Source organism: Hippoglossus stenolepis, chromosome 7 (genome assembly GCF_022539355.2).
Source record: "Hippoglossus stenolepis isolate QCI-W04-F060 chromosome 7, HSTE1.2, whole genome shotgun sequence".
NCBI lineage: Eukaryota > Metazoa > Chordata > Actinopteri > Pleuronectiformes > Pleuronectidae > Hippoglossus > Hippoglossus stenolepis.
In genome coordinates, this window is record NC_061489.1 from 11,585,508 (window position 1) to 11,647,819 (window position 62,312).

At 42.0% G+C, this 62,312-nt stretch overlaps 4 protein-coding genes and 1 non-coding gene across 7 annotated transcripts; all 5 read right to left on the reverse strand.

The window, feature by feature from the left end:
- Positions 1-811: 811 nt before the first annotated feature.
- LOC118111957 (gap junction alpha-3 protein) lies at positions 812-4,562 on the reverse strand. Of its 2 annotated transcripts, none has more exons than XM_035160829.2 (2): positions 4,138-4,562; positions 812-3,346 (listed from the first exon to the last, which is right to left on the reverse strand). In XM_035160829.2, the coding sequence occupies exon 2, from the start codon at positions 3,320-3,322 to the stop codon at positions 2,231-2,233; it is 1,092 nt and encodes a 363-aa protein (XP_035016720.1). In that variant the 5' UTR covers positions 3,323-3,346; positions 4,138-4,562; the 3' UTR covers positions 812-2,230. The 2 variants fall into 2 exon arrangements, with proteins under 2 accessions (XP_035016720.1, XP_035016721.1); XM_035160830.2 differs by lacking the exon at positions 4,138-4,562 and adding an exon at positions 3,495-3,618.
- A 957-nt stretch (positions 4,563-5,519) lies between these two features.
- On the reverse strand, positions 5,520-15,059 carry LOC118112138. Its single transcript, XR_007032812.1, has 10 exons — positions 14,476-15,059; positions 13,976-14,108; positions 12,591-13,764; positions 12,248-12,381; positions 11,944-12,107; positions 11,499-11,653; positions 11,229-11,311; positions 11,027-11,098; positions 9,402-9,570; positions 5,520-8,350 (listed from the first exon to the last, which is right to left on the reverse strand). It is a non-coding gene; the product is annotated as an uncharacterized LOC118112138 (transcript).
- A 2,132-nt stretch (positions 15,060-17,191) lies between these two features.
- On the reverse strand, positions 17,192-20,230 carry LOC118112139 (transforming growth factor beta activator LRRC33). The gene is made up of 2 exons (XM_035161198.2): positions 20,041-20,230; positions 17,192-19,851 (listed from the first exon to the last, which is right to left on the reverse strand). The coding sequence occupies exons 1-2, from the start codon at positions 20,128-20,130 to the stop codon at positions 17,974-17,976; spliced, it is 1,968 nt and encodes a 655-aa protein (XP_035017089.1). The 5' UTR covers positions 20,131-20,230; the 3' UTR covers positions 17,192-17,973.
- Positions 20,231-20,525: 295 nt separating this feature from the next.
- On the reverse strand, positions 20,526-23,197 carry LOC118112143 (tumor necrosis factor ligand superfamily member 13B). Its single transcript, XM_035161203.1, has 6 exons — positions 22,958-23,197; positions 22,745-22,832; positions 22,566-22,619; positions 22,372-22,484; positions 22,147-22,282; positions 20,526-21,119 (listed from the first exon to the last, which is right to left on the reverse strand). Exons 1-6 carry the CDS (start codon positions 23,141-23,143, stop codon positions 21,004-21,006), a joined length of 693 nt encoding a protein of 230 aa, XP_035017094.1. The 5' UTR covers positions 23,144-23,197; the 3' UTR covers positions 20,526-21,003.
- A 293-nt stretch (positions 23,198-23,490) lies between these two features.
- On the reverse strand, positions 23,491-36,252 carry eda (ectodysplasin A). 2 transcript variants are annotated; one of them, XM_035161200.1, is made up of 8 exons: positions 35,642-36,252; positions 28,904-29,003; positions 26,691-26,729; positions 26,188-26,358; positions 25,800-25,834; positions 25,635-25,686; positions 24,984-25,108; positions 23,491-24,683 (listed from the first exon to the last, which is right to left on the reverse strand). In XM_035161200.1, exons 1-8 carry the CDS (start codon positions 35,996-35,998, stop codon positions 24,423-24,425), a joined length of 1,140 nt encoding a protein of 379 aa, XP_035017091.1. In that variant the 5' UTR covers positions 35,999-36,252; the 3' UTR covers positions 23,491-24,422. The 2 variants fall into 2 exon arrangements, with proteins under 2 accessions (XP_035017091.1, XP_035017090.1); XM_035161199.1 differs by having other exon boundaries at positions 24,978-25,108; positions 35,642-36,247.
- Between the last annotated feature and the right edge of the window lie 26,060 nt (positions 36,253-62,312).

Consider the following 62,312-nt stretch of genomic DNA (forward strand, 5'->3'; position numbering starts at 1 on the left):
CAATGCAGGACAGAGGTGCATGATCAGATACTTCGTCCTACTTCTAGTAGTAACCCCTTTCTCCATTATCAAAGAAAAATTGCACTGGGATTGATAAAACTACAGATTTTTGGGGTTATTTAACAAAACCGTCGGGGAGCTCGAAAATTAAGCTGTCATCCTCTCAGTGGCGGAACCGGAAGTCTCTTTACGCATTTTAAGTTTTAAATGACTCAATGAATTGTACCACATTAATAAATCAAATTCAGGGAGAGTGTTGTTGTTTTTTGATCTTAGTCGAGGATGATCAGAGAAAATTTTAATAACGCTACAGAGGGCAATATTCGGGTCCCGTCCCCCCCCATCGGTCTGTGCACAACTCATTTCATATAAAGTGCAGAAATCCCTGTGTTTGTATTGTCCAGGAGTGGCAGGTGATCATGGTGCTGACAAACTGTGTGTTTCTAACACAGTATGTGTTCTATAACGGACCGAATCCATGATGCAAGCACAGTTTGAAATCTTGGCCTTACACTAGAAGGATTTCATTTCAAAGTGCTGGAAATCAATCTATACTCATAACTCATATCTATTCATCTGTCAGCCTTTCTAAAACACATATAATCTTTGTCTCAAATAACATATACGTAATATATGTAACAAATAACAATCCTGACTGTTCTGTCTGCTTAGGCGATTATTTATTTTCTCAACTGACATGTTGGAGATTTGAAACATATTGTCTTTGGCACCACAACACACCGACATCAAGAACAGTGTGTCCCGACTGCACTCGATCCTGTCGCAACACATCAACACACTGCAGCTGAAGCAAACTGAACCCCTTTGTTTTTAATACATTAAAGTCAAATAAAAAAAAAAGAAAGAAAAATCATATTTGCTCTTCCCATACATTTACAGGAAATCAAGAACATACCGGTCCAAAGATATGAGAGAGCTCCCTCATCATTAACATGCCATGTCATTAATTTCAAGGTTTCCATAACAGTGTGCTGTGATTTCCTGGAACAGATGAGTATGAGTCGTGTGTGTGTGTGTGTGTGTGTGTGTGTGTGTGTGTGTGTGTGTGTGTGTGTGTGTGTGTGTGTGTGTGTGTGTGTGTGTGGTTGAAGTGTGCATAGAAACTAAAGACTGAACCCACACCTGACCCATGTCTGAGCGTCAGTGTTCAGTAAATTTCCATTTTCACTCTTTTAAAGCAGCTGCTGGCTGTTGAAGCTGCTTCGTGTGAATATTAAATGCAGTATTAATACCAGTATGATCATGTCTACTTCTGAGTTAACCCTGATTTATTCCTTATTCTAAGGATAATTACAGAGACACATATTCCACTGAAATAACCTTCCCCTCCTTCATTAAGACTATGACAAAAGCACTGCTAACTTTGCAAATTTAAGACAGGTTTATTTCAAACAGTTTTACAAACACGGTTGTCGCCAAGTACTTTATAGAAAACCAACGACACAAACGCAGATATAAACAAGGATAAACAAGACAATGTGCTTATAATTATGTATTTGCTGGCTGCCGCTATTAAAGGAGACAGTGCAAATGTGGGAACTCCTGAGACCAGGGCAATTTCTTCTGAGGCGCGTCCTGGAATAAGTTTACAGTGACTCCAGTGTCCAATGTGTTGTCAGGTATTGCACAACTCTTCACTTCACAAGTCGCAGCAAGTGAACAGTGCTGGATGGTGACTTCAGAAGAGTTAAAGGAAGTTATATTTAACTATTTGCCCTATCTGATTTCCTTGAAATGAGGTCAGGTCAGGGTCGAACACCTTTCTGTCCTGGATTCTGCTCTCCAGGTTCGGGCACATTCATCACACAATGAAAAATAAGATAAGCTCGACATAAAAACCTGAGCAGAAGGTATTTTTTGTTAGATTCTCAGTGAAAATAACGAAGAGTGGAAAAATGTTACACAAACCAATTGAATTAAAAAAACAGTATATTTAATGCATACCAACTGAAATTAGGGCTTTGCCAAAAAACAAGATCAAATGATTATGGGGCAGAAAAAATAGGTCTAGGTTGATAGAAATGTTTTTGTTGAGCCACATCACAGCTTCTTTGTGTGCCCAGTAAATGTCACTCCCTTCACAAAGCTGGAATGAGTCAAACCTGTGCCATCTTAAAGAGGGAAGTCAGTCCGACATGTATGAATGTGTCCAGACAACATATGATCCTCTCACAACATTTTAAGACCCCTAAGAGAAACATAAACCTCCTCATATCTTCAGATCGTCTATTCTAGTCTTGTTGTTGCTGCTGTGTTTGGCACTGCGGCCGGGCCTGGCCTGCGTAGGTGACCCAGGGGCTGATCCTGCTCCCTTCTTTCCTTTCAGGTCACATTCCTCTGGCTTGCTGCTGCTCCTCTCCACCGCTAGGTTGTCCTTATTCTGTTTGTAAGCTGCCTTGCTGTGGTAGGGGTGGAAGGACGAGTCTGTGCCCTCGGACAGGGGGGAAAGGTTGTAGCTGGGCACTGGAGGGTAGGCAGGCTGGACTTGGTGGAAGTAGTCGTCGTAACTCGGCGCAAAGGGCACAGCGGCGTCGTTGTGCTCCTTGGAGGCTCTCCCCCTCAGCTGTCTATTTCTCCTGAAGGTGATGCCCTGGCGGCACTTGGTGAAGCCCAGGTGGTACATTTCTACGAGGTTGAGGAACAGAGACAAGCTGGCCACCGCCAGCATGAAGATGATGAAGATGGTTTTCTCAGTGGGCCGGGATATATAGCAGTTTACCACATTGGGGCAGGGTGGTCTGTCACATGTGTACATGGGCTTCAGTTCAAAGCCGTACAAGAGATACTGAGCCACAATGAAGCCCACCTCAAACAGGGTTTTAAAGATCACATTAAAAACATATGTGCGCAAAAGCTCCCCCTGCAGGCGCACTCTGCCCTCCTTGTCCTTCACCAGAGCCTTTTTGTGATGAACATCCACAATGAGGGCCTGCTTGTCTGGGTGTTCAGCTTGTAACCTCTCCCTCTCTAGCTCCCTTTCTTTGTGCTTGTCCTCCATCCGCACTAGATGGAGGATGTGTCCCAGGTAGATCAGCGTAGGCGTGGACACGAAGATGATCTGCAGCACCCAAAAGCGGACGTGGGAGATGGGGAAAGTGATGTCGTAGCACACGTTCTCGCAACCGGGCTGCTTGGTGTCACAGGTGAAGCCCGACAGCTCGTCGCCCCACACTTTCTCTGTCGCGGCGCTGAGGATCAGGATGCGGAAGATGAAGAGGACGGTGAGCCACACTTTCCCCACCACGGTGGAGTGCTCCTGGGCTTTTTCCAGAAGCTTTGCCAGAAGGTTCCAGTCCCCCATGGCTGTGTGAGCTCAGACCTGCGCCTATAGAAGCATCGAAGAAGAGGTCAAACACAAAAACACTTCATTTGATTCTTGACTTGTATAAAGAGTACATCTATTCAATCACCAACATTAAACTCATCTAGAGGTAAAGGTCAGCTTCAGCCATTTCCTCCATAGAAGCTCTTACCAAGTTCAGCAGAGCTCAGGCCAAATGAGTCTCTTAGGAGCCAAGTGACTAACCGACTGCCCACCCTGGGGACCCTGCTGCCGAGCAGGTAGTGGCCTTTTCCACGTGGACTCAAAGAGGATTATATTTACTTTAGGAGGGTATATATTTGGCAAGTGCAGACAGCGGGGGTTCCAGTCACGAGTCGGCGGCTCCCGGCCTTCATGACCTGAGCCCAGGCAACATGATCCACACGAATTGTGGTGGAAGTGCCAATCAGAAACAGTTGAGTAATGCCGGTACTGTCAGCTCCTGAGACACATTGTGTTAAAAATATATTCTGAGGCTGATGGATGTACTGTACAGTGAAGGGACAGCAAATTCAGGGTATGACACTGCGTGGGAAAATAAATTCTGATAACTGCTGAAATGTGCAGGTGAACTCGTGAGCTGCTAAAGATTTAGATCCAGTCTTTTGATGACTGGGTTTTAGGTTTAACATAGGTCCTCTTTTCAATGGTAAACCTCTCTTATTAGAATAATAATTCAATGAAACAAACTACAGCCTTTGGCCACCACATGCTCCTTAAGTTTATATTTAACTTTATCTCCTGTAAACTTAAATCCCAAACATACACACAGAAAATCTACCGGTCAAACCCACCTCGTCAGCTTACACATCCCGTGTGGTGAAGCATTACATGCCTGTGAGGGTCCATGAGGCCTCTCCGCTTCACTGACAGGCCTCAGTGCAAAAAACTGGTCTTCGGGCCCCCAGCAATGCCCTTGAATGGAGAGGAAAACGTGGTCTCCTGCTGGTCACAGCCACCAGCAAACAACCCACTGACTCAAGTCTTTCCGTCTTCAGATACAGCTCAGACAGGAATCAGGATCCAGGCCCCGGGGTCTTCCACTGACCACAACACACACGTAGCCCCGCTGGATGCTCTCTCAACCATGTCTGCACCCACCCACATGCCGCACGGTTAAATTTGGCTCAGGGCAAACTCTCTAATATAAACTATTAAAGCCACTCTACTCGCTCGTAAGAGTGAGCGACAGGGCAGATGGCCAATGGCTTTGTCTGGTAAGTTTGTCTGGCCACAAGTGCTCGTGGGGCCTAAATATAGCACGAGGGTCTCTCCTATCATGGGGGTTGCACAGGGGCAGGGTATGATTTGGAGACGAGTAGCTGTTTGCATCCGCAAGTTTGAAATCACAGCGACGGGAAGGAGGGACGGCAGAGAGAAAGTTAAAGAAATGTGCGGTGACATGAGCCCCAGTTGTGGAAAACACTGCTGATATAATTATCAACGAGATTATGTTTCATTTGTTTGTTTGTCAGCAGGATTACGCTGAAACTACCGAGCACATTTCCACGAAACTTGGTGGAAGGATGTGACATGAGCCAGGAAAAGGACACATTCAATTTTGGCGCAGATCCCGATAAAGGGACAGATCCAGGATTATTTTGTATTCACTTTCTTGACCATCGTGCAATGGGGTGTTTTTTAAAATTTTTTTTTTTAAACATACTGTTTCGAGGAAATGATTCAGCTTGTTCTTCCACAATGGAGATTATAATTTCATTAACTGCATCGTCATGTTGGCTTAGCTATGAGGCCTGATTTAATTTAGAGGGATTGATTGGCCTTGGTGGAGGTTATGTTTTCTTTTGATTGTTTGTTGGTTGGCAGAATTACACAAAAACTACTCAACAGTTTACCACAAACTTTAGAAGGATGCGATATGAGTCAGGAAAGAACCCATTAAATGTTGGTGTGGATCTGGATCAGGAGGCAGATCCAGGAACTTGTTTTCATTTTAATTAATACTGCGAGACTGGCGTTTTATTGGGATGTTTTCTTTGCCATCTGAGAATAATACATGGATCTTGATGAAAAAATAAATGAGGCATGTGTAGGGGACTGATATTTATGAGTGAGGAGTACCATTCAGTGAAGAATATTGACAGACTTAATTATTTTATCAGTTCTCTACAACACATTCGTCAGAAACTGTAAAAACACGATCAGTTGTATGAAGTGCATTTGTCAAATTATCAATTTATTTCTTTATATTACATTATGTACACACAGTATATAGTTCCAACCCCTTGCATAATTTATCTGGATTGTTGACCCAGATGTAAACTGATATGTGCATTTACAAATAAACATGAAGGTTTTCTGGATGCATAACAAAGTACATAAAAACAGGTTAACATACCAGCGTATGGGATATTAAATTTTCATGACCAAAGCGATGCTGGATAATATACAATGCAGGGTAACATTAAAGAAAGCAGTTGCCAACTGTCAGAGTGATGGTCTCTGTTTTAAAAAGTAGGTCAACCTCAAACATTTATCAGAGCCAACTGGAGAAATAACTTAAAAATAGAAGCGGCGATGAAGCGAGCGGGAATGTACAACTGCATACAAAATCGGAATCTATTGTAAAGAGAAAAAAATCATGTACAGTAGTGGGATATTCCGTGTTCCTACAGCGACTCACCCAGCAGAAACGGCATAATGAATAATTATAATTTGGTCGTTTCATCAATTTAACATATTGTTAAACAGTACTTGCTTTATATATAGGATGAAGTCTTACTAACCCAAAATGAATTATGTACTCAAACCATCAGTGTTACAAAATCATGATGTAAAAATGTTTGAGGGAAATTTCTAAAATAATTTTCTCTCCTTTTACATTGACGATTTAATATCCAATGGCAGTTTTCCATGATCTGACAATATTCATATCTTTGGTTTTCTAGCACCAACTGTTATTTTTTAGTTATATTATCATTTTGCAAAGGTTAGTTTAGCACTTTAATCAAAGCATTCTACCACTGAGCTAAAGTTACGATACTGTTCAAACAAGTCATTCACATAAATACTGTTCTCTTCAATACTTTTTACACGACCTTTGACTGAAATAAATATGCGGCATAAAAGCATAATATATTTTTTTTATCTAAATGAAAAAGTTGACTTTCCTATCCAGCATTGTAATGTTAACAGACAGCCCTGCTTCTGTTTCAAGACAAAACCAATGTTTTTTTTTGCACCTTCTGTCCAAATAACTAGAAATCAGGCAAAAAAAAAATGTATGCGGAGGAAATAAAAGCAAGTTTCTATTTTGTAATCTCCAGGCAGCCACTCATTTCCTTTCAATTTACAGTATGCATTTAAACTCTATACATAACTTAAAGAAACATCCTTAAATTAGTTAATTCGTCTTTTTTCGCCGTCAAAACTTAATTGTTTCGGTCTGAGCAGCTTAATCGCATGGAAGAATTTGAAAAAATCGGTTGGATGGTGCGTCTGTGTGCTGATGAGAAACCGATATCCTAAACCGGAGTCCGTTTCCGAACAGCAACATTTCGAACGCAAAAACGTAAATATTCATGTTAAACTTCTCACATCTATTTCGTGCCCGTGGTTAGTCTTCTGGGTTTGATTTCCCCATGTCATAGCTCATAAATGCAGCTATTTTGGCAGCAACGTCTGGCGTCTAATCAGGACACAAACATGACACACCTGTGGGATTCCGTCAAATCCGCACATTAAAGTGAGCTGTCACGCAACAACAATGCAACTTTGACAAAAATAAATGGAAGCATGATCCTCGTGGTCATGGTTTGTTTAGCTCAAGCAATCACTCCACCTTTGCAACTTGGCAGCTTTTCTTAATGAGATGAATTTAAGCTGCTGCGAAGGCCGGACAAAAACCTAACAAATCAAGGTAAGCTTCGGTAAAAGGTCGACTATGACGTCAATATGTTTGATGTGTAGAAAATCAGCTAGAACATGCAAAAACATTGGTGTTGTCCTTTAACCTCCACTACTGGCTTCAAGTATTTTAGACAAGTTCTAACAGCAACTAACGCGGAATGATACAATACATAAATAAATGTGAATGCAGATGATCAAATATACAGTGTGTGTGACATTACTGCAGAGCACCATGCTCCATTGGACATGTGTGATTACTGTTGGTTAGTTTAAAGGGAGACGGAAAGGCAGAGTCTCAGAAGGCAGAGCACCTCTCACCCTTGTCACTTGGGCTCTTTTTGGTCACAGTGAACTTAGACTTGAGAGAGTGGTCTGCAATCAGCTGATTGATTTCATTTTGCCTGTAAGACGACAACCTTGGACTGATCCAAGCTGTTTTGGACTCATCCTCAGAGCTGCCAAAGCACCGTTTGCAGGCCTTGCCTACGAGGTACAACACCTCGGCCAAATTAAGCAGCACGCACACCCCAGACACTGCCAGCATGAACACGGTGAATATCGTCTTTTCTGTCGGCCTGGAGACAAAACAGTCCACCGTGTTGGGGCAAGGGTACGAGTCACACTTCACTAAACGCACCATCTTAAAGCCAGGGTAGATCAGGTAGAAGATGTAGAGAAAAGTCCCCTCGAAGATGATCCTGAAGATAATACTGATCATGTACGTCCACCACAGAGCTCCGGTGATTTCAAACTTCTGGTTTTTGACATGCTCCAGCTCCTTGGGGCTGCAGCGGCCCGCCTTCTTCAGTATCTTCTTGTTGATGTGGCGTATGTGGGCCACATGCATGGCCACTAGCAGCGCAGGGGTGGAAACCAGGATGAGCTGGAGAGCCCACAGGCGAATGTGCGAGATGGGGAAGAACTGGTCGTAACACACGCTGTTGCAGCCGGGCTGCTGGGTGTTGCAAGTGAAGCCCGACTTCTCATCTCCCCAAACACTCTCCGCAGCGACAACCAGGACCAGGATACGGAAGATGAAGATTACCGACAGCCAGATGCGTCCGATGCCGGTAGAGTGCCTGTTTACGCCGCTGATCACGGCATAAAAGGTTCCCCAGTTCATTTTCGACTCCAGGTCTGCAGAAGATAAATATTCAGTTTAGATTACATAGAAATAAGCAAAGCAACTAACAAATCTCAGAAGAATCTTAAATTAGTTAAAAAAAATAATTTTATCGATTGATATTTGCATAAAGTCACATTGATAGGAATGGCTACTTATCATAAATTACTTGAATATGAACATCCACAAACAATTAGATCATTTAGCAAACATTTAAATGTTGTAACATTAATGGTTCCAGGTTTACCAGTCTCAGCCTGCAGTGCAAGCGGCGTAAGCAGCGCCGGGTCCGAAGATAACCATCTTGATGTGCGGCCTGAGCATCAAGCTGGATTTCGCAGAATAAGGAACAACTGACAAGAATTGCCAAGTAGGTACAGTTGGCTGTATAAAAGCAGGGGCGACGGCCTACCGCCGTGCCCCGTCACAGGACGCAGCAGGTCAAAGCCAATTGCGAAACATTTGCCGAGCCACGTGATCGACTCATACCATATTAATACTGTTCTCCCAAACTGACCTACAGCCCAGTTGCAGACAGACTGACAGAGTGCCAGCAAATTTCTCCAGGGAACCAGCAAGACATCCAGCTCATTATGTGAGAGATCTCATTGTTTACAAGAACAGCTACAGAGATCCTGATAAAAACAGAGCAATCACACTCTAAAGGGTCATTATTATTATTATAATAACATCATGCCAAGTTATTTCTCAGGGTAAGGGGCATGTCAGCATTAACTTTCATGACAAACTGAGCTCACTGCACTGAATGTTAGTAGAACACAGTAGAATGAGAACATTCATGTTACCTTCAGCTGTGGTGGTACACAAAGATGTGTACAAATCAGGTGGAAATCAATGAAAATATTGTGTTTTTTAGAAGCCAAAAGGCTGGACCGAGAACAGCATGCGTTTGGAAAATGCTAATCATTCCTCCGCCACTAGCCACTGCCCTGCACCGTAGCAGTCATATGCTCTTATATAAACTATTTACATACAATGGCGGCCTTTATTGGGCTGCAACAAGACTCTTTAGAATTCAGATCAAACGCCTCGATTTCCGCCCACCCCGGGCAAAAGGAGGAATCTGTGTGGACACAAAAGGCCTCAGCCTGCCACATTTTTTATTGTGCTTGGCAGAGCAGGGGAGTGAACGGAGCTTTTGACCTGAGCCACTGTCACAGAGCAGAGTCATTCACAGGTTTGCAGATTCATCCAGAAAATACATGAGCTGCTGCTGCAAACACTAATGGAGCTGAAAAAGAAGACTTAATGACAGGAAGAGTTAAATAAAACAAGATTATATTCAAAACCTTTTAACTCTTGTTTTCAGATGTCTAAGGTTTTTTGTACTGGGCATGCAAAAGTATTTTGTCAAACAATATCCTATTAAACTCTAAATACAGTTTACTATCAATATGAATATTGATTTAAATTTGCCTTGTCTTTTGATAATATCCTTTTGTGAGCATTTGACATATTTAGTGATGCAAAGTGGGACAAAGTACAACAAATATCCATTTGAGTTAGAGATCACTTGCAGTTGTCTCTGCTGTGAAATACAAGTATGCCCATGAATGAGCCAAAACAATATATCGTAACAAATCAGCGAATGGATGTCAAATCATTACTCTTTTTAGTCGAGATTTCACTGTTTGCTCTGGTCAAACTCCTCCCTGCAGCAGTAGAAACAATTCTTTACAGTGACAACAATCTGAATGCAAGTGAAAACACAATGTGGTCGTTTGTCATGTACTATCAGATGAACTATAGCGGCTCACTGTGCCATGAGCATTTCTGCGTCACTTCTGACGGATCTAGTGGGAGGGTTTGCGTGGCCTGGTAATTCTTTGAATGAACTAACCCTCATTTATATTCTCTCCGTGATACACTTCTCTACATAGAATATAGAGAGACATGGGGCGATGCAAATGGATATAACACTTTATTACAGCCGCAGAAATACATATATTTATGTATACATATACAAATATTATATTTGCCAAGAACTCAATATCAATAATAACCAAAGATAGGATGGCTATAATAATGATCATCAAAAGAAAAGGAAATAAGAAGGGCAGGGTAATCTGAGTTAACAGAATGAACTGGCATTGTCAGTGGAATAAATCCAGATCTGAGACACATTTCCCTGATTTAAGGACAAAACTACGTCTAAAAAGGGGAAGATATTTTCAAACTACAACATTATGCACCACTTTTTGTCCCATGTCCCCATACATATAAGAAAATATGTATTAATTCCCATTTTATGAGTTGTCGTCTTTTAAATAATTGATAGGAAAGTAAAGAAGATACCAAAACACAGATATAAGTTCAAATAATATAACAGAGCTTTACACTCGCATAGTCTTGTAACTTATACGGGATGGATTGCTTTATAAGACATAATACACAAGAAAGCTGATACATGCTACTAAATGTGTACTGATCTACTCAATAAATTTTTTTTACTGTTTAATTAAATATCCTCAAATTACCTTTTTACTGCAAAGTGCGGATAACTTGTCAAATTTTTCCTAAAAGTCATTTACGCACATGGTCAATAGAAGTTCGATGATACATTTAAATCTCTCGTTTAAGAAGGATTATATGTCTCAAGTGATTTTGTCTGCAGCAAAAACACAGGCTGGTTGTGAGACAGATGACCAGTGCTCACAGTAACTTCTTACTTTGAGTATAGCAGGAGATGAGGTATTTCTCCCAGTCAGAATCCTGTTTTCTAATTTTTTCTTTAACAGTGCCTAAAAGTGTAAAAAAGAAAAAAATTGAATGAAAATGGGATGTGCTGCTATGGTCACACACAAGTTATACTGTCACCTACCATTAGATGCATCATTTAAGGTATACAGTATCCACACTAACTCCACTTACTTTTCAGGAGACCCACGTTCTTCAGCTTGCTGTGTTTTGCATGTCCATTTTGGGCCAGTCTCAGGGACAATGATGCACTTCTCCTAAAACCAACAAATCACAGTTAATGTCACACACACACACACAATACCCAGTAAAATAATCTTGTTTGTTGCAGGAAACAAGATTTGATCCATTAATAAATCTTGGTGATTATTTTACTTTTTTTGCCATTTCCAATTCTGTAACTCTACATTTACAATAAACTGACTGTGTTTCATTGTGAAGTACCTCATTGCTCCGAGCTTGCCCTTTTCCAGAAACAGCTCGACTGTAACTTTGGGCCCCTGCGGGTAGAGTCGGGCATAAAGTGTCCTGTTGTGCACCATCACTTTGAACCAGCCCACTGCCTCTTCAGACCAGTCCCTCCCATTCACAGGCATCACCTGGGGGGGTGGCAGGAAACAAGACACAAAATACCGTGAACTGAGATAATTCATTTCCTTTATCGCTGAGCAATAGATAAGGCTGTGACTAATCATGTGGACAAACGCCAATGATTGAGTCTACACTCTCAGAGCGCTGTATATTAACCATTTCCATCTATGCAAATCCTGAGAGGGATAATCTACACGCCTGTCGCTGAAAATCTTATCATGTTCATAAATGAGAGATTTGGGCTAGTTTACATACATGCAGAAGCTTACGCAGCCAACATGGGCAGGGAACAGCTTACATTTGCAAGTGAGACGTGTAAAGCCTGAAATGGAAGGACGGACATTTCTGGGGTCAGATCCTTTATGTTCCACATTGACAGGCAGGCAGTGTCACCGTGGTCCAGCCTCTTCACCTCCACGTTGATGGAGGTCTCACACCCAGCACCGTCAGTGGAGTTATTATCTTACATCCACAAGATAGAGAGAAAGGCAGGTTCAAAACACAGTAGGACATTTCCAAGTGGCTACATGCAGGCAAAGTGACACTGCTACCATCTAGAGGTATGCATTTGCAAAACCATTCCAAAAACAAACTGAACCCACCTCCACTTACTCCACATATCTTTGTCACCTGAGCCCTGCACCATTGTTCTCGCTTAGGGAACCAACCCATTACTTGGGTTCCAATGTCTGGAATGCAGTTCTGCTCGGCATATGAACTACTGGCTTTCCAGCTGCTGCAAATGAGAGAAAAATAATGACAACCAGAAACATGTGGATTATTAAAATGGGGGAGAAAAAAAAAAAATCTACAAAGAAAACTGTAATGAAAAAAAGGAACAAGTGGCCCTGTAGGTCCTGTAAATGTGATCAGGGAACCAGTGAGGGTTGCGAAAAAGCTGAGAAAAAGCAGTCAAGAGATTAGAATCCATGCTGAACGACTTACTCTGTAACAAGGGCCTGCAGCTTCGAGAGGGAGTCTGCGTGCTGGATGTAGAAGTTGCCTGGGCTGATAATATGAGACACCACAACTTCAGTCTCTTCAAACTTCCTGATCTGGAACTCGGGAATGGTAACACTGTTGATCGCTGGTGTTTCTGCGCCAGCGGAATTGTTCTCTCTTTCAGGTTCTGTGCACTGGAGAGTTTGGGTTTTCCACTGGATGTTTACACTAGAGTTCTCCACTTGAGCAGTTATATTTTGGCAGCCTTCTTTTTTCTCTGGGCTGCCATCAGAATGGGCTTGTTGCACCTCTGTGAAGATGTCTCCAATATCCCACAATTCCGTCCTTGTTGCAATCACACAAGTGTAGGTCAGAGAGCCGCTCGATTCCATTCGTTTTACTCTGAAGACAGGGGCTTGATTTTCAATGTCTGCACGCAATGTTTTCGGGGCTAGAGCTCTGACAAGATCGTCTGTCACAACATTTCTGAATTGGTAACTTTGTGTTTTGATGGTAGGCGACGTTGACTGTGGCGAACCTGAGGCGTACATACTTTTATTCCACTTCATGACTGTGACCTCCAGTGCACCAGAGTTTTTAGCTTTGGCCCTGAGGAAGTGCTGCAGCTGAGAGGATGTTTGTTTTTGGTGTTGCACCTGGACATCGTCCTCCCGTCCCCACTTAATTAGCGGTGTCATTTTCATGGGCGTTGGCTTGCTGATTTCTGGAAGTACAGCTTGTATTGGATGTAGGAGCGGTGGTGATGGTCTCTCTGCATGAATCTCTGGGCTCTGAATAATGGCAGGTGGCAGAATCACATCATCTGGTTGGCTTTTCTCCTCATAAGTAACAGCTTGTTCTTTTTCTTCACCCTTTAAATTACAGGACGAGCGCGTGGTCTGACCGGCGCTGTTGTAGCCACTAGAGATGCTGTAAATCATGTCATCCTCCCGGGCCGCTGCAGGCTGGGAGATGAGGAAATGTTTCAGCTGCTGAAGGGACCGTGTGCCTCCAACCACCTGGACAGCTTTCGCTATGGAGCTCGCCAGGAGCACGTTCTGTAACATGGGCCCAAACTTGAGAACATCTGTCATCAGGACCCTCTTGTCTCCGAGTGGCTGCAGCCGGTTTGTTCTCACTCCAAACCCGACAGCCGGCTGAACACAACCACTTGGCTCTGTAACGTTGACAGAAGCAGCAAGGCACGTTACAGAGCTTGTTAAGGAAATATACACTAAAATCTTAAAAATCATGATTGTGATCCTAAATCACAATCATGCATACTTGTGTTACACAATGCATTTGTTAATGTGTTAAATGTATCTTGAACATGAAAATCTACAATGACAGACTGGGAGCTGAGATTATATAACTAATTCTGGACTTACCAACTATGAGATCCTTTAATAAAGCTGAGAGCTTGTCAATAGCTCGACATTTTGAATCCAAAGCGTTAGCGAGATCCCTGAACACACTGGTGGGAGAAGATGGATTCAAGAAACCTTGAACGTCATCATAGGCCTGAAGGAAAGTGAAACAAGCACAAGTCAAAATATAAAAAATACGTATAATAAAATATTTAAATACTATAAAATTTAAGTTTAAAAAAGAGCCCATTTTTTTGATATACAGAAAACAAATCACTTGACAATTTACCAGAAAATGTCCTTAACCTTTACTACAATGCATCCGCTTAAGCTCACAGGAATAAAATAGGAAAATAAACATTTATCAATTCATTTGAAATATTGCTAGTCGGTAATTATATATTATGAGTAACATATCTATGCGGAGCTGCAGGTTTGACCCTGTGAGCCTGTTAGCTAGCTGAGCTAATCCACAGGTAATGCTAACCCAAAGTCTAAAGTCAAACTTGTGAGAACTGTACCTTGTTGGTGAAGCTGCTCAGCTCTTCTTCCAGCGTCCTCCTGGCGTGTTCCAGCAGAAACAGTTTGTACATCAACTGCACTTTCTGAGTGATGATGGAGGCGTGAGGCTGACGGTGCTCGAGCTGCAGCTGCTGAGGAGGAGTCATGGTCTCTGCGCGCGGTCCGCCGGCTAACGTGAGCTAGCTAACCCGCTATCAAACTAATATGCTACTTCAAAGCCACAGTTCGATGTTTCTGCGTGTGAAGAGTTACCGCAGCGCAGGAACAAGTTCTCCTCGTCGTCTTGACCTCTGGTTTCTTCCTCTGTCGTCAGTGAGCGGCTTCCTGCTCCTTCTTCAGCCGCCGGTGGAGGACGAGGAGCCACTGGACGCCATGTTGAAACCACCTGCCCGTGTTCAGCTTCTAATGAGAAGTAAGTTGTGGCGTCATGTTAATTATAATGTCTGTCTCTTTCCCTCCATGACAGAATATCAGGACAACAATAGATTTCAACACTAGTGTTCTTATATTTCCAGATATAAAGTCGTACTATTACGAGAATAATGCTGAACTGCTACAAGCATAAAGTCGTGCTATAACAAGAATAACGCTGAACTGCTACAAGAATAAAGTCGTGCTATAACGAGAATAACGCTGAACTGCTACAAGAATAAAGTTGTACTATTACGAGAATAAAGTCATACTATTATGAGAATAAAGTCGAAATTTAACAAGAAAAAAGCCATAATATTTTAAGATTTACATCGTTATTTAACTGAAAGAATAATATTACGAGAATAAATGTAATTTAATGTTTAAAAAGTCTTAATATGACTTGTAATAAATATTACAGCTTTATCTTCGGGAAAATTACGATTATTTTCTCGTAACATTACAACTTTATTGTCAAAAACATTATAACTTTTTTCTAGCAGTATTGAGACTTTATTCTCAAAAACATAACTTTTTTCTGGTAACATTAAGACTTAATTCTCCTAATAGTGCAACTTTTTTCTCTAAATCTTTTTTCCCTTTAGTGGACCTAATATTCTGTCATATTATTCACCTTATAATAGATCATAGATTGCTTTTTAAAAGAGCCTTGCTGGATGTCTTTCACCTGATGGGCCTTAATGGGCCTTTTACAGTGTGACCTCTCCCTGATGCAGTGTCCTGCTGCTGGACTGTCAGGAGAATAATTTAGACACAAATCTGAGTGAAGGTTATGAGCTGGAGAGAAAATATGAGACCATCATGTCTTAATTATCCGAGAATACACACAGCAAATTAGGTCTGATTCCTACAATAATGCAGCCAGGGACCTCTGTGGTCATGGATGGATTACTACAGGACACAGGCCTCAGGGACCTGACAGGGATAGGGGGCCCCAAAACACTGTGTGAACATTTCATGTTATAAAGCACATTTCCCCCCAATAAATACAGCTTCACAGCAAAAATAGGCTTCAATAATCCTAAATTGAAATGAGGAAATCCATTTGAATGTGTGTGGCAGCTCAGTAGCTCTCCTGTGGTATTTTGTACAGAGTCTTACAGTAAAGTCAGACCCTGTTTTATTGCAAGAGTATGTTGGGAGAAGACACACAGTGCATTTGTAAATAAAACTACACATCCAGCTCAGCATATTTCTAAACAACTGAACAACTGAAAACTGGTGCAGAAAAACGTCCTTTTATTAAGAAAAGAGTTTAGAGCAAACACAAAGGATTTTATTCTGGATCAAACATTATGTACAGTATGTGCTGAACAAGATATCACAGATGCAAGATAACATTATCTTTCTAAAGAGATATTTTTATAGCATCAGGTTTAAATGGGCACGGATAACTTGTTTACTGGAAATACAGTTGCCCTGGAGGGGGAGACTGACAGTGATACACGCTTTCGATGTGCTAACAAACAAGCTGCTGCTGATATCTAAATACCAGCTACCATTAACCGCCAAGGAGAAGAATGAATACAATTTGCTACCTGCATTCCGATGGTTTTACACCTAATACTATACACACAGTGTTCTTTTCTCCGAGTGCTCTTTGTTTGAACTTGTCAAGCTGCTACTTGATCTGGTACCTAAATCTTGTGGGTGGGGCGACAGAGACATTTCCTTCAGTTACATTGCTCAACAGCAAGATTGATAGGCGTCCTGGCTGTTGTGATACTCATGCTGGGATCACATGCCTGGCTCGAGCCACTGGACACAGTGGTGCTGGGCATTATAGTTGCAAAAAACGGCACTTTTCATCAGTGTAAAGCAGAAGGATGAGTCAGAAGGTAGACAGAGAGAATTGCTCAACAGGATATCCTGCAGCAGTCTTTTCTCCCTGTGGCACCCAAAGCTATACTTACTCAGACTGTAATAAAATCTCTCTCTGATATCTTTTCATTTCACATTTAAACAGCAACATGTCATGAGGCTTTTACTCATTTTGTTTCACCAGACAGTCACCTCTCCCCATTGTCTGTGCATCAGCCGTGTGGGATCAAATTAAGTGTATTCATGTGTTCTTGGTTTAACCTCATGTTAACTATTATGTGTGACATAGAGGGGACTTATTTTCTTAAAGTAGTGGAGATTACAGATTGTGTCACATTTATTGAATAAGAACTAAAAGCAGAAATCCACAGACAGTGAAGTTTTTCATCGTTGAATCTCAGTGATTTGTTCTGCAGGTGAAGAAAAGGGTGGATTCATCTTTTAAAATGAAGATTGGCAACATTTTCTGGTTATTACGTACAGCATGTTTATTATGTACAGCATAACTGTTGCCACATTTACCACTGCATTGATAACAGTCTCCAAGGATCAAAGCCACATAAGCTACAGATTAGAAAACACATTGCGTTGCAGATAGAGGTATATATTAAAAATGGATCTTGTATATACACTCACTGTCAAATAAACTACATTTATTTAAGAATATATACATATGTTTACACAGAACCTCTTACAAGGTTTCTTATTGATGTGGTTAGTTTTTGAGGTGGTCAGTCTTGATTCTGGGAATGTTGTGCAAGACTTCACCGACGTCATAGAAATTTGAGCCAAGGTTAAACTTTCAGTTACAAACAAACATTTCCCAATGAAAGATGGGCAAAAAGTTCTCCGTCTGATTAGTGATTTGGCATGCGCTGCAGACCAAACAGCTTGGGAGTCGATAAAGCCAATTTCAATCACAACATCTTAGCTCTGCGGGTCACACAGCGGGATGAATGTCTGACAGACGAGTTATGGGAAGTGGAGTCACAAGAGAAAGCTCGAATAGAGTGAGAATAGATGCACGTGTCTGATAATGAAGTCATTACAGCGTTCACTCAGCAGAGTCTGTTGGTTTTTTACAGGCTAAACTGCCATTAAGCCACACTTCTGTAAATGCGTCATGCAAAGTTAAACCCACAGGAAATATGCTTCAGTTGTTTAAAGTTTGCTGCCCAGTTTTGACTGTTTAGTTTGCTTACTTCATGCAATCCATATGACATGTACAAAAAAGACAAGAGCTATCACACTATAAATGATCTTTCTGTGGAACACAGCTTCCTGGTATATACTATGAAGACCGTTATTATTACAAATACAAATGAAGCAATAATGAACATTTGTCCTATATGAACTTCCTGTGTTTTCCTATGAAAAACACAATACACTGAGGAGCTTTTCAGGTACTCCGTCATCTTAACTCTACTATCACCTGAAAAGCATTCAGTGTCAGTGATATCAGGCAGGTTTATTTTCAACTCATTCAGGGTTTTCAGCCATTTACTGTCACAGCAGTTGAAATAATTTCCACTAATATACACAACATTGAGGTGTACAGACAAAGCATGAATCAGAGAATAGTTTAATGACACAAAGCGATTATTTCTTATATCCATCTCTCTCAGGGGGGAGCAGCTCAGACTGCTGGGTATAGCATCAAGGTAGTTGTTCGATATGTTCAGCTGAGTTAACGACGGCATACAGGGTAAAGACAGATCTGAGCTGGTCATGTTGGTTTCACTGATAATCAAGGAGCGAAGAGTTTTCTGCACATCGTCGAGTGCGCTCACGTGCATGACCATGTGAGAATTTCTCGCGAGGTTGAGGGAAACCAAAGATGTTTCCTGAAATGTGTTTGGATGGAGCATTTGTATGTTGTTTTCTTTAAGACTGAGGTGTTTAAGAGTTCCTAACCGCTTGAAGGCAACACAGGATGTGTTGAGATTTATTCGTTGTGTTGACTCCGAGCTTTCTAAATGGTCCATAAGGGCACAAGGCTGCACAGAATTGTCTTGCAGATTTAATGTATCAATTTGTGTGAGTGTATTTAGAAAGAGCGGGGAGATATACACAAGTCCATTACTTTGCAGATCGAGGTGCTTTAAAGATGAAAAGAACAGCTGCCGCCGGATTCCTGAATCACTATAATTTCTAATATTCCAGATAATGTTTTGCAGACAGTTGTAGCTGAAATTCAGTGTTTCTAAAGATGAGAGAAGGCTCAAAGTCTCCAGCGGGAAAGACCTGAAGTGGTTATAGCTCAGATCAAGATAAATCAGTGGCATCTGCCTCCAGATTGAGTGCAGGTTATTTTTTCTAACAATTGTCTCATTCATAATCTCACTAAAAAGAGAATTGGCCTCTGTTACCATCGCAGCCTCTGAATTTAAGGTACCAACCATGTTATTCTGTAAATCAAGATACCTCAAATTGTTTATCTTGGGAACGATCGGGAAGTAAAGGAGTTTGTTGAAACTCAAATCAAGAATTTCAAGCCTGTACGACTGGTCATTCTCACGTGTGACAAAAAACTCCACTGAATTTCTACTAAGATTAAGATATTTAACTTGATGCAATTTAAAATCACAGATGTGTGCAAGGTTATTTTTGGCCAAGTTAAGCATCTCTAATTGGCTCAATGGTTCGAATGTGCCCTGTTCTATCACTGATATCAGATTGTCATCGATAGTAATGGCCCTCAAACCTTTGCTCTCCTCAAACAAGCTGTGTGAAAGTCTTGTTAGAGCGTTACCAGTCATCTTAAGTTGATCAAGAGAAGATTTGTTTCGAAGGTACAGCTCTGCTGCATCATCACTCAGGCCATTCATGGATATGTCCAAACTCGTCAGTCTAGTGATGGATTGGAGGGCTTTGCTGTTGCTGCCAAGGTTGTTGTTCAGCGCATTTCTGGACAAATTCAACTCTTCAAGTCGAGCCAGGTTTTCAAAAGCCCCCTCGGAGATGAAATCCAGCTGGTTGGAGCTCAGGTCCAGCTGCTCCAAGTGCGGCAGAACAAGTGTGTGCAACTGTCTGATGAAGTTATTGGACAGGTCGAGTCTTCTAAGTCTTACATCCAAATCCTGAGGGACTGAGTCGAGGTTCTGGTTGTTCCAGGACTGCTCCTTGAAAATGAAGGGAACATTAATCATAATCAACGAGTGAACCATGGAAACCAAAATCAAACAATCTTACATTTCCTCAGATCTTAAAAACGTAGTTAAAATGTAGCTTTATGGAATAAAAACAAAACCAAAAAACCATTGCAATGATTTTTACACATTTAGTATTTAAATGACTCATCTTGAGCCTACCTTTGGATCATCATGTGTCATTCCGGTGATATAAACATCATGGACGAGTGACCAGAGTAGCAGGAGATTAAAGAACATATGTCTGACCATTCTCCCTCTGCTGCTGCTTCTGTTGCTCTTAAAACTGTACAGTATCACTGCTGTTGTCAGAGCTCATATGCACGCTCACACACACCCTCTTATAGCCATGCTTCATAAAAAAAAGGAGAGGGAAAACATCTGTGGACACCAGATAAACACTGTTGATACTATATTTAGACAATTAAGGCTTGACCCCTGATACATTACTTTCTATAAAGCTTTAGAAAACAGACCTAATTTAGGCAAATACAATTTTTAAACAACATTGGTCATATTTATGTGTTAAATGTCATAGGTATTTGATGAAAACATAAAATATGGGTTAGGACCCTAAATAAAAATTGAGAATAAATTTGAACATGAGGCATATAATCAATTTTCTTACAACTTTAATTTGTATCATGATATTTTAAAGCATTTACAGCACTAAGGAGTTACATGACAACCCGGAAAACACCTCCTGAGTGATATAAATTTATACCTTTGTTTGTTCCTGTCTGCGGAAAATGGAAACAATTCAGAAATAGATGAGAGGAACAAATAAACAGACAGTGTGGAGGTGGAGCTGGAGGGAAGCGGCCCAACAAGGTATAAAGGGACGTGCAAAAATAGACTGATGAAAGGAGGTGGCAGCACACGTAAACAATGCACAGAGACAGTCCCAGGTGGACTTCCTGAGAGACACACATAAATGCTTAAAGGGCTGAATAACCGTCAAACTGGCAGCTCAATTAAAAACGTTGATTATGTTTTTTCCTGTGATGAGTCACTGGTTCCAACATTTTCCTGCTGCTGTCACTTTGTCCTTTATCAGCATGTCCTCACACAGCTCAGTCAGCTTCCCACTTCCTGCAACAATGAGCTGGTTATCGCCGCCTCGTTTCAGTTCAGCTGTATGACACCAAAAAAGGTTGAGTCTGCGTCCATTGAGACGAGGGCCTGGGGTCTGTGTGGGATCACCAGTTCCAGCTCGTCGTCCTGATGCAGCTGCACAATACCTGTGACAGTCAGATGGTATCAGAAGAGATGCATGATAGATAATATTGAGAAAACAGACATGAAATGTTTTAGTGAGGAGTGTTCTGCGCAGCTGTGCGTCTTGGCATGAACTCTGTCTCATGGACTCTACTGAAAGGATGAACAACCACATTTTCCAAAACATATTCACCCATTTGGTGTTCTGAGAACAGTAGTGGAATGATGCAGTCTGGCATGTCTATCCACAGTCTCACATGGGTTCAATGGGTTGTACTTATATATTTGACCTCTTGTCTAATGCTTTATGCTCTTTTATTATTACGTTACCTGTCAAATCATAAAAAGATCAATATTGAAAGACAGATGGCGTTTAAACCTAGTACACCAGGAGAGACAATGCTGCTTAGGTTAGAGGAATAACTTTAAAGCCTGTGAGCCAAAGATGGACGACCCGTCTCCACTTCCTCCCACTATTTAGAAATGAAGCCAAAACAACCTGGATAATAGCTGTGAAGCAACAACCAGCCTGACTGTCAAATGATTCCAAATTCCATTAATGTCAATAAGTCAATTTTGGTAATTGACATGTTGTGTCTTGTTACATTAATTTGCATGAAAACCAAAGTGTAAAACCGACATATTGATATACTTTTGTACAGGGTTTGATGTGTCTGCCCATTACTTGGTCTTGGTTTTACTCCAGGAAGTTACTACTCCAGGGCCAAGGAATGGGACATAACTGCGTTTAAAACCATGTGTTGTTTTTACATTGAGGTTTTTGTGCATGATAAACAAATTAGATATGTAAGAGCTGTTGGTATGTGGATTTTGTTGGCTTTAAACAGAGCCAGGCTAGCTTCCTGTTTCCAGCCATTGTGCTTTTAGCTAACCCGCTGCTGGCTTGAGCGTCATATTTACTGTGCAGCGATGAGTGGTGTCAATCTTCTCAAGTGACTATCAGCAAAAAACCACAAAAACACAAAAAGCTGTGTCACAGTGTTATTTCTTCGAGGAGACAGTGCAGAGCAGCAGCAGTGCCTCACTGACCTGCAGTGTGGCATGTGTTGGCAGGGGTTGCATCAGGCATCTCTTGCAGGCAGCGCAACAGCTCTGTCGACGTCTTTGTGGAGCTCCAGCTTCGAATAATATAACCCATAACTGCGCTCGGGCTTTTGAACAAAACCTGTGAATTAAGCAGAACATTAGTTGAAAAGCTGGAACAAATCAAATGTAATATCAACTCAGTTATGCTTGAGTTCAGTGACACCATACTTGTCCAAACACCAAGTAATAACCATCTTCTTGGACAACAATTCTGTTTTCCTTTTGTGAAATTGCATTTCCTCGCTGTGCAGAAACAGTCCAAGGGATCACAGTCATATTTCCTATGGGAAAAGGCGAGATACACTTTTTCAAAATAATGTCAGACCGTGCAATTCTGAAGCCAGAGTCAAATTTAGTTTTACCTCTAATGTCTGGTTGTTTGTTAGTGTTTGCAGTTAACTGCAGGAATGTTGGAGCTGGCAAGAGTGAGAAATAAACATAATACTTTAATTTTATTAACTTAGCAAATCCTGTTTATGGTCTCACTACCAGATTAGAGCGTAACTAATGGACACATTTTCAGTTCTCAGCTCCAACCCACCTCTGAAGCCGACTTGTTCCCGTTTTTCTCTCCTAAAGGACATCTTCAGAGAACTCTGAGCTTTTTGGAAAGTACTTGACTTAATGTCCTAAGAGAAAACAAAGCATTAAGAGAAAATGTATTATTGCAGCACTATCAGAATACTCACTAATGGCATAAATCTCAGTAGTACAATGTCCAAGATGACTCCATCCTACATAATCAGTGACATACCTCTCTGGTTTTAGACATCTTGGCCATTCTCCCATTGACTCCCTCAGAACGTGGCTGATTTAATTGTAAAATTAAATCCCTCTGGAGATTCCGAAAATCATTTTCTAAAACACTGGCTCTGTGCACCAGGAAAAGACTGAGACAAAACATAAATGCCGTTAGTAATAACAAAGAATTGTAAAGCATACCGAGACTTGCAGACTGGATGTCTTCAAGTTACTCAAATGGGTGAGGTCACACTTCAGTTAACCCCGGAAAACTAAATGTTCAGTTTCAAAATTATTTTCTAAATGAGGAACTATCTCCTCTGCGCCTCTCAACATGGAATTCATTTAGATGTTTGAAGATTACAGCCAAATTGCAGTGTATTGTGAAACATGCAGTCAGAGTAAAAGCCACGTTAAAGGCCACACTGACAGAACAACCTTTGTTCTTGTCAGCACTTGTACCAGCGAAGTCCAATATGAAGAAGCCGTTTTAACCTTTTAAATCAATACCACCAGCTGCACAGGCACAAAAGACAGACAAATGCGTTTAGACAGAAATTGAAACATTTTAATCCATCAATCAACTCCATTTACAAAAGTATATCCCATTTTATATACAATATGTACAGAGACGTATAAACAATTATAATTTGTCCACATGGATTCATTCATATGGTAACTAAACAATAGCACTGTAACAAAACATATCACTGATATTCTGCAGGGATGCTGTAGTGCAAATGTGCGCAAAATATATAGTGCTGTTGCTCTGTGAATACCTTATAACTCCAGTTTTAATGGATTTTCTCAGCTTTGCATCGGCAACTTTGTACTTGCTTTGAACATTTATATGATCTTCTCGTTATTGTTTTTATAACCCAGGAGCATATGGAACTTAGAAACCCCTGTTAAACCACCCACTTACAACTGTTAATAGAATTCAATTTATTAAAAAAGGCCAAGTGTACAAACTGCAATGAAAATATTTCAAACAGATGGTTAGATGTTATTTTTGGAGATACAAGATTATCATTCAACAGCACTCAAAGGTTGTAAATATTAAGTATCTCTCAGCGCAGTGTCATTCCTAAAGAGAGATGCTGTCTGTCTGGAGACAATATGGCAACTATAAATAGACTTTTGTCTGATAAGGACACTTGGCTCATCAAGCCTGATGCTCTTTGCACAGAATCAAGGTGAGGTGAAGCATAACAGTCTATACTGTCCTTTTTAATACAGAGCTGTGAAAGTGAACTAAAGTCACCCAGGGGCTTCCTGAACTTTAATAACCTAGTGGGAGTTAAGTGCCCTGTAAACAGGGGCAACAGGTGGACTTGTAGTTGCTTTTAAAACAGATCTTGTCAATTCATTAATCCCAGATCAAGCAGGAAGAGAGGACAGTGTGTCTCTGGACTGATTTGTCCATTGTGAGCAACTTTTCTTTCTTCTCCGTAAGAGGCCTGGTGGCTGTGTAGTTATCAGTTCTGTCCAGCAGATGGAGCCTCTCCAAGTCTGACGCTTCCCAGGAACGTGGTGTGGTTGGTCATGCTGATGAGCGTGTCCTCATACACTATACGTATGGAAATCCTTTGGCCGGCGCGGAGCAGGCTCACTCCGGCCGTGTAGCAGGTGTTGAATTTGCGCTGGCCTGTCTCAATGCTGCACGTGCACCGGAGGAACGGGTTGGAGTCCACCATCACCTCATAGCTGGCAATGTCGGTGAAGTTGAGGTAGTACACCTGGTGGAGCGGGGAGATGAGAAATTCACAAACGACTGAGAGGGGTAGTCAAAGCAAGTCCACATAATATATAAGAGCTTATTCAAAAGCTGTAACAGCTGTAAATATCAGAGTGGCCTACAAGAGTTTGAGTTATGAAGCTGCAAATTTAGCCACAGAGAGAGAGGGATAAAAAGAAATGTGTCTTATAACTCAAAACATTCATGGATAAGCCAAGCAAGCAGGTTTTTAAACTGCCAGTTCTTTTGAGTCTGAACTGTAAATTTTAAGAGCTACGTCAAGGACCGTACTCACTTCTACCTGACTATATATGAAGTAGACACCGTCCACCAGCACCTCCAGCTCTCCAGAGCGAGGGTGCATTTTAAACACACGGTGGTGGATGGACACCATCTTCCAGTTCCTAAGGATGCCTTCAGACAGATCTAAACACGTCACAACAAACACAAACAAACAGTCAACATACACAGATTACAGCAGGGTTTAACCACATCCAGAGCTCAGTGCTGACAGAAAATATAAACCCTCTAATGATGCTTTCACCCATTTCAGACTGACTCACTGATGCAGGGAAACCTGAAACTGCTAGCACGCAAGGCTTCTGCCCCGAGTTTTAATATAATTTCATAACTGTTTGCTAATCCTATAATAGCTATCGGATTACATTGGCGTTACTGTAATCTAACATAATCTTTAAATACATATTGGTCGCAACATTTTGCCCTCTGAACCAAAATATATTCTGTAAATTCTGTCCGATTGACATTAACTTTCCATAAGGCCATTAAATAAATATATATATATGTATGTGAATTAATATTTTTAAATGACCAACCGCAGTCTTAAAGTGTAGTAGGGATATGTATTAGTTAAGTTGCAGATCCAGGTGACTAACAGGGATTAAGCATGTTTATTGTTTCGTGTAGAACTACGACGGCACAGAAGACCCACCTTCTCTCACTTGGATGGTTGTTTCCTGTCCTTGCAAGTGAACAACTGCAGGCTGAAAAACAAAGATCTCTGGTGACTAAGGGCTGGGGTTAGAATACACAGTAAAACTGGAGAAGGGCTGGTTGCATTAGCGATTTTGTGTGAGTTTAAATTAAATTAGCCTACCTGGAATTCCTTTGTTTTAGTTTTATCCAGAACCCCTGAAACAAGAAGAGAGAGGGAGAGACATGATAAATTTCTGGCCGTCAGCACCGCTGAGAAACAAAAGAAGACATGTAGAGTAAAACAAAACAAACACTGACATAGTTTTAAGATGGAGCAGTGCTGTCCCACACAATGTTAGACACACTGTATCCGAAACCCTAACTTTGCAGACAATGAGTTCATCGATTTTGACAACCCGAGCCCCCTTCTAGTGTGGGAAAGTGTCTACATGCAGGAAATGACTGTAATCTAAGAACAAATCTCTCAACTTGCAGGTGTTTAAGATCTCTGGCTCGAGTCTTAGCTATCTCAGTGTGTCATTGTGTCATTTCTATTTTACGTTTTATACCTGCTGGACCTTGAGCGCCCGGAGGTCCCTGTGGCCCTGGAGGTCCAGGAGGTCCTGCAGGCCCCACACCAATGCTTCCTGGAATACCAGGTATTCCAGGGATGCCCGGTGGGCCCTGTGGGCCTGGGGGACCGGGGGGGCCAGGGGGGCCAGGCACAGACCTTTTCTTCCCTGTACAGACAGAAAGCAAAATGGTTGGCACATAAAGAAAATCAAGCAGATTCATCTTTTGACTGTCTATATTTGAAGCCCCAAATCACAAATATGCCTCTGAGGGCTTTTCAATCTATATGGCATCTGTACAGATTGTAATTTCAGATAAGAAGAACAGCAAGAATAATGTCAGAATTCTTTCATGAAGGATGGAATGAAATATTGAAAGCTTGCCATTCACTTTAAGCAAACATTATAGGATTTTGGATAGAATCTCAAGAAAGCAGGCCGCAAGCAGCAGGCTAAGCGATGACAAGTACAACTGAAATTAAGGCGGAATTTTGAATCACCTTTTTTCCTCCCTTTCCTTCCTTCCTTTCCAGTCGATTCTGTAAGAAACAAAAACAGTGTGATTAAGCTTGCAATGGTCTCCTGAACAATTTTTATCTCAGATAACATCTTGGGTATCCAGCTCATTCTAGGTATCCTAAACAGGCTAAAATAACAGATTCATGATGTTGTGCGCTCAACACTGGAGTGGAGGTATGTCAGTCTGTGGTATCTTCTAGTGTAGTAATTTGTAAGTGTGGTTTCACCTCCTCTGTATGAACAAGTGCCTTAAGCATTCACAGGCAGTGGAACTGGAGAAGATCATTAGAGAGATACTTTATCCTGCCAAAATCCTTTTCTTTGAATTAAGCCCAGATGGAGAATGCAGATGAAAGTCTGTGTGCATGTGTTTGTGTGTGTGCGTGCTAGATGTTGGTGGGGCATCTATTGTATGTCAGTGCTTGAAAGACAAAATGCACTTAGTGTGCTGCTGCGTGTGTTCTCTGTGTGCAGCTGAAGAATCCTTTTCAAAATGCCGTCTCGCTGTTCTTGTGTTTACCATGTCATTACAACTACAAAGGCCATTTAACCTTAAAACCTCACAGTTTGAGTCCCCCTCAAACATATGGCCAGCGTTTCTCCTCTGGCTAAATGACTGGATGCATCCGCATAGATTTCTCTTAACGAGCAGCCCTATCTGGAATCTGGTGCCCGTTAGAGGAGTGGAGAGAACGTACACACACACGCACACGCAAACACACGGCAGACACACACACACACACACACATCTAAGGCTGAGATTACAAAAGCCTTTGTCTGTGTGCTGAGAGCAGAAGAGAGACCTGGGAATGATTAGTGTTTAGAGGCTCGGGACTTTACTGATTTATGTAGAAAGTCTCTGTGATGGAAATCTGGAAATACAAGAGGCTGGAAACACCAAAGTTATCTACGTGTATTTTAATAGGGGCTTTCTGCAGAAAGGATCAACACAGAGAGTCACAAGGATCTCAGAGTGAAGATGGAGAACAGTGAAATGCAAGGATCTTATATAGGAGGACTAAGGCTGTCTCTCAGAACCAGTTCAGACTGGTTCTGTAGGCGCAGTTTGAGACAGGAATTAATGCACAGGAAACTGATTTGCATACATTTCCATTGGGTTCTTTGGACAGTCAATAAGTAATGGAAAGGTCAAACAGGTATATAGAAAGGTCATACAGGTCATAAACATTTCAGGTCATGGAGTCTTAGACAGGTATGCAAAAAGTTACTCTTCAACTATAAAATAGGTTTCAACCACACTTAGAACCACACTTAGTTAATTTTTCCAATACATCTCAAAGTTGAGTTTTTTCTTCTAATTTAAACACAATTACTAAACTTCCCCCCAAGTATTCAGTGTCACGCCACAGACATTGGAATGCCTTGTGATCATGCTGCACTTGTTGCACTCAGACATGAAACTTCAAAGCCTTTGCTTTTTATTTGCATAGCTCACATTCTAAACAAAAACTACAAAAGCAATTTCAGACATATTGGCCATATGGTTTTGTCACAGAGCTATTGATTACGATAAATCAATGCAGTGGGTTTAATGAAAGCCATCAAAGTCGAAGATGATAACCCAGATGTCCACCTGGTTTTCTAAAATGACTGCATGTTCCCACAAGTGATCTTTTTTTTCCCGGGTGGTTCAGGCGTGACCGATAACACGTCTGGATTCCAAAGCCTTAATCTGCTTAGATACAAGAGATATTTTGGGGACCTGATATTATTTTGAGATGGGGGAAATCAACACGGGCTTTCACTGTCTGTTTCAAATTGGTGAAACCCTCCCAAACTCCCTGTTTGCTATCCAAGTAATAATCAATCCCATTCCATTAAATCTCTTGCTCTATAAACTCAGCAGCATTATGTGGTGGAGCTGCTTTGTTAAGTAAGCATGGAGCAGTAAAAAATCAATTCCACAAAAAAAGCGAGAAACCATTAACAAACAGTTTTCAAAGTACCGAATCTTCTTTAAACAAGAGTTACAGAAACCATTATCCCACAGTTGACTAGGCCAGAAAAAAGACTGATGCAGGTGCACAAGATAGTGCAATTCGTTTAAGGCATTAAAAGGCACTGAATTTGAAGTTAAGGCCTGAAAAATATAGATGGGGAGGCAATACAGTTTAAGTATCAGCATACGTCTGTGTCAAGGTGTGAGGATAAATTTAAAAAAAACTGCTCGTACCCGAATCTGACTGCTTGCCGGGACTCCTTTTCGCTCGCTGAGTTATGCCCCTGTTATCATCTGTGGCACGGAAGTCGCTATTTCTGTGCAGTAACCTCTCCTGGTGAAAAGGAGAGAAAAGAAAATATTAATGAGCATGGGAAATTTCTGTCGCAGAAAATTCTGGGGTGATTATTCACTTTGAAGACAAAGGCTCTCCTCAGAATATCAATACCAGCCGAGGCCACCTTACATTAATTCCAGGGAGCAGACAAAAGCTATGAGTGATACGAGTTTTGGAGAGCGAAAACCATGTTACAAGTGGCCTTTCTATTCTTGGGGTATAATGTTTGCACAGAGACAACTTGAGGCATTTGAAAAGATTTGAGACACTGTCAGCCGGCACATTCATTTGCGGCCAAGTCATTGTCTGCCCCACCGGGACTGTAACCTATCCTGTAACCCAAGTCACTTTTGTCTGCGTTTCTGCAGTTTGAGACAGTCACCTGGACACTGCTGCTCTAAAATTCACCTTTTCATACAAAAGGAGGACATGAATTGTGGTTAATCTGAGAGCGATACCCATTCACATGGCACCTGGTCCCGGCCCTATTCAGAGGTAGCATGAATGCGCTAAAACAACGGTGGCAAAGAAAAGGATGTGATGGAGCTGGTCTGAGCTCACCCCTTGGAACAGGAAAAGCCAAGTAAAAGCAACAGTGGTGGGGTGTTCCCATGGGCGAGCGAGTGGAGGGACAAACTGCATGCCTGTGTTCTTATGCGACTGGTTCTGGTTGACCTACATTCACATGAACTCTGTAGGACGCGTTGACCTGACTGTAGCACACTCAAGATGGGACCGGCTCTGACAACAAAATGTTTCCTACCAAGGATTCAGAGTTTACGATTTTTCAAAGTCACTTTCTCATAGAAGAGCCAGTTTGTGATCACATCTTTGGAGGATTCCCAGAGGTCGACAGACAAAGAAACCCCGGCCCTGGAAACACATCGAGACCACCCAAAGCCTTCTTTTAGTAGAGCCCCGTGTATATGAGATCGCTTTCGGACAGACTTTGGAGTGTCAGCATAAATAATGGTAAGGGTACGAGGTATAAAGGATCTCAATGGCTGAGGACAGACAACCAGACAGCTTGTATTGTACTGGACATCTGCTTAGAGTTTGTATAACTGACATTTCCAAAGCAATGACACGTGCAGCACCTTAGCATGGATCAAAAGATAATAAATAATGATGTATCAGTCAGTTTCTTCTGCAACAAATGAATCAGACACGCTTACTGACAGACCCTTTGACCTCTCCTCTCCCGTGGGGGTTTATCCCAGTTGGGGTGACGAGATGACATATTCTGTGTTTCCATCGTTGACGCTCAAGTAAACATAGTTGTTAAACTCCGCCAACGGCGAGAAATCTCCTTCTGAAAGCGGCATGAACTCCTAGTGCCTCTTTGTGTGGTTTTCATGTAGAGCCACTGAAAGACCATGAGAAGACAGACAAGAAAAGTTATGTTTTTAGTTTCTTCTCTACCTCATCTCAGATGTGGGAACTCCCCCCTGTGGTGAAGGATGAGCTGTACCATGTCGAACACCCCCCGCTGGCTGTGTTGGGCAAGCTCAAAGGTAGTTAAAGTCTACAGCCTTGACCAGCTGCCAGCCATGTCTGACCTTATAAGCACGGGAATTCCAGTCTGATGGAGGAGTGTGTGTTGGAATGGTTTCTCGACACACAGACCTCCAGATGTTCCCGCGAGCAGCGACGTTTGCTGTTCATTTGGCGCGCAGGTGTCTCCACATCTCCTCTCCAGCTGTTGGCATATAGGGGGCTTTTACCTCTCAAAGGATTCTGGGTGTGTGTTCAGGCATATGGCATTACACTTTCGTCTGTTCTGACAGCCAAACATGATTCAACAGCCAATTTCTGGGCCGAGATTAAGCTTCAGCAGGACGACAAAAACAAACAAGCTGTCTGCTAGGCTACTACCAAACTGGTGCAGCTGGGAACAAAGTGATTGTAAACGAGTATAAAAAAAGAAATATATAAATATTCCATTATACGACTATAAGAAATAGTTGTGCACCATTGTTTGCTTCATTTCACGTCATTACAACATTTACAGCGTTCGTGCCCTTCAAAGGCACACAGTTACAGTAAATCAGGATGACAATGTGTTGGTATGTATGCCAAGTGCCAACTATTGAGTAAACCATTCTTTTTCAGAACAAGGGAAAAATGCTATTAATTAGAGGGCTCTCGAATCTTCAAAGCATGGGGGGTGCTGTTATGTTCAGAGGATGAGATTCCCCGTTGCTCCGTGAGGATATGACTAAATTTCAGTCACCTCAGGGGTGTGTAATTTTCTGATGAGCAGACTTCATTCTGCCCTATTAACACTTAATATCACAACGGCTTGTATTTCTGCCCGTTTCTGCATGTATACCCTACTGAGACTCCCTGACATTCATATCATTTCAAGCTGATTATGGTACTAAAATGCTATGGCTCATGCCTTCAGTCCTTCCAGCTCACATTTGCTCCACAAATAGACATTTGTGGTTGCAGTGATGCCTTTAATTTTCACTGCTCATCCAAGATCAGTCACTAAATTGCAGTCGAGAATGCAAGGTTACAAAAGTTGAGGTTAAACTCAGGACTGGTGGCTGAGGGTGCTATATGCAGAATGGATGCCCATCACAGATGCATTACCAATTTTAAAGGCATGCATACTTTTTTGTGGACCGAAAGCTCAGAATACTGCTGTGATTCACACTCCTTGACAGATTCAATGACGGCATGTTTTCCTATTAAATATCACCCAGAAGGAGTGTCCCTACCTCAGTCAGCCAATATCAAACGCTGCTCTCTGGAAGGGACATGTGTTTTAAACCATAACTTGGGTAATTTAATAACGGCATCCATAGATTGTCATCTAGAAAACCTGTGGAACTCAACCTGAGGGAAATGTTGCCTGTCAACAGCCAGTCAAGTTTCAGACTGTTGCAACACTTGCTGGCAAAGTGATGCCGAGCTAAATGCTGTGAATGCCTCAAGAATTTATTATTTTGGTAGATGTTTGCGACTCTGGACTTAATCTTGGGCGTCTTCTTCGTCTGCCTGTCAAGACTATTCTTATTTGGAAAAGTTTGCAGAGATATGAGGATCTCTGAAGTTTTTACCTCCTCTGCCTTGTGCTTTTACAGCACTTGCATCCATGCTGATTAATCCCTGATGTGTAGGGCCTGCCTTATCTGTACACATGATACCACTGTTTTAACTAATCATGCACTGGTCACGATTAAAGTAGATGTGGTTGACAGCCCACCCCGGCACTCCAGAATACATGCTGAGGACTTTGTGTCCCATCAAACTGACTTTTTAATAGCCATTAACTAGACTCCAGATGTTTCAGCATCTGTTCTTTGTGAGACTTTGAAGGCATACATCAGAGGGGAGAATTATTTCATATAATGGTTATAAGAAAAATGTTAGGCTCAAATATTAAACGCTAACTGAGCAAACACAAGTCTGTGGATTGAATTTCGTAAGTTCGCACTCACTAAGGTCGGCCGACTCCTGATTGACACTTACTCAGTCATACCTCACACTTTAGAAACACACACACACACACACACACACACACACACACACACACACACACACACACACACACACACACACACACACACACACACACACACACACACACACACACACACACACACACACACACACACACACACACACACACACACACACACACACACACGAGGGGCTTTTTACTGTTGAGAACTGTGCAGATCTGCTGGACAGCTGGGATTTACTGCCTTGCTCAAGGGCATACCCACTGTGGCTGTGAGGGGCCGAGTGTTTGTTCACTTCCCAGATCCAGATCATAAATGACCACATCATCTGCTCTCATTAAGAAGCGACTACGAGGATCTGAAAATGTGTGAGATGTTAAGTGGTGCATAACGTTTAAGTGCTTGTCAGAAATTTCTCCAACAAAGATCTCACCATTACTATTGTCCCCGATGCTTTTATTGAATATCTTCCTGTTTCAGTCAGTATTACTGCTAGCAAAATATCTGATGATCTATAAACCTTTCAGGAGCCAGATTAGATACAAAACTATATTGTTTCCATTTTCTGGTCCAAAACCGATAAAATAAAGTTTTATAGACTTCCTGTCTGGTACAGATACGATCAAATTGTGTTTTATTGTAACAAATTTGATTTGATAGCATTTGCCGTTTTGTCTAATTTTCTTTACTTGCCTCACATCACCCCATAAACCAAGTTACAAGCAGCTCCTCTTCTGTTCACAGAGAGATTGTGAAAACAGTCTTGGGGAGTTTTTAGTCGCAGTGACTTTCTTCAGTTCAGTTGTGCGTTAGTAAATTCTGCCAAACTTTGGCAAAAAATGCCTTAAATGACTGACGGACTGTGAAAGAAGAGGCGGGAAGTGGCTGAAGTACAGCAAGACAAGAAATTGAATAAAATGGATTAAAATTTGGTGAAAATATAACTGAAATTTGATATCACTAGACTGAAACTTAATTTGCCTCCAGAATAAACACAGAACTGTGTTTTCTTCTCATAATAAACTCGAGCATTAGAACATCTACAACTTTTGACATATACAGATACATTTTTTATTCCTTTACAATTTTCATTCCTAATAAAGAACCGTTGTCCTCCATAGAGTGATTTCAACAGAGCCAAAGTTCTCTTTCCATTCTGTTTGACTCACAAAGCTGGTAATTTACACAGCTTTACCAAAACTATGTCTGGATTTCCATTGGGTGCACTGTTTACCAAGGTTGATTTATATCCGACACTGACCAACCCAGTTGAGAATTGTCTGACAGGCTCTGAATTTGGTTTGCAAAGCTGTTTTTACACAATGACTAACCACACTGCTGAGTGAGTTCGACCACAAAGCAGAATATGTCCATGTGAACAGAGGTCAAACACTTGATGTTACAGTGTATGACAACAAAGCCTATGCACTCCTTCTGTCATATCAGATAAGTCGATATTGTTTGCATATTCATTCCAATACCAGATTGTTGTTGCTCTTTGTTTTCGAGGAAGACTTTTCCTGTGTTGCTGCACTTGCATGTTGCATGTATGCCTGCACATCACATCAAATTTCATTCGTGCTGCTGAAGGCCCTTTGATGGAGACTTGTGTGAAAAATCCAATAAACAATTGTTCGGCTTACAAAAGGGATTCTTCAAAGCAAATGCCTGAAAAGCTAACAAGTGCGGCCGCTGCGTCCAAATGCCACATGCTCCTGTTTCTCCAACTATGTAAACTGTGGGATGTGTAATCAGAGTTGTTTAATGCAGACATCTGGTAAGGACAGCATCACAGCGCTGTTAAATATTTACAGCCTGGCGACAGTCTTTCACCTCATGAAGAGTCACCATCTGGGTTGAATACCAGGCCCATCTCACTCGGCTCTAACCAGGGAAACCACTACTATCTAAAATAAGCTTAGCAAAGGACACACTGAGGGCTAAATGAATAGGCTCGGCTTCCCACTTGTGAAAGGAAAATTAAATGAAAGGAAAATGTTACAAAACCCCAAATACCGGCAGTGGACCTTATAAATCTTTCCTACAGAGAAATAAGTGCCTCCATCCTAAATAACCTGGATTCCTCTCTGTGACTATCGAGTTGATGGTTCCGCACAACTAAATGTTCAGCCATTGCCCCCCTCACCCCTCACACACACACACACACACACACACACACAGTGGATCATTTTCTCTGCAAAAAACGGTAACACAGCTGGTGACACATGAGCGAACTGAACAAGCAACGCAAATCTGAGACCTACACTTTGGTCCCTTTGTACTGATGAAATTAGGGAGTGTGCAGGCGGCGGTGGCGGCGGTGGGGGTTGTTGCCAAAGCCACAGACAACACAGTGAAAATTCAATCAGGCCGCTGCCAGAAAAGAAAACACATGTGAGACCGGGCCTGGCTCTGCTCCAAGTACCAACTGCCCCATCTAAGTCCTGATGCATTTACATCAGCCCTTGGGCTTTGCACCTGCTGGTGATCCAGTTAATTTTCCGTCCACCTGCTCCAGCACACTAACTGACCCGTCCCAGTGAATCCAGCTGGGCCTAACTTTTGAGCATCACCTCTGCCTGCTACAGGAGGAAAGGGGGAGCTCTGGAAACAAGACAAATTGGGTTACATGTGATTTGATTACAGGGGGAAAAGCTGTTTGGCAGGTAAATGAGTTAAAAGTGGGATAAAAAACTTTTAAAAAAACTAGCAGATTCTTGTTTTATGAAGGGAACATCTGGACCATACCCATCCTCCCTGATCTGCCCCTCCTTACCCCTCACCCCCTGTCTCCGGATGTGTTAACCTCAACGTTGGCCAGGTGACAGACCTGAGGCTCATACCTTGGTGCATCTTTTCTCTTTTTTTCTCAAGGGAGGCTGAGTCACACAGACAATTCAAGACATATTCGCGTGATAACGGAGCTGGCAAAGATTTAAAAAGAAAAAGAAAAAACTTCGTGTCAAGCTACTGTAAAAGAAGTTGCCCAGAAACATGCCATGACAGAGCGCGGGCACAGAACCTGACACCGTGATACGGGAACAGGAGGACTGAGGTGGAGGTGAACGAACACGAACTGCCTTCGTGTGAGGAATGAAAACAATGTGTTGAAGAAGCTGCTTCATTATTATTATTTATTTGGGGAGGGGGAGTTGTTTTTACCTCATGAACCTCTCCTCCTCCTCCGCTGCCGCTACTGCCGCCTCCTGCTGCTCCTCTGCCGCCGGAGTCCAGCCGCGGGGGGCCGAGCGAGAGCACCGCCGCCGGGTCGGCCAGGTCACCCCCGCTCAGCGTCAACACGGTGTCCCTCTTCTGGTGGATAATCTCCCGCTTGACTTCGGAGCGCAGGTCCAGGTAGCAGACGAGGGTGATGGCGTGCAGGGACAGCGACAGCAGGAATAATCCCAGGAAGACGACGCTGCCGCCGCGACCCCTGCACTTCTTGCCGCACGTGCAGGGCGCCGCTCCGGGCATCACTTTGTCCGGGAAGTCCTCCGCGTGGGGACCGTCGCGTGCCATAGTGGGGACGGAGCGCGAGTGGGACGCTCTCTATCTCGGCATGCTCGGCTCGTCGGGTGTCGCGCGGGCCGCGGTTAATCGTTAACGTGGAGACTCATCGGTGCAGCAGCCGCAGGTCGCTGTGAACTTCTGCGAGTGTCTGTAGTAACAATGACGGACCCGCCCACCTCCGCTGCGATTGGTCCGGGACACTTACTCACGAGCCCAGGCGAGCCGGGCCGGAGGTCTTCTTCTGGGGGAAGCTGCACGCCACCAGGTGCAGTAGTCGAGCGACACCCAACGGACAAAGCGAGCCTCTGCAGCGCCTGTGAGAGCCTGATAATGACAGCGTGTTGAATCCGATTCAGACCTGGGGTTTATTTCTAAGTAGGTTTGCACATACAAGGTATTTGCTGTGGTGTGTTTGTGCAAGCATAACAACTAAATATAAAAATAGGAGACATTATAAAATATAAAGCATATTATAAACACGAGAAAAGGAATTGTGTAATATGTGGATGTTAGATATTTACAATTTGAAGTATGTGCAGTTGTTATTCATGCAGTGCAGCTATGGGGGCCGGGGCCTTTGTAGATGAGGCCAGCAGCAGTCTGGGAAAAAACGGTCTTGATGACTCGCAGCCGTCTGCCAGAGGGAAGCGGGTCTAAGAGTTTGTGTGCAGGGTGGGAGGGGTCGGCCACAATCTTACCTGCACGCCTCAGAGTTCTGGAGGCATACAGGTCCTGGAGGGGAGGCAGGTTGCAGCCGAGCACCTTCTCGATGGAGCGAATGATGGGCTGCACTCTGACCTTGTCCTTGGCAGTATAGCAGCAGCGTACCATGCAGTGATGGAGGAGGTGAGGATGGACTCTCAGTTCGTCATCCTGTGTGTTTGTTGTGTGAATATTACTCAGGCAACAACACCTTCCTCAGTGATTTATCTTCTGAATGCCTGCTACTATATTGTTTACGCATGTGTTTTAAGTTTTTCGGACGTGCCATTTTTCATTGGTGCACTTTGTTTGGCACTTTGTTTTGTTGTGTGGGTGGCACACGGAGTGGTGGTCCCGTGTGAGGAATTGATTGAAAACCCTGGTAAATACTGCGCGGTGTTGTTATTGAAACAGAGCGAGTGACAGGCAAATCCATCACACACCCAAAGAGTGGAAAAGTATGGCAAATGATATCCTTAAACAGGCTACATGTTGCATAATTGTTTTTAATTGCATCTGGAGCAGGGCCTGGCCGCGTGTGATAGCAGGCCTGGAAGAGAGGCAATGTCACAGTGAGGTCAGCACAGCTCTGTGTACAACACCATCAACTACTCTAAACACGTGTCTCTCAGCTCTGGACTCTGGGAACAGTTTGACATTTATGTTACCCAAAAGTCAGGACGATGCTTTAACAAGATTGAATGTGGCACCGCGGTTTCTACATTTTCAACATCCAAAAGCCAACCTTAGTTTTGTTCTTTTCAGATGTCGACACTTTGATCTCTGAAGCAGGGAACCAGAGGTAGCCTGTGGATCAGTCTGTCCTTGAGGCTCAGGATGATGAAACCGGTGCACTGAGCAGGCTGAAACTTCGGAGGCCTTGATGGATCGCCAGCTTAGATTAGTCTTTGGGCAAGTGCCACATAACATTTGTCTTTATTTCTTTGGGACAAAACCTGACATTTGCGTGTACCTGACCTACAAGGAGGTACACGCTCTTTCATGATACGAGCTCACGCTGACAGACACTGAGTAATTGCTGGGTGTTCATTGGCTATTGTAGGAAAATAATGGAGCAGAATTACTTTTTACAGATCAGAAAAGGGTATTTCATTACTGTGAAATGTGTCCTGCATGAAGTTGATTATTCTCAAAAGGGGAGCGTGTATTACTACATACCTCTGGGTGGATTTTGTCCACACTTGTTCTGCATCACAGTCGATTTATCCTCAGCATGATCAGTTTCATTCCGTTGACTAGTGTGCAGAAAAAAAAGTGATTCTAGTCAGCTGCCACTGAAGGGCAGCATTGCCAAGCCATAAATCAATAACAGCACATATCAGTGTCCTGATGATCTTGGACTTAAAACATAAAAATAGCCTCGTATTGGCTGAATGATTACATTTAAATAAATACTTGTATTTTACGCTCTGTATGTAGAGCATCATATGGTTTCTCTGTTGACTGTTGATTACAAATTGAGCATCCTCCTTCCCCATCTCCAGGGAACTAATTTCTCCATTGTTAGAGTATGAGATAGTGAAATGGAAGAGAGAAAGACAATCAAAGTAACCCTCACAGGGCCAGTGACTGAGGGCTCAGCCTAAGCATGTTTGCCACGCTTTTCATCCAAGCAGCAGGCACAGTGACTTTCAGAAGCAGATCGTTCAGGACTGGAATAGTTAGGCACATGCATCTTCCATAATTTCAACACATTTTCTTTTAGAGGAAAGTTAATTTATATGTACGAGAGGCTGCTCTGGGCTGCTTCATCTATCAAATTTCTTTCCTAAATCTTTTGTCATTGTTTGTTTTTGTGGGTAGAAGAGGTCATGCAGCCCTGAGGAGAAGGTCAAATTTGACATAATGCCACTGTCTGAGTTCTGTTTATCTGCTGCCTTGTTTCAGACACACAACATTCAAGCCTGTGCCAATTAAAATTAGTTTTTTTTTTGCACCGAAAAGCGAGGGAATAATTCTCATAACATCCCCTGGGCCTCAATGCAGCATTCATAAATGGTGTGCCACTCTATCCTCTCTGAGCTTATAACAAGATTTAGAGGCTTTTCCTGCCAGATGATAGAGTTTTGCAGGAGGAATAGGCACACTCCTATTTCACCGTGGAGAGCTGAGTGGTGGGCAGATGCTTGTGGCTTCAACAAGCTGTTGGAAGAGTGATGGCTGTCGGGTCGCAGCTAAAGAGGTGCTACCTGTAAATTTCTCCTTTCTCCTGTGCTCATTTATAAACTGAGCATAAATCAAAACCAAATATCAATTGCCATTATTAGGATTCTCATATGAGCCAAAGTGATTCATAGCTAATAGAGTAACACCATCACATATCACAGTGAATTGTTTTAAAATGCTCCCTGCTCCATACATTACCTCCTCAGGAGTCATTGTTTCTGCGCATTGGATTGCTTAGGTGTAACCTTGGCTAATTGTGGTATTTGATTTCCTACCGATACATCTCTTGTAGATTGGACCATGTCTCACATTTCCCTTAACAATGATTAATTCACTCTCATTGCAGGTGTCTGTCTTAAAGGGATAGTTCACCAAAAAGTCAAAATTCACATACCTACTCACCACTATGCCAATGGAGGTGTGGGGGAAGTGTTTGAGTCCACAACACTTTCAGGGTTTCAGGGGTAAACAGTGTTTCAGCCAAATCCAATGCAATTGAAGTAATTGGGAACTCCTTCTTCAAACAGAAAAAAATACATAAAATGCCTCCATACTGCTCCTTCTAGCCTGGAGCCGCGTTCATGTTCACATGCTACCGGAACTTGTACAAATAAAGGATTACCAGAAACATTGTCTTAGAAAGTAAAAGTATAGGACTCCTCTCAGTGTTATATATATTTTACTATTATGTAGCTGGTGAAGGTACTCATTTTAAATGCTAACAACAGCAACAACTCATCACATTTTATAAATGGAAATTATATTTGTAGCATGCATTTAAAAATGCAGAGTTGGTATTTTTATTTCCTTCTGTAATATAGTGGAGTAAGTATAAAGCCAAATATGTAAAAAAGGTGAGGGCTTCCAAATTACACTTGTTCAATAACATTGATTTATTTTTCTTTGGTCACTTGGGAGCAGCAGAACAAGCTGCAAACACAACATTAGCATGCCAATATACTATAACATTGATATGGAGACCAGCGGCTTAATTAAACACAGAGCAAACACCAAGCAACATTAGCATTTGGAGTCATGCGTCTGTCTACCTGATGAATACAAGTCAAGTTTCCACTCTGCCTTTGGCTCTAATTTTGGTTTCCTGAGGGAACTACTGTGTGTGTGTGTGTGTGTGTGTGTGTGTGTGTGTGTGTGTGTGTGTGTGTGTGTGTGTGTGTGTGTGTGTGTGTGTGTGTGTGTGTGTGTGTGTGTGTGTGTGTGTGTGTGTGTGTGTGTGTGTGTGTGTGTGTGTACTGCTAAATGCTCCATTATATTCACCGGCTAGTCACTAACTTTATCTGTTTGCCATTTGATCCTGGGTAAGCAGCGTACATTGGGTTTCTCTGGGCTTTTGCACAGAGAAATGCTGCCTGTTGATGCTAGAAACGATGCTTCGTGAGTAGCGAGACGGAACCAAAACGGTGAAGTTGGAAGCCATAAAACCAAAACTGAGAGAGGATAAAACTTGATATTGTGACTGTAATAGACACGGAGTCATATTAATTAATGCAGCTTCAAGAACAATGTTTGAGTAATTGTATTTTGCTACATGTTTTGACTGAAATTGGCATACTTACGGACACTTAAACTTTCATGAAAAAATTCCTACACTTTCATGTCATATGCCGAGTGTTCAGCATTTCACAGGCAATTTATTAAGCAGGCTGCCATTCTTTACCCTGCCTTCAGCTCAGCAGTGCTCTGTGAGTACCCTTGTCTGTTACACTGCAGAACCATTGGCAGAGACACGATTCTATCATTGTAGTTATTAATGAAAAGCAGAGGACCTGCGAGACACAACACACTCACAAGACACAGAGCGAAAGAAAGACAGAAAGAAAGAAAGAAAGAAAGAAAGAAAGAAAGAAGGATTTAATCACTCAGGAAGCTACCTGCTCAGCAACTAGCTGGTGAACATATGGAGCATTTATCTGTTAAACACCCAGATATTTCCCTCAGGACGTCTGGTGGCCAGAAACATGTCTCTAATGCTAATGACACCCCATGAATGAGTATGTATGCACCCAGAGAGTTATTGCTGCTTTAAGTAAAGTTAAACGTGTCAGGAAACACTATTTAAACATACAGCAGATATTATGAAAGAACTTAAGCCTTTGTTTGGAATCATGTATCTGGTCACCTGATAAAGCAAACACGTTTTTTTTGCTCTGTTTTTTGTCTCCACCATCTCCAGTAAATATCTTAGCTTCTGAAAGTGGCATGAGTGACCTTTTAACTTATGGACATGTGACCAATTGTAAAGATATTGATAAATAATATTAATCAGCGTCTGAGCCAACTGAACCGATTTAGTAATATACAAGTTAGGTTATCAGCACTGTAAATTACACGTCCACATTAAAACACCATAGTAGAGAATTTCTCTGGCTCTGTGTCTTTAAATGTAGAAAAAGAATAATTCATAGGATATGAGTCAGAATACTTTGAGCCATTATCCCACTCAGATTTGTCATGCCTCGCTAACAGCTTCGTCATCGGAGGAATGTTTACATTTTGGGTTTTTAGGCATCAGATTGCTCAGTAACCCGCAGCAGGTACAGTGATAGAGAGATCATTTAGACTATCTTCTTGTAGACGCTTGTATATCTTGGATGTGCTATGAAGCTGAGTCCAATAAAGAGGTGAAATACGAGTGAGAAGCATGTTTATTTCAGCCGTTATGTGCCAGGACGATGGTTTACGGCCTCTCTGTTCCCTGGATGTTTTCCACACTGCTTGTTTCTGGGTTTCATGTGAGGCTGCCACCTCTGAGAGCACAACCTCTGCCAGCCTCAATAAACAGTCACCACCCATATCAGAATCTCTAAACCAGACCAACAGCATGATCAAGAGGCACACCTGAGGTGAACCCAGAGGTAATCTACCTTTCAGCCCATCTCTCTGCGCTGCTCTCTTTGTTTATTTATCTCTCTGTCGTTTATGTTTTACTGGCTTATATTTTCTCCTGATTTTAAAATGGGGAGAATATTTTTGCAGTGTCACCCTCACTGAATACTCCAACCATATCATGTCATGATAATCTAGCACTCTGAAATGCCAGTGTTTTCCATTTCCTACCCCGTGACCTTAGTCCATTTCATATTCTGCCAACAGTGCACTTTGTCACCCATCCTTTTTTTTCTCCTGTCTCCCTCAATCTTACTCTTATTCTCAACTTGGATCCCAGCACAGTCATTGCTGGGGAGAAAAATATCCGTTTGCTCGGGTCAGTGTTCATAAATTTTTTTTCCTCACGGGGTGAGTTCACCTGTACTCTACAAGATGAATGACTTGAGAGCTTTCACTGGGAAATTGCTGTAGTTAAACAATACAATCCTCCCCTTCTCCCAAACAGCTGAATGGGCAGGCTCAGAAAATGTGAATGGGAGGTGTGAAAAGGCCAAGTACCGAAAGTAATTGCTGTTGTGTTCACCAGAGAGAAAGAAAACAACTTACAAAGAAGTTGCTTGCAGCACATCATGAGGGCAACATATCAAATTGCCCTGGCAGAAGCTGCATGGGTTGAATCATCAAATGAACTGATTCATATTCTCACAACACAAAGAGCAGCATCAATGTACCTTCACACCGTTGACTCTAAAACGCAGCAAGAGACAACAAATGTTAATCATTTAATCATCATCATTTAATGTGGTGTCAGTAAACCACACACACACGCACACGCACGCACGCACGCGCACACACACACGCGCACACACACACACACACACACACACACACACACACACACACACACACACTCCCAGGTTCAGCTATGATGGTTTATAAATAGACTCTATATAAAGAGAAATGACATGACTGCTTCCCAAAAGTGAAGCCAAAGTGTCTTGATCACCACCTGGTGCCTGGCTGTAGTATGGGTAATAAATCTCTTCTCCATGTAAGCAAATGGGACATGGACCAAAAGTACATGCCAAATATTTTTTTCTCAATTATAGTTTCTTTCAAATTGTATTTTAAGTAGTTATTTGATGGTATAACAATGAAATATCATGATTGACAGCTGAGTCTGAATCATGATTGGTCAACCGCGTGTATTGGCAGGAGGTGCTGCTGCGGCTCCATACTGTGATCGCTATTGAGCAGACTGTGATTACAAAATGCTCTGAATGGCGTATCTGTCGTCGTATCTGAGATATTTTATCTTCATTTCTGGATAGTGGGACGAAGTGGAGACATGTCGTCCATCTTTAAAATCAATGGTTTATACTGAAGGAAGACCAGAGTCTCACCTCCAAATGTTTTTTTTTTGTTATACTTGTTATGAATGTGAAAAATACCCAGTAAGAATCGATACCCATATAATTAAGTTGCTGGATCTCAGTAAGTGATAATATGATATTTTCTATGCAGGAATCCCAGTGAGTTGGGATCACATATGTTGATATTTAGCTGTCTTTTCAAATCTTGTACAGTATGTATCATTTTAAACATCGTTGCTATCAGTTATGATAACAGCCTAATCCAGAAGGGATGACTGTCAGACAATGAGTCTATGGGAACAATTTTGTAAAAGGTCCACACCCATCCTACAGAAGAGAACATCCAGACTGAAGTCAACTTATCAGTTTGGTATTTCTTTGTAGTCATTTGGAGTTTGACTTTTCAGGCCGCCCTTATCTCCCAGGTCCCTAGACCTGTGCCTGGTCAGGCTGCTAAGCAATCCACCCATCAGTTTATATTTCAAAAACATTGGCCTCACAACCTGTTCCAACAACTGGATCCTCAGTCTCCCACAGTTTGTATGTGTGTGGTTGAAGAAAAAAGACATTATAGTTGTGTCTGGGAAGAAATGTAGCATCCAAGAAAAAAGTGTGGGGTCCGACAACTTGGCAGTGAACCGATGATTTACAGTCAGTGCTGTGAAGAAGTATAGTGTATGAAATCAGCATGACTGCATGAATTTTGTGGCACCATATAAAGGTAAAGGTCGAGAAATAAAACAGGTGGTAATTAACAAGGAAAAATGAGCAGTTTTTCGAGGCTTAGTCATTAAAAAAAATTCCAGCAAATACTTCCTCCAAAGCTGCTTTCAAATGTGCAATGAACTTAAGACATTTTCCAGAGGAGATGTATGTGAGAATGTAAATGTTCGAATGAGCTATTCCCGACATTTTCCGGACTTTTTATGTAAATGAAAATGAAAATGTCTAAGTAAGTGTGAGATTACAGCTGGAAAAAGAGCATGTGGGTGTTAATGATGTTTCTAACAGGCTGAATACGAATATCTCAGAATGAAAAAGAGGTGCCATACACAAAGGAGTGTGATTCCCGCAGCGGTATTTACACATCATGTCCTGTCTCCTGCATTCTCTACCTAGGCACCACCCCTGAATGTTCCAGATATTTTCCTGTTGTTGTGAAGGCATCTGACACAAACAATCTCCCGCTGCATTCTTCATATGTAAAAGGCAAAGTCTGGAAAATATCCAGACCGAGTTTTCCAGACATTTTCTGGGGTTCATGTCTGAAAATGGCTCAAGACAGGAACATCTCTAGCACAGAGGCCAATTCAAGGCCTGGATATAGAGTGGGCTACATGTATATCCAGGCCTCCAGGCTACGACTCATGTTGTTATGAAAATGTGCAAAGTTTCTTGAATAACTTTCCTCTCCTGTATTCAGCACATGCGTTTCCTAATTTGAATGTAATTTAAACACCTACCCCACACACTGCAGCTTCTTTATTGCTGACAGCGGTTAGCACATGTGAGCTTGCAGACGCGGCGGTTATTTATAGATGATGGTTGGCTTCACAGGATGTATTACCATCTAAATTAACAATCCAATAAGTAAACCTTTTGTTTCAGATTTATTGCAGGTGTCATTATACATTGAGCCTGAGGCTCTCAATGATTTACTTGTTTCAAACTATTGAGATTTAATGCTGCCAAGTCCTGAAAGCCTGTTAGTGAACTACAATGACCTGAATTCATTGCACCTATATGAAACAGTGCATCTGTGTGTCAGAGCATCAGTGCAGCACTGATTTGTAGATGTTTGTGGGCTGAATTGGAAAGGAGTGTACGTTTGAAATGTAGCCTCCATGTTGTCAGTCATACGACATTAGCTCACACGAGTGGGCTTTGACTGGACTGCACATTTGTCCAAAATGATCTATGTAGTTGTTGCAAACCCTAAATATATTCAAATGAAATGGCAAAGTTAAATTCATTAATAAATTCACAAGTGGCGAATGTGTGAGAGAAGTATTTTCACCTAAAAATAAATCTCAAAAAGTGCGAGTGAGTATATTTTTTCATTCAAATTTATGAAAGGAGTTTAAAGGAGCTCAACATTTTTGCTCTGAATATCCCAGTCTGACCTTGAAAAGGGCCTCAAAGCTCCAGCTGTCACTTTGTGTTAAGACTTTTCTGCTGATGATCTCAGCTCCTTCACGCCCTCCATCTCCTTCCCTCCATCTCATTATCTCTCCAAATATCATAACTTATTCAGAAGCCCTTAAAAGGCAGACTATACCCTGACACAGCAAAATCCAACAGGAGTCCGCCAGTTCATTAAAAAACCTCATCAAACATGCACAACACAAACACGCGGATAGACACACGCACGCGCACACACTCTCAAGCTAATTCAGCTTTCTGGGGAGCGTTGCCCCGTGGAGCTAACAAGTTTCCCTCAGCTCTCATAGATAGAGCTGGATGTTGTCCCCTCTGGAAGAGCTGTCATCAGAGCACACTGCATGATATGTAGCTTGGCCTCAGCTGGGCTGTGGCATTTGAAAAAAAAGTCTGCTGTCCACAGCCTGTGAGCAACCTGTGCAGCTTTGGTGTGTCACAGGCAGAGCTGCTGACATGAAAACCTTTGTATTATGTCGTCAACTGTCACACACCCTGATAATTTTCCCTGCTGGCATCCAGCGTCTAAATTACCCGCACCTGGTTGCCATGTTGGTTTCATGTTTTTGATGAAAATCACTTGCCAAGAAAGAATGCTTTTCAATAGTCTCTCAGTAGAGTAGCTCGGGGCTTTATTAGGGACCATACGCCTGTCTGACAGCACACTCCTGATGTTGTGTTAAATCCCATATGCAGCTGTGTGTTGCTCAGAGCGACTTAAGGTATGTGTGTGCGCGCATGCTGTTGGGTAAACGGCCCTCTTCAGCTTTATTACCTGGCCATGAATCATGAGCCTTCATTACAGCCTGCTCATTGTGCTCTGAAGGTTAAGCAAACCAATTAGAGTTCCCCACACGCCGTTGGGGTTCTCAGCAACAACTGCATCCCCACGTCTTGCATTTTAAATAGGCAAACGAGGACTGGGATTTAACATAGAAAAAAGGAAGCGAGAGGTACGCATGAGGATGTTTAGAGGACTGGGAAGGGTTCACGGGTGGCGGTATGAGAGAGAAGAAAGAAACTATGGCAGAAGAAGAAGAGGAGGGGGGCAGGAGGAGGAAAGAGTATATCAGAGAAAGAAAAGAGCGAAAGAGAAAGAAAGAAGCCCTATTAAAAGAAATGACACCGTCATGGTTCACTGAGCGCCTGCACTGGGCGGCAGTACCCTTGTGCTTAATGCTTTCTGGCTGTCAGCGCCACAGTCAGCTGCACTGCCTGGCTGCTCCCAGGGGGAAACTGTGTTGGTCTATGCTCTCGATTAACTCTGCCGCTTATTAGAATAGATACTGGGAAAGGACTCAGCGAACCAAAGAGCAGATCCAATAGAGTGCGGGCGCGGCACACTGTAATCATAATGTGAAGTGTAATTTAGAGAGTTCCTCAACAAGTCAGATCGGAGGTGTTGATACAGCATCAGATTTGAACTCCTTATGCACTGGTTTTCACTGATACACAAACTCCTTTTAAAGATATAAAATGGAACAATAAAATGTTTAATAGCGAGCTACATATTTTGCTGACATGAGGTAATGGGACGATTCATTTTGTTTGCCATTAATTGTCTCATACCTGTCACTTGAAAACATACTGCTTACCAGTTAGCCTGTTTTATTCTTACACTGTTTGTATTGGTGAACATGAATAAAACTTTAATATATGACCTCAACTGTGAAGATAATTTGTGCCTGAGTCACGTCAGTTACTTCAGAGTTTCATCGGCAAAGGTGGTGAAGACGACTATTCCCGTGTTCCCTCAATGCTTCACAACGTCATCATAGGTCTTTTAATATTGTTTTGATTTAGAGACCACAAGCATCCAAAGTTACATATTGTATGTTTAAATTACCATCACATTATTCTATAATAGCCTGCGTGCATCTGCATAGAGAAGAATTCAATACCAGGTGTTCTTGCATTAGCCCCGCTCATATACTGAAACTACCGAAATTATAGCTTTCATCCGTATGCAAAGTGGTTAAAGATGCTTGAAATAGGTTCTTTTCAGAACAGTACAAAGAAAGGTCATTGTGTTGGCGAGTTGTGACGAGGAGTAGTGTTTAATAGTTTGGGTCTGATGGGTTTTTTTTCTTCTTGTTTCAGAGGATGCAACATTTATATGACTGCTGACCTTCTCATAAGTTTGCAGATATTTTAAATAAGTGGGAACAAGCTGCTTTAGGGGAGAGAGAGAGAGAGAGAGAGAGAGAGAGAGAGAGAGAGAGAGATATCTCATCCAGGAGATATAAAGATGTGAGGCTGGGAAATAAGGCTGACGCTGCCGCACTAAGTTGCCATATTAGCATTTCAGAGGGAATAGTAGAGGGATCCGCTTGGAAACAAAAAGGCTGGATCAGCACTGACTGACAGAAGCAAGGACTAGTGTTCAATGGGAAAAAAAACACCCTCCTCCTACTCGTCTTCCTCGTTCTGCTTTTTCCTTCCAGATCCACTCAGCCAGAACACCAGCTGAAGATGAATGACTGCAGGCTTTCATCGGGTCCTTTCACATTTCCAAACAATAAAAAAGAAAAAAATATTCTCCAATTTCTACTCTTTGTAGTAGTTGTGGAAGGTCAGGAGCAATTAAGAAGCATATTTACCTTAGTAAATGGTAAATGTTCTGTATCGCAGAACTTTCTCTATCATACATCAGTCATGCAGTGCCCCCGGGGGCAGTTTGGGGTTCAGTATCTTGCCCGAGGACACTTCGGCATGTTGAATGAGGGAGACGGGGATCGAACTGCCGACCCTCTGGTTGAATTTGAGTAGAACTTTGTATTTTACTTGAGTATTTCCACTTTTACTCCCCTACATTCCATTAGTTACCTTGCTGATGAATATTTCACAGACAAAATAGGATTATTGTAAATAATATACATGTTTAGGAATTAACCTGATCAACAGCATTACATTTTTTTAACATCAGCTTCACCTTAACCAGCCACAACATCAAAATGCTTCTTTTGTGTTAATGATAATAATGTGTTAATAATTAATAAACCAGATAAATTAACTACATTAATAATTTAACACTGCATAATCACTTAAAAAAAATTGCCATGAGCACTCCTGCAATACTTTCTCATGACTTCTTCTATCTATCTGTAATTTTTATGCAGTGGCTTTAATACTTACACTAGTGCGGTGCCTGTTCTAAACATGCCTGTTTGGAATGGGCTGTTTGCTTGCCTTGTGGTGATGCTGGTTGCAAAGTAATAACAGCTGCTGAACTCACTTCACAGAACCCTGAAGCTGCGCCCCCGCTGCTGTACAAAGAGCTGTTCACCTGTTTATTCAAAGTTCAGTGAAGCTTGACTCTGTACTCAGAACCCTGAACAGAAGAATCAGTTGTCGTTGTCGAGAAGGTGCTGTTGTGGTGACCAACAACGATGAGTCACAGCCACAGGTGCTACCGAGCGCTGGTAGCGACTCGCCAGTTTATTCAAATTTATATTCAAATTGCACCAAATTCTACACTGCACTTCCTTGGGCCCTTAACAATACACACGCCAAATGGGAAGCCGATAAGATTAACGGTTCTCGAGATATGAGAGCCACAAACAGACAGGCTGAGATCTCTGGAATTATTAGAAAGATTAAAACACCTAAATACTGCCAATTATAACATCTAGAGGCTCTGAAAAGTTTAATTTTAGTTATAACAATATTTTGCCATATGAGCTGTTCTGATATTCTTTTTCTTTATCGCAACCAAACTAAAAGAAATATTTTCGACCTGATGCTGCATGTTTGCAGATGGATCACAGGCTGAACCTTGTGAACATCTGTTCTGTGTCTAACATTGCGGCAGGAGCTGCTCTAACAGTCGGACCGTCCTGTCGTCCCTTCCTCCCGATTTCCTCCAAGGGTAGCAGGGCACAGAGGTCCTGGCTGCCGCAGCCCAGTCAGCTTGAGCTGCTTAAAAGCGCCACCATCATCAGAAGAAAAGAGCCTTGAAATGCCTGTTAGTGCTGAGCCCCGGCTTCCCATTCACAACCCTCTAAAAGCCCCACTCAATGCAACCTGATAACAGCTCCAGGTGTCCTGGTTGGCGTCCAAATAGCTGCCTATAGTCTTCACTCAGTTAGAATGGCTCAGTACTCGCACCCATGCTGTCGCTGTCTCCCTCCTTCGCTCTCCCTCCCCCTGTCCTCTTTCATTCCCCCTCTTTTTTACACATCCACTTGTTTTCCCCTCGCCTATCCTCCTACCTCGGATATCTTTGTAAGAGCCTCCTCTAAAGGATGATTCTGCATTGATAAACACGATTACCGAGTTCTTTGACAAAGTCACTTCAGCCTGTATAGTCTTCAGTTCACTGCCTTTCAGCACCAGTTAAGCTGCATGCTGAGATGGGAGTCAAGTTTACTGCAGTCAGCAAGTTTATTATGCCTTATATTGCCTTGGTTGCTGCTGTTTCCATATGATTTTTCTGTAATGTCACATCTCTTGGGATAGTTTGTATAAGGCGAGGTAAAACCATTAAAGTTCTTTCTTCGCTATTTTACGGCCTTTGTATATTATTCATGTGCTAGGTCATTCTAGGTAAATTACTTTGGGGCATCCCCGTTCTCATATTGAACCCTAAGGATGTGTATTTCTCTTATTTTTGTTCTTTGTTGAGCGCAGCACAAAGTTCTGTAGCAGCTGTAAGATTTCGGATTTAATAACCTGCCTCAGAGACAATGGGTCTTGGGGCAGAAGTAATTCTGACAACCATCTTTCACTTCGTCTATTCCTCTGCTGTAGTTGTGTAAGTGATCAGCCACTAACTCCTTCCATATCCCACTGGAAAACAGCAGTCACCAAAGTTCACTCTGTGAATTAAAACTTGCTCTCTTCTCTCTAGCACCCCAGAGTACAATGCAAATGCTCAGAAGTTCTCCCTCCATTGAAATTATGCGACTGGAATGTGAGAGTGCTAGTTTGACCCAGTTTCTCTATTATCATAAAATGTTGAACATGCAAAAAAGGGAAGATGAGCCTTAAAATGAGAAGACCCAGTATATCCTTGAGGCATAGGGCTGAAATGAAATCTACCCAACCCAGGGAATCTGTTTGCCAGGGAAGGAGACATTCAAGCCTTTTTGATATATTCATGTCCACCGAGCACCTGCCTTCATCTTGTCTCTGCCTTCACTTGCTTCTTGGCTTCCTGTGTGCATGTCTCCTGTCCCTCGGGCCTTCTGGCACTTGAGGGTAATGGAATCATGAGGCAAGTATCAGGTAGACGTAGAGGATGTGAGTGTCTCTTCTCGATGTGACAAAAGAGTGCTGAGATGTGTCCTCGGCTTCATGTCAAATCCTAACCCCCACAGTGCCATCGTTCTCGGCCAGGACTTCATCTGGTGAATAAGCTGATAAGGTAATGCCATTACTTATCTGCTAATGTTCGCAAAAAAAAAAGAAATATTTTATAAATTTTAAGCAGCTGCCAGCTTTTTAATTTTGGACTGTCAGTTCTCACTGCCTGCAGTACAATGAGGGAATGATTTAATAGTGCAATTAAAATGCTGTCAAGGGTTTTCAGTTGTGTTTGCATTTGAATTCTATTATTGGCAGCCTTAAAGGCAGTCAGTGCTTGTTTGGAATGACATTCTGCTGTCACAGAGCAAAAAAAAAAAACTGGCATCAAGTCAAAATGCTGGCAAACCGATCATTTGCTAAAACCCTCCCCTGATCACTGTTTGTCCAGTCATAGCTTTCCAGGCATGGCAGAGCTGTTTGGGATTTCTGTCCATTGACGCAGAATGTAATAAGAGCAATACTCACCGTCTTGAGACTGTAGGGAGACAAACAGTGTTTTAGAGTCTGGAAAGTCTTTCCACAAGAACGTTGTGCCTGTTAAAGTGTCTGTAGAAGTTCGCACATGTTCCTTTATGTGTTTGGAAGGAGGGAAACTTCTAGGAAAGAATTCAACACTAGAAAAGAAGGCTGGAAAGTGAAAAAGGAAGATAGATAAACAAAGACAATCTGGGTAACCGGGGGGGCACAGATTTACAGTATAAGGTCAACTAACAGCAAATCCAGAGGCGCATGTGTAATTGTAAACAGGTGAGGATGATGAGGGGGAGCTGGAGGCACACAGGGGTAGGAACTAAATTGGTAGTGTGTATTTCAAAATAAAACAGGAAACACAACCACATGCAATGGTTTACAGGATGTTAACAAGTGATAAAATCAATAACTTTTGACAAATCTGCTGGATATGAAAAAACAGCTTTTTAAAAATTATGAATAATTTTGGCTCACCACTGTTATCATCAGCTATAACGTGTGAAAACGGAAGGCATGCAACAGGAAACAGTTACTATGGGCACAGTCCATTCAAAAATGATCCAAATGCAGAACAAATATTCAAAGTGACAGACTTAAACAGAAGTTCTAACCTGAGAAGTCAGAGGTACTTTGGTGGAATTTCCAGTTATTTCCTGAAAATCCATCATTTCTGCTGCAGTAATGAATGGAGCTTTAAGTTGTCAGACGGAGATGGAAAGTCAATGCTCGCTAGAAAAAATAAATAAATACAACGAATCTCTGCCTGCACATTTCACTGATTTTTGCTTCCTGCTATGCCAGCTGTAGGTTTCACTATGTATTTCTACTGGTGTTTATTCCTTCATCCCTCTCACTTATCTAACACCTTTCACTGCAGATGGTGCAGCAAACAAACAGCAAGCGTTTGACTCGTGTTTCATGAAAGGCAAGCCAATTATTGAAAACATATTCTTTCAACCATTTCCTATGAATGACTAAAATTAAAGTGTTCTGGAGCCCAATTCACTTTGCATCTTAGAAATGTTCGGTCTCAGAGTCCAATTTACGACTGGGAGTGCCGATGGAAGGCTTCAGGCTTCCTCGCCGCAGTAGGAGGGTGGTATCATGATTAATTTAGGCTTGTTTTGTCAGCGCAGGAAGCCACAAAAAAAAAGCTCATTACAATCAGCTGGGTTTTGTCACAGTCCGGGCTCCCTCTAATCTCCCATAGAGAAGAGAAGCGATACAGCTTCTCTGAATATGCATTGATGATGATTGCATGATTTATGCATGAGTGTCATGGCACCTTAAGACTATCCCGCGCTGAATTAGAGCTTTCACTGTTTTCTAAACGTTTGTTTTAGGCACTCGACTGCCTCACTCACAGGACCGTTCATGAATGTGTCGGAACACATCTGAATATGTGTTGAACATTGAAGTGTAAGATAACAGTGGCTTGTTTGTTTGACTGTTTACCAAATGCTTGTGCAAAGACACGAGGAAACTGTGTTGTAAGCTGTCATGTTTCCTTTCAGACTACACCGCAGTTTTTCGGTTAGCATGTCTCTGTTTGACTTTTGGGCTTTCACTGACATTACCTGCAATTAGGCTGTCATAATTACCTGACTTGTCAACAATAGACTTGAAATAAAGATGGTGATTGATGGCTACATGAGAGTCACAGGAGGGATGTGGGCATTAACCGTCCAGTGAGCTCCCCTCGTGGGTGTTGAGTTGACCCTTCGATAAACACAGGCAAGGCCTCTCAGCGTTTTCCTTTTAGCTCTGATAGATGATGCACTGGTCGGTGTGTTTGTTCACATTTGCTACCTTTTACCAACAACCACCTGATGTTTGTGTCATGGTGGAATAGGATTTCACACTTTGTATGTCATGTAGTGATACCGCTTTCTGCTTATTTAGTGCCTATTACAAATCAGCAAGTCTTATATTTAAAATTCTACCAAAATAAAAGCAATGATAAAACAGCCAAATCCAGAGCAAGGTTAATTATTTTTATTCAACAAATTAGTTAGCGCTAGGATCTGAGCCAATGGCCCAGTAACCTCATCCTTTTGTTCCGCAAACAGCACTGGCTGTTAACCATAGACACTAAAAAGGATGTGAGGCTGAAACAGGGAAAGAGTTACTCAGTCAAAAGCAATTGACGACTTAAGAGGGACAGTATCTGGGATATCAGACATTCGAGTCCTGTCTCCAGTAGCTGGTTGCATTCTGTGTGTGAGTATGTCAAGGGTGGATGCTGGGAGTGAGGCTATAGTCACAACAGCACTGGTCATTGAGCAGAACTCTAGAAATGAGGAGCAATTGGGGGGCCCCGACTGGAAACAACATCATGGAGAGGGCCTTGTAAACAAACCACATGAAAAAACGGTCTCCTATAGACAGAGGGGGATTTAGGCAGGGGAACACAATACACCATTTTAGAGAAATTGTCAAAGATGATCAGAGTCATCTTTGGAAGGGAGCTGGTGTCAAAGTCAAGGGCGACGTGGAATAACGGCCATTGTGGCACGGGAAGACGATGGAGCAACCTGGAACTAATAGTAATACTGCAGTTTACAAGAGTCCTATAAATAAAATGTTACCAAAATAAATACCATTTTATAAACGTAAAATAAAAACCAAAGGTAATTACTATGAGCAACAAGGTATTTAGCAGTGAGCTATTGCAGGTATTATATAACAACTTATTACTGGTATCTTCAGTCTTGTTGATTTGTGGAGTTTAGTTTCGTTCTGTAATTCCAGCTCCACAGCTCCTGCTCCAGGCATGCAGGGGTGAAATAAAAATACCTGTGTGAACGTACAGGGTCTGTAAGTACACTAGTAAAGTTATACTATGTACTGAGTTAGTTCTTGTCACTGGCTGTGAGAGCCAGAGCTGTAGGTCTTTGGTGTAGATTGAAATACAAATTTCAGTGCATCATCGGGTCAGACCTTTAATTTGTCGTTTGGTGTATCATAATATGCAGCAAAACTAATAACATTCCACTTCAGGATGAAAGCTATAAAGGGAGGCTCTCCTAACTACTTTCAGAAACTTCTGACTTGGGTAGCTCTCCCACCATCTGAGGACGGGGCGGGTTCTCTCCGTCAGCCGACGAGCGGCAGCACCATAAAAGTACGAACCAATCTCAAGCCTTTGAAGTCCGTTTGCATAGCAACTCTCTCTCACCTCTCACTGCAGATGTGTATTTTCCCTCTTGCCCATTTATCCCCCTCCCATGCCTCCTGTGCTCCCCAACTTTCTCCGCTACTCACTCTCTCATCTCCCTGTGTCGAGCCACTTCTCTTCCATATTCCATTTGCTCAGGTCTGCAGGCTGAGGCAAACTTATTTAACAAGAGGCTGGCAGGCTGGGCGGTGGATTTGGCAGCTGTGGAAAAGAGGTTGATGTGGCCCTCTCTACCACAGGAGAGTGAATCCCAGGCAGGGAGTCTCCAGATGGGCTCGGTTTGAAGCGGTTCACTCCTGGTTCCCCTAGATGAGCCCCATACGGGATAAAACTGCATATGTGAATACTAAATACAGATTGAGTGTAATTAATTACCTGACTGCTTTTAGGGCTTTATTTACATATCTGCACCTGATACCTTTTTCCTCCTCAGAAAGTTCAGAATTTAAAAAGGTGGAAACTGCAGAGCATACAATATGAGTGTCTTTTTATATTAATTATATTAATGCATGCAATAGAATGACCTTTGTCACCATGCATTCACAATGTGTGACAGATGCTTTGATCTAGTCCTGCTTCATCGCTCCTCTCTCCTCAGACTTGTTCAGGCTGCTGGTATTCTCCCTGCGTGCCTCTGTGCTGACACTGCTTTCCTTTGCATCCCATTGATTCAGGAGCACTGAGTGATAGATGGGTTTAATAAAGCAAGGTGCAGTCCCCTCAAATAAATGAGCAAATGCAGGATTTATTACCAACATCTGCATTTTAAGGGGAGTAAACAGAGCCTAAGCTGGGAAACACAGTTTCATGTTACCCACAACCCAAAGTCTGTGCCAAAAACTTGCATGCATGCGCAAGAGCTCAGCACATCGACAAAGACGCACACACGCGCACACACACACACACACACACACACACACACACACACACACACACATACACACTGATGCACACATGTCCAATCACGGCCTTTTCACGTCCCGTCTTTCATTCTCTCTGTCACTTAATTCTCACATCTTTTGCCATTCATCTTTCTCCTTCGATAAAAGGAGACCTTGGTTTGCCGAACCTCTTTCTGGCATCTCTCTTCTCCTCAGTTACTCATGTTCCTCAGTCTTTTTTTTATTCTTCTGTCTTTTCACTCTTATCCTGACAGACGTTCCCTCCTTTTGAAGCAGCCGACCGGGATCTCTTTGACCCAAAGTGCTCATCACCAGTTTGTCATCATATACAGTATGATAGTCTTTTAGTTATAAACATTGGCCCTTCTCCTCTTTTTTTTTTTGTGCGATGGCAGAGCTACAGGCTGTTAGTAGTGGTGATTTATCCATGCGCTGTGCCAGTGCAGCTAAATCTCCTCTCCCCTTGGCACTGAAACAGTAGTATATGCATGGTTTAATTTCAGCTCTGAAAGAATGTTGTGCTGCAGTGATAATGCAGGCCTGTTTGCCAGTGATTGGACTAATTAATAGGCTCACAGATGATACACGGCTGTCTCATACAGTCACAGTGGGCAATAAGGGAGAGGGGGGAAAAGAGAGAAGAGGAAAATATAAAGTAGCTTGATCTGTGACCTTTGGAGCCCCTTTAGAAACGGTAGGTTCACATTAACTCTCATTTGCATGAAAAGGAGACATAGGCTTTAAAATGCCAGAAAATTGCGCTCGCAGATTACTGCAATTTTTTCCGAGCATGATTGTTCATTAATGACAGCATTTTGACAACACGGTCTGTAATTATAAACACATTCAGCATCTCTTTCAGGGGCTTCACACACTTTTTCATTTTCACAGTGTGCTCCCTGCTGCTGTAAATCGGATACCTAGAAAGGTTTGTACAGGACTTTACCCCCCCATAGTTAGTCAACTATATGTTTATGGGGGAGGGCTATTTATGCACTGATTTGGGCACTGGTTGAGTTTGTCCCTGAACCTTAAATGAAAGTGTTTTTATACCCACTTTGTAACCTTTACCAAACTATAGACTTCACACACACACATGCTCCCTGTCTGTTTTCACATGTGAAGCTTTGTGCATCAAGTGCACAATAAAGAAGAAATGTATTTACTTCAAAGAATAGCTGTTTAAACAAAACCAGCAGTGGAGTGGGGTGACACTGTTTTAACAGAGGGCGCCATACTGCAGCGACTGATTCCTCAAACGTGTGCTGCAAAGTGCTTCACATTCATTTGATTAACCCCCGTTCATCCAGTGTAAAGGCTCGGCGTGGGGGCAATGTGCAACAATGCAAGTACAGATGTATTCAATTTGAGCTCGCTTGTGATACACATGTATGCCAAATGTATTTCTGCGCTGCTTGGTGACAGTGGCAGGTCCATGTGGACAGATCTTTTTTAGCAGGGACCTGAAAGACTGCTACAATGCACAAAATGACCCTCGCATACCTCCATGCAGAGCCACTGGACTATTAATGAAGCGGTTTGCGTTAATAATTTCTGACCCTGCTGCCTCTGACTCATATTTTACGACTATCTGTATTACAGAGATCAATCAGTGTTTAAAATGCAATCCTCTTCATCCTGTTAGTTCCAAAAAATGTCAGTCTAAAATTGAAACATCCCTTTTTTATGGGGTGGGTCGTTACATTTTTATGCCATAGTAATTTGGCATGTCTGTCCCATGCCTGAATAATCCCTGTCACCTTAAGGTTATCTTACCAAGTCGTACTAGGTTATATTTCCCTTACACTTCCAACACAACATAAACCTGAAGTGAGAGCGGTCCCCTTAACATCATTAAAGTTGTTGATCACAGTCCTACATTTTTTTTAAGTTGTAACATAGCATTTATATTGTCAGTGCACAGTGACATTAAGTTCTTCTCTGGTTCTCTGCTTCTCATCCAGTGATTTATTAATGTCTTTTGGAAATCCTAGGAAGTAGTTTAACTCAATAAAAAACAGTCAATTTGAAAAATGTCCTGAACAGCAATAAAATGTAGAGAAAAGTCCTCAGAGAGAACGCTCCATCAACTGCAGCTCTTTACACAACAGTCCTGTGTCTGAATGCAGCCACATAAGGAACATTTACGAGTCACTTGTGAGTAAATTACAAATGATTTAACAGAACAAATTTGGAAATATAGCAAAAATATTTTACTATACATATATCAGACCTAATATCTCTGCAGGTGTTACAGACATAAAAAAACAAAGTCCTAAGGCCCAAAGCGGAGCTACAAGGTTATCTATGTGTCTGACGATAGATTTTTTTTTACATGTGTCGGTGAATGAAATTACTAATATCAAATTGAATTATGTTCCTACCCACGGCACAAAATATCGCAATATCCATCTATCCATCAGGTATACTGCTTATCGTCTGAGGGTCGCGGTCTCAACAACTAATTTGTCCAGACATGTTGTGGAGGACACTTGAAGGTCTGAGCTCAAGGTGGAGACAAAAAAGTCTTAAGCCAATCTCATTAAGTTGATAGTTGAAATTTCTTTTGAATCAATAAACACACCTATTTGAAGTTTGAATCACACACAATATTAAGTTGATATAATTACCAATATTATTGTATACGTTTTTCTCCTCAGAACAATCTTTGTAACTGAAAAGATTTATCTGAATAAAGATATTGTAAAAATTGCATTTAATTAAGTGGTGATAATAGGTCACTAGAGTTACTTAATGTAAGATAATGCAGTGTCATGCAAGGGCACATGGGAAATGCAGGTCACAATTTTAAGGTAACTAAAGCTAACTTAAATAAAACAGAGAGAGAAGAGAAATGAAAGGGAAGGATCCTTGTGAAATTAGCCTCCAGGTTTTCCAGCTACATTCAACTGTCATGTCTTTGTTTTTACATCTCTCAAAAGATCTCAGTCTATTTCCTGAGACCACAAAACACATTTGTAACAAGACCACTGACGGACCGAGCCAGGACCAGTGCAGGAGAGGACTGCAGACAGCCCCCACCCAGCACTAAGCCTTCCCTTAGGGGTGAACAGGTGCCTTAACTACATAACATTGCTTCTCTGCATGGACCTTGGGGGTCAAAATCATTGTGTATTCCCGGGCTGTTGGTTCTGTGTTGCTTGAGGGGGAGTTCGAAAGCAGCAGCAGCGTGTTAGCAAGCTGTTGGAGCAAGGCTGTAAATGATTCATATTTTGCAGGCAGGCATGTTCATACTCGTGCTGATTTTAAAGCAGCAGCTGAATGATGTCCTCTAACTCAAGGTCTGGGGTCCCTGAGTGGATATTATGCCTCAGGTTAGTCCTATTAATGAGGAAGAAGTGATTTCTCATCTCTCTGTAATGTTGTTCACATATGTTTCAGGAGACTTTTGATGAAATGTGGCAATGGAGGGTCATTAGTCCAAGCATACCCGAGTCACTGCAAAGCTGATGGTAATCTGCTCGGGGACAGTCTATGCTGGCACCAGTCCCCCAATGGAAATGTGTCTACTCGCAGTGAAATGAACACCTCTCATACCCAACACTCCTCTCTTTCTGTCTTCTCTGGGGTCTCATTCTCTCTCCCACTAATCTCAATCTTCCTATCTCTCCCTTTTCTCCACCTCCTTTCCCTCCACGAGTATTGCACCTCAGTCAATCCCCAAGAAGATGAAGAGGCAGGATAAGGTCGCGGCATCAGTAAGGGCTCTCATTGGGGCTTAATGAATACCATTAATTCAATCAGGGGACTTGTTGGGATGGCCATGGCATTTGTCCAGTCATGATTAAGCGATGATATCAGTTATCAATCGTAATGAGCTTTTGTGGCAGTGGGAGACAGGCGCCGGCTGGTGGAATAATAACAACTTGGTCCGATGAAAGCAGGTATGAGGCCAGATACCCATCTCATTCAGACCTAATGATATCAAGGCATTTGTGTGGAGGGCAGAGTGCATATGTAAGTCATTGCTTGGTACTAGTCCAAAGGAAACATCAGATGGCCTTTATATTGAGATAGTGAATATTTACTCAGTTGAAATCATCTGTAAGTGAATTTCTTTAAAGGGGCAATACTCAATATTTTCATATGAACAATGGCTCAAATAACTATGAGTGGCTAATTTGACCAATCAAGCTTAACTGCTCTTGCTGAGAGCTAGTAGCAAAGTTTGATACCAGCTAATCAGCTGCAGTTAGCTGGCTTAGCACAAAGACTGGAAACATGGGGAAACAGCTGGCTCTGTTCAAATTCAGCAAATTTCTGTTGCATTTGGAGTAGTAGTATCTGTGCCATGCACATCCACATGGGAAATTCAATAACACAATTGTAAGGTAATTAAAGCTATCTCAAATATGACATGTAATCGTGATAACCCCTCCCTCTCTAGTTGCTTGTTGTCTGGGACGTCCTCTCATACATGTCCATCTGGGCGGATATCTAAAAGGGGCATATTACACCCTCCTCCACCTTCTCCATTAATAAGAGGTTGTGTCGCTTTAAATGTTGCTGCCGTAATGAATTGTGTGGCATTTCTTCGTTTCCTTTCATAAAGGATGGTCTGATGTTTTCCTATGCTAAAGAAGATGAGTTAGAAAGCATTGAAGCTCCTTTCCTTATCCTTTCATAGAAGTTGAACAGCTCTTATTATGGCAGCTGCTGAAATACCTCCAGGTAATTTCAATCAGTCAGGAAGGCTCTTAAGCAAAATTGACTATTCGAACGCACCCTTCATTAACAGAGTGAAGAATGCCGCAGGAGATTGTCCGGGTCAAACAGGTTCACAACAACAGAAAAATCTCTTCATCCAGGTGAGTGATGGCGTCTGGGTAGAGCATACAAGAGGCAGGACATAATGAATAAAATCATCCTCATTTAATCAATGAAATTACTACTCCATAAAAGTTAAGGCAAAGTGTTTTGATCCCACCTCCTCCATATCATTGGATGGGACATGAAGAAAACTAAAACGCCAAACATGGTTTCCGAGACTGACTTCACAAGATGGCTGTGATCGTAGCTGGGATATTTTGGTTTCATTTCTGGGTCGTGGGAGGAGGTGGAGACACATTTCCATACAGTCTATTGTTTAAACATAGTGTTAGTTATTTCAATGCTGCTTTAACACTAACCCCAATTTTTACAATACTAATTTTGACCAGTTTTAACCCGAATGTCCTAAATTTGTTTGAACCTTTACGTCACCAAATGTTGATCGGGTTTCTGCTCATCATTTCTGTAATTGCTGGTTCCTTGTCATGTCCACGGTGATGTTTATGGCCATACACGCTCATTGAGAATGCAGCAACTGTATGGTCTTGCCCTCCATGCAGATTTAAATAATTCAGCACAAAGCACAGTTTCCATTCCATTTTTATGGGCCCCCAGTGGCAGTTCAAGGCAGTTTCAGCCTGTTTATATCACTGTCTCCCTTATGTGCCCTCAAACCAGCCTTTCTTAATTTTTGCATTTGGTTGCAGCCTGTGAAGCCTAAAACTTTTATGTTCTCCTCTGGTTTTTAATGGTGTGCCCTACAAACTATTATAAGGATTCTGTAGCCTTTACAAAGAACTACTGTCTTTCTAAACATTCAATACCACAATGATTCAAAGCTTGGGTTATTTAAGTGCACACGAGACTTTTAAGATAAACCCAAGGGCAAATTCCTGGATAGCATATTGAGGCCTACCAACAGACATAAACAAACAACCCATCATGCGGAGCTACAGGAAGAGCCCGTTGTACAGCACTGCTGAGCAGAGCCGCGCCAGGCCTGGAGTGATGCACTACTCTCATCTCTCTCATAACGTTATTAAAAGTTTGAGCCCGCAGGCCATGAAGGTTTAGCAGAGGATTATTATTTCAAGCTCCCTGCAAAATAAATCAATCCTTTATCAAAGTCCGCAGTCCCCATGAACTGCGTAATCAAATTGAAGAGTGTTCTAGGCTAGTATCCCGTTACTGTTCTATTAAATTGAGCTATTGCTGAGGGAGATGGCTCAAATATAGCCTTGCACAAAAGACATGGGTGTTATGCGCAGACAATTGAAAAAATCCCATAAATTCATCCCTGTAAAATAGTTTTTCCTCAAGGATTCTTTCTTTGAAGTGTTTTTTCTTCTTTCCATTACAGTAGAGAAATATTTTGTATTCAGGAAAAAAATCTGCAGTGTGTAAGGTTAGCTGTAGTGGTTGTATGTATTTTTAATATGAGGCATTTCACTCTATATACCAGCCAAATCCTCATCTCTTCAAAAAAAATAACATACTCTTAACTTTGCATGCGGTGACCAAGAATGCCTCTCTGACATTTAGAGAGAATATACCGGCCAGACCTATTCCTATTGTTGTATCACATATTCCTGTAATGCAATTTCAGAACAACAATCTCTCTCTCACGCGTTCAGTGGAAAGCCTGTACGCTTCCTGTGATTGGACGAGGCCGTTGCAGGCTCGGCGCTTCTATTCAGCTGCTCCCCTTTGAATAGCAGCCATCAAGTGGCAGAGCAGATGAAGTGTTTTTGCTGTTATGGTCAATGAAGGAAATGACAGTGAATGCGAAAATATGCTGATGACTCCACTTGAAAGAGCAATTTCCGTGAATAAGAAGGAGCAGTGTTTCCATCAGGGCCCCCACTGTTTCCTTCACAGGGTTTCCAATGATCTTGGCAGGGATTTCACCTTAGGAATGATGTGAAATGATATTGTCTAGGGCAATGGATACAATGTGCGTGTGAGAGACCACAGTGATTTTCAAGCAAGACTGAATTTCATTTTTTTTTTTCCCTGGCTTGTTCCAGTCAGTCCTCGAAACAGCATGTGAATACATAAACATTCAGATATAAGCATTTTATAGAACAACAACATAATGTTCTGGTTTCAGCAGCATGAACTGTAAGGATTGAAACAAGTCTGAGGCTGAGAGAAAACCAAGTCATGCATATTTCCTGACAACTGCTAACCCTGACCATGTGTTTGGTTCAGATATGAAGCTGCGAAGCTTAATTTTTTAGTTAAGAGCAATATAAAACAATTTGCTTATAATAAATTTTAACTAGAATAGCACCTCATTAATTTTCCATTGAAATCAAAGCTGTTTTAGCATTAGGCATCATCAAAATTCAAGCAGAGGCTAAAACATCTCATTAAAAGACATTGCCTCACAGCGGCAAAATATT

Coding starts and splice junctions, on each gene's coding strand:
- eda (XM_035161199.1), bottom strand. CDS start 35,998: ATGGCACGCGACGGTCCCCACGCGGAGGACTTCCCGGACAAAGTGATG. Junction 25,687..25,799: donor CTAAAACAAAGGAATTCCAG/GTAGGCTAATTT, acceptor TTTGTTTTTCAG/CCTGCAGTTGTTCACTTGCA. Junction 25,109..25,634: donor AACCATCCAAGTGAGAGAAG/GTGGGTCTTCTG, acceptor TGACGTGTTTAG/ATCTGTCTGAAGGCATCCTT.
- LOC118112139 (XM_035161198.2), bottom strand. CDS start 20,130: ATGGTCAGACATATGTTCTTTAATCTCCTGCTACTCTGGTCACTCGTC. Junction 19,852..20,040: donor TGACACATGATGATCCAAAG/GTAGGCTCAAGA, acceptor TTCATTTTCAAG/GAGCAGTCCTGGAACAACCA.
- LOC118112143 (XM_035161203.1), bottom strand. CDS start 23,143: ATGCTTTACAATTCTTTGTTATTACTAACGGCATTTATGTTTTGTCTC. Junction 22,620..22,744: donor GGAACAAGTCGGCTTCAGAG/GTGGGTTGGAGC, acceptor CACTCTTGCCAG/CTCCAACATTCCTGCAGTTA. Junction 22,485..22,565: donor CAAACAACCAGACATTAGAG/GTAAAACTAAAT, acceptor CTTTTCCCATAG/GAAATATGACTGTGATCCCT.
- LOC118111957 (XM_035160829.2), bottom strand. CDS start 3,322: ATGGGGGACTGGAACCTTCTGGCAAAGCTTCTGGAAAAAGCCCAGGAG.